Genomic DNA, 72089 nt, shown 5'->3' on the forward strand with positions numbered 1-72089 from the left:
GTGTTTTTGAATGCAGCCCTACCTGTGCTCGTATAATGTGTCTGGTCATTTGTACAACATCCACCAAAACAATATGATACTATACAAAACCATACCCGGCAATACTAGGAGACTATCTAACAAGCTTTATATTCAACCTTTCATTTGTAAATAAAAACACTGAAAAAGTGATGTTTTGGCAGTATGCCCATGGCCTGTTTGTTTCGTTGTGTCACGAGAGATAGTATAGTAACTTAAAAGGCCTACTCGAGGAAATTGAGAGCGCTGTGGAATTATGGAAATCCCCTTCTAGGTACTATAAGAGCCAAGCCCTGAACGCAGGAGCCTCATTTCAAAACAAGCCCTTCGGACCTAGGTAAACACCTTATTTTAGCAATAAGCACCAAAGTAGAAAGTAAAAGAGCGGAGACAGACGACAGCACCATGGCGCAAAGAACAACAACCACGCCATACCTTTCGGCGGCTTATCAAGAGCGCGTTCGTCCGTGCATCGATTTGGTCGATTCGCTTCGGCGGATCGGCCTAGACAAAGACGTCGACCTGCCGGCAGTCGTCGTCATTGGTGACCAAAGCGTCGGCAAAAGCTCTGTCCTGGAGGCTATTTCGGGAGTTAAGTTGCCAAGGGGAACAGGTAAGATACTCCTTCTCGCCCCTTTAGAAATTGTACAAAACTCACAAGAAAAAGCGAAAAATACAGAAGCTTTAGGTTAAAAGACCGATGTGAGAACTTTGACGCCATGTTGCAAGTTTTGACAAGCAGGCCATTTTGAGGAGGTATCGAATTGCTTCTGATATTTAAATTAGTAGACTTCTTTAATGATATAGCAGTATTCAGTAATATGAGGGTACACGGCATTACTAATTCATATCCATATACACACCTCTAATACTGAATTTCAAAAGTATACTGATTCTCAATGATTTCATAGCAAGAATCAACACGTCGTTATGTGACGCATACCAATGGACGCTTTCAAGAGTCAAATTTTGAATATTGATTAGTTCTCAAGCATGGGTTTCTCTCGACTGTGAAATTGCGCAAATGGCGCATTTCGAGCCATTTAAAAGTTACTGACAGCCCGAAGATCGCGCACAAAACACAGCAAGCAAATACGCCCATGTGATGACGCATGGTGACCCAAGCGCATAGCGTAGTGAATCAAACGATTCCATGTGATTATGCTGTTGTTTCTAGTCAGAATACTCCCTCGGAAAAGAAAAACTTTCGTCTGTCATTCCACTTTTGTTACGTGATGCATAAGGTGGAGTGTACGCATAGAAAAGAACAGCCGCGGACATAGTTGTCATTCAGTCTCCATGGATACTAGTGCAATTTGATGTTCATGTTTTGATAGCGCTAAATTTTGAAAGCAGGCCTTGCAACAATGTATCACTTACAGATTTCGTATATGTGACTTCCAACCTCTTTGTAACAAAAGCACTAATCATTTGTTGAATATGTCAGCTGCAGTGTGTTTCAAGTTCCAGGTTGTCTAAAAACGACAGTAAATAGTCCATTCAGTGGAAGAGAAATAAATACTGAGTTGTTTAATGTCATTAGTAAGCATTAAAAATATGCCACCTAATTTTGATGAATGGGCCAGAAATGCCCCCTTCAGTGAAACGCTCATTTGAATTAGTAATGGTGTCATATAAGTGCAGGCGAAACGAAAGTGAAAGCGCTTCGACTTCGACTATTTAGAGTTCATAAACAAATACAAGTGTAATTTTCTACTGTGTTCATGTCACGTCATTGTTACGTTTACATTCTGTGCGTTTGAGAGAGAGAGAGAGAGAGAGGGTCTTTGATCTAAATGTCTAACTTGATGATAGAACAGGGAATAGTCTGCCTCATAACAAGCCATTTTTCAGACATTTTAGAAGTGAAAGTGGAAATACTGGTCTTTTTCGGTATTTTTACAAAAAGTATGAAACGAGTTGGTTGGATCAAAGAACAGTGATTACTGATACACTGATACTGGTTATTGAATTCAACGCTATATTTCTCAACAATAACATAGGAAAATACATACGATCGGTGTTTACATAACACATTCTGAGTATTTCAACATGCTTTTAGAATACAACTGATATGCACAGCAAATCACTGAAATCCAACAATTCAGTATTGTCCTTCAATATCCTCCTGCTAGAATCTAGCATTTGAATTTTTTTCAATTTACTTTGGCCAAATGTCTTGGCCTCTTTACCGCTGTCCCCACACATTTTACACAATAGTCTAACAACACTGTATTGTGATCGCGGTGAAGTTATGTAGTCATCGTTAAGAAGGTTCTGTTGTCCTGCACAATAGCAACAGTGCAATGTGAAAGAAAACGAACAAAGGATGAACTCAGCAGTTTCCGTATAAAACGAAATTTATTACGAAAAATAAAACTAATTCCTAAGTCAAGGGATAGAATACAAACTGTAAAAGTGTACAGGCTACTTATCTCAGCTGGGACGGCAAAACTCCAGTCTCAGAGTTGTAACAGTCAGTCGGATGAATGAACACATCGTCGTAAACAACGCGCCTCTTTACGGCAACAGCTCAGCGCTACCCGTCAAGAGATTGATTTTTGCGTAGGTCAGCGGAGCGGAAATTATTGCTCTGGCTCGCGAGAATGGAATGAACAGTCCTTTGGCTTGCAGGCTTGCAGTTGCACAAAGTCCACAGTATAATAGTCTAGTCGGAAGGTAGGGTTCCCATGCACCCCATGGATGTATTTTTTTAACCTACATTTTTGTAATCCTTAGGGTCTATATTTAATGAAATTTGATGTTCTCAAAATCAAATAGTGTCCCATGGGGTTCATTTGGCGCCATCTTGGACGCCATCTTGGCCGCCATCTTGGATTTCAACAATGGGGTAGGGGTCACGTATTTACCGCTTGACGGAAACAGAAACAATAAAATACTATAAACGTTACATCTTAGAAAGCCAAGATCATGGCCTTTTCATTGATATATAACTTAATAGGGATAAATTAATATTCGAACGTCGATTAGACTTTATATCGGCCATTGACCGTAAATCGTAAAATTTGCTAAATTTCACACCCAATAATTAAGTTCCCGTTCCTCCAAACAATGTTTCATAAGGTATTTATATATTTTTTGGAAGAACTCAGTGCAATAAACAAGAAAAACAACATTAAAAGTATGTGTCTTGAGATTTAGTAGGTGCATGAGCTTGTTTTCTTATTACGCGGTATGCCATATATCTGTGTGTAACATAAGGGGTAGGGGTAATGTTTCCCTTTCTGTTTCGAATCATGAACGATGAAACATATAAATGTTAAAACGTTTGAAAGTGCTGCATCAGACCTTTCTAAAAATATATAAATTTATGGGGAAAAGGTGCATATTTAAAAGTTACAAAGCTTAAACCTTTCGATTTTTGTCGATTTTAAGTGATTTTTTAAAGAACGAAATTACAACATATGGGGTAGGGGTAATGTTTCCCTTTCTGCCTCGAACTATGAATTATGAAACCATATAAATGTTATACTGTTTGAAAGCTCTGAAATAGGCCTTTCAAAACATGTATAGTTTTATTGGGAAAAATCCATATTTTAAAGTTACAAAGCTTATGCCTTTCAGTTTGTGTCAATTTTAAGTGATTTTTAAAGAACGAAATTACAACATATGGGGTAGGGGTAATGTTTCCCTTTCTGCCTCGAACTATGAAATGTTATACTGTTTGAAAGCTCTGAAATAGGCTTTTCAATACATGTATAGTTTTATTGGGAAAAGTCCATATTTTAAAGTTACAAAGCTCATGCCTTTCAGTTTGTGTCGATTTGAAGTGATTTTTTAAACAAAATTATAACATAAGGGGTAGGGGTAATGTTTCCCGATCTGCCTTGAACCATGAATTATAAAACCATATAAATGTTATACTATTTGAAAGCTCTGAAATAGGCCTTTGCAAACATGTATAGTTTTATTGGGAAAAGTTGCTTATTTGAAAGTTACAAAGCTTAAGCCTTTCAGTTTGTTTCAATTTTAAGTGATGTTTTGAACAATATGCACAAAACAGTTAGTCCGTTGGCCAGGTATCGAAATCATCCCCTCTAAGGCATTTTACCCACTATGATTTTCTGTTAGCTAGTATTCTCAGCTGTCGTAATCTGCTTATTTTCCATTTAACTGATGGTATGTGAGAGTGGAACGACTTGTTTGTGAAGGGCTGTCACGCCCTCAGTAGTAAAATAGGAATGGGTTAGGGGTAACATATTTACCGCTAGTCGGAAACAAAAACAAAAAAGTACCATAAACAATACATTCTTAGAAAGCCAAGATAATCCCCTTACCATTGGTATACAACTAAATGGGGATAAATCGATATTAAACATCTATTAGATTTTATATCGGACATGGAGTGTAAATTGTAAAATTTGCTTAATTTCAATCCCTATAATTAAGTTCATGTTCCTCCAAACAATTTTTACAAGGTATTTATACATTTTGAAAGAACTTAATGCAATAGGGAAGTAAAAAACATTAAAAGAGTGTATCTTCTTGAGACTTATGGGGTGCGTCGATTGTTTTCCTAATATATGGTATGCTGTACATCCCTCTATAATATACATTTAAGGGATAGGGGTATGGGAAATGTTTCCTCTCCTACCAAACGCAGCGAATAAGGAAGCCACATAAATATCATATCTCTGAAACACTAACACAGTTGTTTTTCCAACAAGATATGGCTTGATGGCAAAACTCAAAAATTATGCAGTGACAATACCTAAACTCAAACGTTTGTGTTACTTTACTGATATTTACTTGTTAAAAGGAACATAGAAAAATACTCTATCGGCATTAAATAGCGCTAAAAAGTTAAAATGGTGGTTAAATAAAGACGTTTTTCTCATTTCAATAACTCAAATTAGGGAAAGAACTTTAACAGCTATAATATGTCAAAAATTATATATTCCAAACCCACAAACACTAAATTGGATGTCATAGTCGTCATGCTAAGTTGATATGACAGCAGCAACAATCAATCCCTTTTCTTTAATTGTATCGCGAGAGATATACAAGCAATAAAGCACCACTTTGAAAGGATACCACACGGTTTCGACCGGTAAACAACATATACGCATGAACTTCATTATGAAACCATATAAATGTTATACTGTTTGAAAGCTCTGAAATAGGCATTTCCAAACATGTATAGTTTTATTGGGAAAAGTCCATATTTTAAAGTTACAAAGCCTATGCCTTTCAGTTTGTGTCGATTTAAAGTGATTTTTTAAACAAAATTATAACATAAGGCGTAGGGGTAATGTTTCCCGTTCTGCCCTGAACCATGAAATATGAAACCATATAAATGTTATACTGTTTGAAAGTTCTGAAATAGGCCTTTGCAAACATGTATAGTTTTATTGGGAAAAGTTGCATATTTGAAAGTTACAAAGCTTAAGCCTTTCAGTTTGTTTCAATTTTAAGTGATGTTTTGAACAATATGCACAAAACAGTTAGTCCGTTGGCCAGGTATCGAAATCATCCCCTCTAAGGCATTTTACCTACTATGATTTTCTGTTAGCTAGTATTCTCAGCTGTCGTAATCTGCTTATTTTCCATTTAACTGATGGTGTGTGAGAGTGTAACGACTTGTTTGTGAAGGGCTGTCACGCCCTCAGTAGTTAAATAGGAATGGGTAAGGGGTAACATATTTACCGCTAGTCTGAAAAAAACCCAAAAAAGTACCATAAACAATACATTCTTAGAAAGCCCAGATATAAGCTTTTTACTTTTTTAATAATTATTCGACTATTCCGTATGTACGTGGCGGTCAGTAGCCGAATCATTCACATAATGAACGTTGATATTGCCTGAAACTTCGGTAAATTCATTCAAGCAAACTCTTGTTTGATTAAGTTGATTGTTTTCCTTTCTTTTTTATTTCGAGTATTTGCCATGGCATGACTGAAACGAACCTGGAAACGAAGGATGTACGTATCTATATTAGTCCGAGCCTGAGCGTGATCTGAGAGCAAACAGATCCGCAGATAATGCGAACGATCGCAACCGTTACCAACACACTCATTATGCAGAGCCATGCCCTAAAACGCCCAACCAAACTTGGCACGAATCATGATCCCAGTCCATTTCGAGGCTTTAAGGGAAGTGCGGTGGCCTTTGAAAGACCCTTTGGTTTGGTTTTGTACCGTAGTATAGGAAGAAAACCCAACCTATCGTCGTTGCTGTGAATGTTTGTGTTGTTTTTAGCCTCTTTTTTGCCTATTTGAAGAATCGTCTTTGCAGCCTTCCATCCTGCGTTCTGTGTAGCGAGTGTCTTCGATCGCTCTCTTAAGTGTGTGATGTACAACTGTCTTGAGTCCCGGTGCTTTATTGGGTGTAGAGGTAAATAGTTAGAGATCAGGGTGATAAATTGGTTTCCGCAATGTCTTTCCAGGTGTTGTCACTTTTGAAGGAATTCAACACTCGGTATTTTGGCCTGGTAAGTATTTTTTAAGGTGTACCTGTAGGCTACGTGGTACTGAATAGGGGCCACTTAGGTTTCAACACATTTGATACTCTTTGCCTTCGCTTATACCCCGTTGTATGAGTAGCTGGGATCGGAAATGGGAAAGTCTTAATTGATATCCATCTTCGCTAATATAATCGCAATCATACCAATCCATAATCCGATAACACTAGGTCAAAATTTGTAAGACAATTGTTGTAAACATAGACACAAAACAGCACAGAACAGACAGTAAATAGACGGTACACAAACATAGTCAAATTCATGAAAGAAAGATATATGGACCTCTGGCCAAAAGACCAAGAAGTATTGTCAGGTGTTTCGAAAATAGTAAGCGCATCCTGCCCCACATGTGGCACCCGCCATATATCAATCTGTAAGTCAGATAGGTAGTGGTCACTAACTAAGGCCCCATGTCACCATGCCATCAGTGATCATTTGTCGAAGAGAGATATCGTATTTATCAACCAGCTTGCGATACCTGCCAAAAAAGCGTTTGAATGTAGAGACAAGTCTTGCTCTGGTGTAACCTTGATTTAACAGTTTGAAAGAGAGATGGCCATATCTCTCTACAAAATCACCATATGAACTGCATGCTCTTGCATATCGAATAAGCTGGGAAATGTATACCCCATAAGCAGGTGAGAGTGGAATATTACTGATGAGGTGTGGAAAATTAATTATACTAAAGTTGAAATCATCTCTCTTGTCATATAGCCTAGAAGAAAGGTGACCATTAGAGTCAAATTCAAGTAAAATGTCCAGATATGAAGCAGAAGAGGCCGTTTCTGTAGTCTCTTTAATCTCCAATTCTGGAGGATAAATCATAGCGAGATATTTACTGAATTCAGAGTTATTCAATGAAATAACATCGTCTATGTATCTATATGTAAGGTTGAAAGTACGAGCTACAGAGACCTTTTTCTGCTTGATAAGGTTCTGGATAAATTCTGCCTCGTATGAGAACAGAAATAAGTCGGCAAGTAAGGGAGCACAGTTAGTGCCCATGGGAATTCCTATACACTGTTGGTAAATGTGTCCTCCAAATTCAACAAATATGTTGTCAATGAGGAAATCAAGCATACTGATAATGTCTCTCTCGGTATAAAACACTTTAGCGTTAGTAATATTTTTAACAAAATATGTAGAATTATACCCTAATACCACATATTTGTAACGGCGTGAACTGTTTTTGTAGAAAAATGCTTGGTTGATGATGTTTTTCAAGCGTTCTTTCAATTTATCATGTGGTATTGTGGTATACAATGTGGAAAAATCGAAAGTTTTAATAGATGTTATTTTTGAAACAGATCTTGATTTCAAATTTTCCAAGAGTTCCTTCGAATTTTTTAATATCCACATTTGATTTATACCACTCCGAGAAAAGACAACATCACAGTATGATTGAAGTCCCCGTTTAACAGTACAAAGAACAGAAGTCAGTATCTTCGATAACTCTGTTGTTGAACATTTTGAAGATCCTGCGATAAACCTAGCTTTGTAAGGTGTTTTGTGGAGCTTTGGTATCCAGTATAAGCTAGGCAACTTATTATGGTCATCCTTTGTTGTAATATTAAAATTATCCATGAATGACTTATGGTTTGCCAAAATTTCAGATTTGTTGCACATTGATTGTCTGTAAGTGGAATTCTCGTTTGGCTTACAGATGGCCACCTCTACTTGTTTCGATGAAAATTTGACTTTCAATTGGACAAAACATTGAGTATGACTTTCTTCTGTGTGTCATTTAGGCCTATGAAAAATATGAAAATTGCATACATGTTGTTGTCAAATATCTCAAATCTTAGATTGTAAGAGATAGGCTTAGTCTTCCCTGTAATCATACAAATGAGTTAAATGGGAATTTATTGGAGTAGATAACAGTGATCGAAAAGAATGGTTGACACTATAGAAAGACTTATCTCGGACTGCGGGGACCTAACTATAAAAGAACAGCACAGAATACTTGCCGGATGTATTGACTGTTCATGTATAGTACAGGCAGTACTGTACAATATGGAATGTAAAACATACAATCAAAGAAGTGGCAAATTTTCTCAACTTTTCACAAAGTTTATATTCCATCATTACTATCAGGATTAGGATTTTCCAAATCTATAAATAAGCTATTATTGATTACACCTTGATTCAGCAAGACTAATATTTTGCATTTGCCACGCAACCAGCCATGCCCGTCCCTGGGATTGCGAACAATGCCTTTAACGAAGCCTTTGAACGCTTTTTTTGAATTGTGTAAGAATGTCCTCTCTGTGGAGTATAATGTGTGAAGCCGTTGTCTGGCTCGCTTGACTCTGATGATTATGTGTTGACTTATTTTTTCTCAGCTGCTGGTGGCTGATCTAGTTCGAAAGTTAGATCAATCTAGTCTCTCTGATTCGATCATGCTGGTGGTAATGGTATCTTCAAGCATTGACCCTAAACGTCCGTTTGTAGGGTCTTTGCTTCAAAGACACCAGGGTCTAACATTGGTTAAATGTCATCCATGATAAGAAACTAATGATAGATTCACTCACAAGGCATTTTAAACATTGAGGTGTCAATGGGAATATAAGCCTTTTTAGTCATTTTCTGAGGTTTGTCTCGCCTTCTTATTGCTTGTTGTAGAGAGTGTTTGTTCGCCTTCTGTTTACTATTTAGTTGCATAATTTGAATGCGTTCTGTGACATTTGGCTTTTCGGGTTTTAGTTCCAGAATTATTTGCTATTGAATTTTAGTACCCTGTCGGAAATGTAATCCTCATTGGGAGTATTAGTCTTCTGCGTTGTAAAATAATTTCGAAAAATTGGTTATGATCTCTTGTTTTCTGGTAAGGAAGGTAAAGTGTTGTCGATCCATCTTATCTTAGTATGGAGAAACTATATTATGGATTAATGGTGATTGGTTTTGAGCGATAAAAGATTCTCTCGTGTTCCCGTGTGGTATTAAAAGTAACACTATTTATAGTGAGCTCTGATTTGCCCAGACGGTCACGTGACGGTGCATATATTTACGATATACTGTAAAATTGGCCATTCCTATCTCCAAAGTGGGTTTCTTTCAAATTGTTTTTATACTGATATAATATAGCGATAAACAACCCCTATGAGTTGGGTACACCACTCGAGCTCGGTTTTGACCATTTCGCTCCTTAAACACACGACTGAAGTTCATGCGTATATGTTGTTTACCGGTCGAAACCGTGTGGTATCCTTTCAAAGTGGTGCTTTATTGCTTATAGATCTCTCGCGATACGATTAAAGAAAAGGGATTGATTGTTGCTGCTGTCATATCAACTTAGCATGACGACTATGACATCCAATTTAGTGTTTGTGGATTTGGAATATATAATTTTTGACATATTATAGCTGTTAAAGTTCTTTCCCTAATTTGAGTTATTGAAATGAGAAAAACGTCTTTTATTAACCACCATTTTAACTTTTTAGCGCTATTTAATGCCTATAGAGTATTTTTCTATGTTCCTTTTAACAAGTAAATATCAGTAAAGTAACACAAACATTTGAGTTTAGGCATTGTCACTGCATAATTTTTGAGTTTCGCCATCAAGCCATATCTTGTTGGAAAAACAACTGCGTTAGTGTTTCAGAGATATGATATTTATGTGGCTTCCTTATTCGCTGCGTTTGGTAGGAGAGGAAACATTTCCCATACCCCTATCCCTTAAATGTATATTATAGAGGGATGTACAGCATACCATATATTAGGAAAACAACGACGCACCCCATAAGTCTCAAGAAGATACACTCTTCTAATGTTTTTTACTTCTCTATTGCATTCAGTTCTTTAAAAATGTATAAATACCTTGTAAAAATTGTTTGGAGGAACATGAACTTAATTATTGGGATTGAAATTAAGCAAATTTTACAATTTACACTCCATGTTCGATATAAAATCTAATAGATGTTTGAATATCGATTTATCCCCATTTAGTTGTATACTAATGGTAGGGGGTTATCTGGGCTTTCTAAGAATGTATTGTTTATGGTACTTTTTTGTTTTTGTTTCCGACTAGCGGTAAATATGTTACCCCTAACCCATTCCTATTTTACTACTGAGGGCGTGACAGCCCTTCACAAACAAGTCGTTCCACTCTCACACACCATCAGTTAAATGGAAAATAAGCAGATTATGACAGCTGAGAATACTAGCTAACAGAAAATCATAGTGGGTAAAATGCCTTAGAGGGGATGATTTCGATACCTGGCCAACGGACTAACTGTTTTGTGCATATTGTTCAAAACATCACTTAAAATTGAAACAAACTGAAAGGCTTAAGCTTTGTAACTTTCAAATATGCAACTTTTCCCAATAAAACTATACATGTTTGCAAAGGCCTATTTCAGAACTTTCAAACAGTATAACATTTATATGGTTTCATATTTCATGGTTCAGGGCAGAACGGGAAACATTACCCCTACGCCTTATGTTATAATTTTGTTTAAAAAATCACTTTAAATCGACACAAACTGAAAGGCATAGGCTTTGTAACTTTAAAATATGGACTTTTCCCAATAAAACTATACATGTTTGGAAATGCCTATTTCAGAGCTTTCAAACAGTATAACATTTATATGGTTTCATAATTCACAGTTCGAGGCAGAAAGGGAAACATTACCCCTACCCCATATGTTGTAATTTCGTTCCTAAAAAATCACTTAAAATCGACAAAACCGAAAGGTTTAAGCTTTGCAACTTTTAAATATGCATCTTTTCCCCATAAATCTATATATTTTTAGAAAGGTCTGATGCAGCACTTTCAAACAGTTTAACATTTATATGGTTTCATCGTTCATGATTCGAAACAGAAAGGGAAACATTACCCCTACCCCTTATGTTACACACGGATATATGGCATACCGCGTAATAAGAAAACAAGCTCATGCACCCACTAAATCTCAAGACACATACTTTCAATGTTGTTTTTCTTCTTTATTGCACTGAGTTCTGTTCTTTAAAAAATATATAAATACCTTATGAAAAATTATTTGGAGGGACGGGAACTTAATTATTGGGTGTGAAATTTTGCAAATTTTACGATTTACGGTCAATGGCCGATATAAAGTCTAATCGACGTTCGAATATTAATTTATCCCTATTAAGTTATATATCAATGAAAAGGCCATGATCTTGGCTTTCTAAAAATGTAACGTTTATAGTATTTTATTGTTTCTGTTTCCGTCAAGCGGTAAATACATGACCCCTACCCAATTGTTGAAATCCAAGATGGCGGCCAAGATGGCGGCCAAGATGGCGCCAAATGAACCCCATGGGACGCTATTTGATTTTGGGAACATCAAAATTCATTAAATATAGACCCTAAGGATTACAAAAATGTAGGCATGGGGTGCATGGGATCCCTACCTTACGACCCGACTATAAATCCAGCGTGCGCGGTGAAGGTCTTAAAAAGTCTTGAAATTCATACTTCTAAAATTTCAAAAGAGACTTGAAGTAACACGCAAGAGACACGATCCCAAACGTCTGACTGCAAGCTGTGCCAGTCCCCTAGTTATACTCAAGTGGTAATATAAGAGAATATAAGAACAATCTATTGATATGCTAATTACTGCTCTAAAATTACCTCCCTTACACGACTAATTAAATTTCCAGAACATTCCAAATATGACAAATTGAATTTCAAGGTCGTGAGGTCGTGAAGGACAGTGACCTTAAGAATGTTCTAGACTAATTAAACTCAGGTCACGAGTGTGGGGAAAATGACCTATATAACACACCCCGTCTTCAAAAAAAAGATTTTTTTTCAAAAAAAACCTTTCTTTTACAAACGTGTTATTAAAAGTGTGAACAACAATAAACTCTAAATACGAGAGAGACAGTCCGATAGACAGACCTACATAACAAGAGCAAGCTCATACTGTTGTTGCACTGTAGTAAGTTGTTTCCATTGGACTGGTACGGGCCACAGCTTGGCGTACAACAACATCACTAATTGAATTTGCCGAAAAAAATTCCAAATCGGGCAGAGTAAAAGCGGCGATGAACAATTTTCGAGTTTTCTTTAGGGCCTTATGGATTATTTTTTATGTTTCTCGAAATCTCTTAAAAAGTACGATATGATAATTCAAAACCTGGAACTAATATTGTACAATTTATACCTTGAAGTAATAAATCTTGCAAAATTGACATCCCCCTTCATAGATTTCTGTAAACATTGTCTAGAATCTCCTGATGGGTTTCGGGTTCTGCGTGCCCCTTGATAATTTATTGCATTATTTTTATCTACAATAGATTGATTGTACGTTGATGTTATATAGTGACCATATGTTGGTTTGTTATTGAAGCTTTACACAAAGTTTGCGCAATAGAAACATAAAATTTAAAAGGTTCATATACGTAGAGCGAAATGATTCAGAGGTTTCATGAACTGCTTTAAAATTTCATTTGAAAAGGTATAGTTTGATAAACCATAGACCTTCGAGAACGTGTTTAACATATTCGTCGTGGAAATCATGATCTTTTATTCGCTTGATAAGGTCTCTTGTCAGGGCAGCTGGATGCTCACGAAAATTAGACCTTGGCCAAACGAGCCGTTAGATCGTTTGATTAAAAGCACCGCCACGCTGTTGTATGTGACCTGTGAAGAGCCTATCACGTAATCGCCTAGTACTTCAGCTCCGATGGTCACGTGACGCCATAAGCACAGACAAATATAGACAGACTGGAAATGTGGCATGCCTTTTGTTACATGGTCGTCTCGGTAGACTATTGGCTTTTCATATTTAAATGAGCTTCAAAGGTATTAACTTTTTGGAGGCTTTGTTTGTGGTTGATAGTTGCACGAGATTATGCGAAAAATACGACTAGATGGCTTCGTACTGCCAGTCGCGTAGCAACCATAGTTACTTTGTGAGCTCTCAGGCCAGAAACACTGCTTCACGCCAATCAAAACATAACACGCCAGCAGTTTTATAAACATGTCTTCCTTGACGCACGTGTTAAAGACGGTATGACTGACCGTAAATCATTGAGTAAAACCAGACAGTATCGATAAAAGACTTTCAAATTTGGTTCAAACACACTCATTATATATTCATAAAAATATGAGAGGAATTTTTAAAATGGTAAAACTCACTTTCCTGAAGCTCAAAACACTCCCCTTTTCGCCAGCACGTCAATTCCGCTCAGCACCACACGACAACAACAATACAAACTTTGCCGAACATACTTTCGTTTAACAATTGGCGAAAATCCGAAAATAACCGAAGGATGCATGGTCGGCACTCTTCGGAAAAGAGAGGCGAGAGCAACCTGAGGCGAGGCGAACATGGATGGGTTACGTAACCGCTTCACGCCTTAAACAATACCAATTGCGAGTCTGTTTATGTTTGTCTGTGCCATAAGTGACCTCGAAGAACATATCACGAACATCTTATCTGTTACATGTAAGAGTTTGACTGACAGTCAAAAGAAAGCAGTAAGCTGGATGGCAACGTTGCTTTGTAATAAGTAAGACTGGAAGTGGCAAATCTTTTTGCTAACAATCACTTTGCGTTACCGTACCAATGAAGATTGAAACAATGCAGTCTCATAGTGTATAGTGGTATCCCTACTCACTAGCATTATGCACGAACAAGTTGCAAAATGACGTCGTGTTTACTTTTCAGCAACATACATACATCGGCAAGAATCTCGATGACGATGAGCTCCTCGATCCCTTGAACCCTCAGTTACTTAATGACTGCTCTGCGCCAACGCTGCCCTAAGACGTGTGTATGTGCATGTGAAACTCCCAAATTGCTATGCAGACGATGCCATGTCATCTTCCGCTTTCGATTTCACTGTGAAAAATGAGTATTTGAGTCATTTATCACATAACGGTCGATCCTTCCACAATCATCTGTTTTCTAAAATTCCGCTCTGCGCTTACGCACCTGTCATGTTCTGATATCTGCCTCCCTCAATCAGTAGAGCAAGTTTATTGTTCACCAGAGGTTCATGGGTAATTGTAATTGTAATTGTAATAATGGCGGGAGTAAAGAATTCACTGTTTGTGTTGTGAAGTTCAATCTGGTCTGTGTAGTTCAATCTGAGCCATCCAGGCGACATATCACATGGGTGACGAGGATCAACATCTGAACGGACTTTTCCAGATGGTCGACCAAGGGAAAAACGTCATTTTGATCTTTGATGGGGAAGGTGTTATTCGCACCGCAGCGGCGCTAATAAGGAGTCTTGATTTCTTATTTGCCCCGCAGCCATGCGAATAAGGAATCGAAATTTCTTATTCGCCCCGCAGCGGTCCAAATAAGGAATCTAAATTTCTTAGTCCTGCAGCAGCCAGGTTGGATAAGAAAAAAAGAATAGTTATTCGTCCCACAGCGAAAATCGTCACACCCCCCCCCCCAAGACAAGAATGAGGAGCATGTTGAACAGACAAAACGAACTCGTGTTGTAAAGTTCTAGGGAGAATAATCGTACATCGAAACTTTTACTTCTCCAGAAAGCTTGGAAATGGAAAGCCAAAAAAGAAGTTTTGATGTCCTTTGTTAAAAAGTTAGCATGTAAGTTTCTTTTGTCTCTTTTAGTTGGAGAAAAATCAATATCCTGTTGTTTCATAAAACAGGTGCAACTGGTCTGCTACAGTATTTTCTATAACTTTCTTCTGTATGGCAGAAGACAATCGGTGGAAAATTTACAAAAATTGTATCTACTGTCTAAATCAAGCACGATTTTCTTTATCTTTTAAAATGCAAATTAAGAAGAAAGGTGTTCTTAAAAGTACGATAACAGAATTTGTACAACTCGTCCAGGAATTTGTCTACATACGGGAGACATGGTAGACTTCACAGGGGAATCTTCACTGGTACAAATCATGATTTCTTATGGACAATTTCTGGTACTGTGGCCAGTGCCTTGGGGAGATATATTCACAGAGCGATTGTATTAAACGGAATTTGTTGCATGTTTGAAAACTACAATTTAATTGGGTGCATGAACATCGCTTTCCCATTGGGTTTAGCGTGCGGGGCGAATAAGAAATTTTGATTTCTGATACTTCAGATGCGGCCTCTTCTGCTTCATATTTGGAAATTTTCCTTGAATTTGACTATAATGGTCACCTTTCTACTAGGCTATATTACAAGAGAGATGATTTAAACTTTAGTATCATCAATTTCCCACACCTTGGCAGTAATATTCTACTCTCACCAGCTTATGGGGTATACATTTCCCAGCTTATTCGATATACAAGAGCATGCAGGTCATACGATGATTTTTTACAAAGACATAGCCATCTCTCTTTCAAACTGATAAATCAAGGTAACACCAGAGAAAGACTGTTCTGGCAGGTATCACAAACTGGTAGATAAATACAATATCTCTCTTCGATACATGATCGCTGATGGCATCAGTGACATATTGCCTTAGTTGGTGTCCACTAGCTATTTGACTTACAGATTTATATATGACGAGGGCCACATGTGGGGCAGGATGCGCGTACTATTTTTGAAACGCCTGACATCACTTCTTGGTCCTTTAGCAGAGGTCCGTATATCTCTCTTTCATGAATTTGACTTTGTTATGTGTACCGGTGATTTACTGTCTCTTCTGTGCTGTTTTGTGTCTATGATTATAACTATTGTATTACGAATTTTGACCTAGTGTTATCGGATCATGGATTGATGTGATTGCAATGCCACTTTCCTTTGATTGTGCTGGAGATGCAACGATGGCAGGTGAGCGATGAAAATGGTTGTTGGCTTCCTTTGAACAATTTGCAGACGCCAAAAATTTGATTTTAGACTCTGGTAAGCCAAATATTGCCCGACAGAGGCGATCACAGATGCTACAATTAGCTAGACCCGATGTACAAGATGCTTTCGTACATAAGATAATACAGATATGCAAGCTGAGTACAAAAAGACCGTTGATGCTTTGAATTCTCACTTTGTGCCAGTAGCTAAGTAAAGATATGGGAGGCGAAATATTCGATCCCTTACCCAGAAAAAGGGAGAAACAGTTCAGTAATTTGTATCCAGATTAGAATGGGCAGCAAACGACTGACTTTCGTGCTGATGCTGACATAGACTCTCTAGAATCACCAACATTGTGGATGAGGACGCATGGAAAACTATAAGCAAAGAAAATCCAGTGCATATCGTACAAGCAAAAAACAAGTTGCATGCGTATGCACCCGACAAACCCTTGACAGTTATTGGTGCATTCTCCTGTGACATCAAAGTAGGCAAACAGAAAACAAATGTCAAGGTCACCATTGTGAAAGGGAGTGATGTAACACTGCTCGGTAAAAACTCAGCTACACAGTTGGAGCGTTGAAGGTTGGAGTAGACCTTATGAACTCTGTCTCAGATCAAAGGGTGCGATGCTACGCCAAAATTGAACACTAGACAAGTTACAATTCATTTCGATTATTAGGATAAACTATTAGTGCAGTCATTAAGGCATATCCTTCAACCTAAGAAGTAAGGTGAAACAGAAAATCCAAGACTTGGTGGAAAATGACATCATTGAAGCTGTTGAAGGCCCCAGTGCAGGCGGTTGGTTAATCTGGTGCTTGCCGTTTATAAAGCCAATGGGGATATAAGATTGTATCTTGATATGAGGAGAGCTAATGAAGCTATTATCAGAGGCAGATACCCAATTATTCTGTACGTGAAATAATTTAAAATATGAATGGATCCACAGTATTCAGTAGGTTAGATCTGAATTTGTCGACAGACATCTGTACATTTGTGACACAATGTGGTCTATTCAGTCATAAGAGACTCCTGTTTGGTGTACATTTGGTGAGCGAGTTATACTAATATGAAATCTCTTCAGTGTTAGCCGGAATTCCTGGGGTAGACAACATTCCTGATGGCATGATTGTGCATACCCCTAACAATGCGATGCATGACCAGCAAATTCATCAAGTCATGAAAAGGCTGAAGCAGCATGGACTAACCTTTGACATTGATAACTATGTGTTCTCAATGGGTAAGCTTGGGTTCATGGGAATACTGCTTTCTGATGAGGAAGTCGACTCAACTTAGTCACGAGTAAAAGACATCCTTGAAGGTAGGGAAACCAAAAATGCAGCCACAGTACGCAGCTTCTTGGAACTGGTAAACTTCATTTGTCGATTTATCCCATACTTTGACAATCTGCAAACCATGACCAATCACAAAGCCCTCGAGGCTGATATACGGGCACCGTTCTAAACTGGGTCCCAGAATTGAAAGGTGACTTCTTTGCATGCAGCCATATACTTCAATGTGGTAGACATACCAGGCAAGCAGGTGGTGGCTGACCCTCTCTTTTGACTTCTGAAACCTGGCAGTAAAGTGGAGCATAACGATAACGGAGCTGATGACTATGTGAGATTTGTGGCAGTATGTACAATAGTACAAGCTCTGACAACCCGCGAAGTTGAGGAGGCTTCTGCAGTCGACCCCGAATTCGCAGAATTGAGAATTGCGATCAGTTCTGGCCATTTTGAAAACTTTCGACAATATCAACATGTGGCGGGAGAGTTGTGTATGATTGGGCAGCTGATACTATGAGGAATCCGTGTTGTGCTACCTACAAAGCTGAGGCAACAAGCCTTAATTCTTGCCCATAAAGGACATCTCGGTGTAGTTGGTGAAGATTGATGGATGACAAAGATTGATTGTGATTTTATAAGATGTTTACTTCAGACCATTCCAAGTTACATGTCAGCCATACTGGTCAAGGTGCATGTGTAGGTCAAGCAGTGACCAAGAAGATCTATTCATATCATGAACTCATTTGCATAGTACATAACTATTCTACATCCTTCTTCTTTAGATAATGTCCTGTACTACTAATACTTTGGGTAATGTCTGGTACTGCTAAGAGCTTGCAGTATTCTCAAAATCAAACAATGTTCACTGTTCTGAAATCACGATTTTGTTTTTGTTTTGTTTTTTTTTGTTTTTTTTTTTAAATTCTGCTCATAATATCAAATCGAAACTTCACAAAAATTTAACAATAATTTTGCAAGGTCAGGGGTGGACTACCCTTCCCTTGGGCTTAGAAACCGAGGATTATTCTGCCTCTGTCATGTGGTTTCAAGCCTGTCGAAATACATGTAGTATCAAATTTTCAATGTGCTACATAATCTGCATATTGTGGATTTGGTTTCACAACTCTGCCATAGCGAGTTATGACTGGAATTTTCTTTGGAGTCACTGTTTTAGTTAAATCATGTCCATGGTGAACTGTGGCATTGTCTTGTTGGGCATCATGACTTGGTTTATCACTTGATATAGGGTTTCCCATAGGAACAGAACTGTCAGCTGGGCATGGTAGATCAATGACTGTTTCTTCTTGCTTTACTGGGGACTCTGCAACTGGCAGTATATGTCTCCGGTTTCTTCTGTATTCTTTGTTGTCTACCTTTACTATGTAGGATCTAGGTTGCTTGGCAACATCCTGGATGATACCTTGTTGGTTGTAGCCCTTCTGTGTTTGCACCCTTACAATCTGTTGTGGCTTTGACTGTGGTAATGGTTTTTCTGACTTGTTATTATGCACTCGCTTTTGTTCTCGCTTCTTTTGTAGCTGCATTTTCACACTTCTGGTACTTTTTGAAGATGGCTTTAGAAGTGTGTTGCTGTGAGGTATAGTTGTGCGTGTTCGTCTTGACATAAGGCGTTGCGCTGGTGATCTAAGAGTAGTATCACTTGGTACATTCCGTATGTTCAACAGATTTAGGTACAAGTCAGATCCTTCTCGCTTGGTTTTCTTAAGGAGATCTTTGGCACTTTGAACCGCTCTTTCTGCCAATCCGTTCAACTGTGGATATCCAGGACTACTGGAAATGTGGGTAAGGTTCCAATCTCTAGAGAATTTTCTGAATTCATGGCTTATAAATTGTCCTCCATTATCTGACATTGGTGTATATGGTATTCCATGTGTTGTGAAGTGTCTCTTAAGTTTTCTTACCACGGTTTTAGATGTTGTATTTCATAGGGTGTCGATTTCAAACCAACCAGAAAAGGAGTCAACGAGTACCAGGTATTTCAATCTATTCCATTCAAAGAGGTCTGTTGCAACAGTTGACCATGGCAAATCTGGTACTGGATGTGATTTCAGTGGTTCTTTCTGTTGATGCGATTTCATACTGTTGCAAATACTGCATTGAAGTACAGCACATTCGATGTCGTTACTCATGCCCGGCCAGTAAATTATGCCTCGAGCACGACGTTTAGTAGCTTCCTTTCCTGAGTAGCCTCTGTGTAGTATGGTTACATACTTTGTTTGCAGTGACGCTGGTATAACCATTTTCGGTCCCTTCATGACAATTCCATCATTAACAGAGAGTTCATCACGTATTGTGAAGTACGGTTTTACTTCAACTGGTACTTGATTGATGTGCTCCGGCCAGCCATTCCGAATTTTGTCCATTACTTTCAGTAGTGTTACATCTGCACTGGTTTCTAGTTTCAACTCTTCCATTCTGTCATCAGAGATGGATAAGACTGTCATGACAATAAAATCACAGTTTTCATCACGTATTTGTGCAGTTGTTTTGCTCGGAGCCCGTGATAGTGCATCAGCCAGGTACAGTTCTTTACCTTTCTTGTAGGTCAATGTGATATTGAACTTCTGTAACTGCAACATCATTCGCTGTAGACGCGCTGGTGCCATATTCAGTGGCTTGTTCATTATTGTTATCAGAGGTTTGTGATCTGTTTCTACAACTACGGGCTTCCCATATACGTAGACATAGAACTTGTTGCAGGCAAATACTATAGCCAGTAGCTCTTTTTAAATTTGAGCATACTTCCTCTCTGCATTTGTCATCGTACGCGAGGCGTACGCAATGGGCTCACTGTTTTGAAGACACGCTGCTCCAAGTCCAAATTAAGATGCATCACAGGTTAATGTGATGGGCTTGTGCACATCGTAGTATTTCAGGACAGGAGGGCTTGTTATACGTTTCTTCAGATCATCGTATGCTTTCTGATGCTTTTCCAGCCAACACCAAACAGTATCCTTGTGAAGTAATTCACGCAGTGGTGCTGTCATTTCACTTAGATTATCGATGAATTTTGACAGATAATTTATCATTCCCAAGAAGCGTTGCAATGATACTGGACCTTCTGGCTTGGGCATCTCAATTATTGCCTTTATCTTCTCAGGATCTGGTTTAAGGCCATGTTCGGTAAACAGGTGTCCTGCATAGCCAACTTCCTTCAGTCTAAATTTACATTTGTCAGGGTTTAATTTCAGTGAGACTTCTCTTGCACGTTCCAGCACTTTCAAGAGATATTCATCATGTTCTGCATCACCATTTCCACCTACTATTATGTCATCAATAATTATTTGACATGGCTGATTAACAAACAACTGTTCCATTGTATGCTGAAATACCTCTGACACAGAGCTGATTCTAAAAGGCATTCGTAGATATCTGTATCTTCCATATGGGGTGTTAAATGTTGTACGCATTGATGACTCCTCATCAAGTGGTATCTGCCAGAATGAACATTTTGCATCCAAAACTGAGAAAACCGTAGCATTTGGCATACTAGCAGCAACTTCTTCAACAGTTCTCATTGGATGATGTGGTCTCATTATGGCTTTATTTAAGTCACGTGGATCTATACAGATTCTGATATCTTTGCCATTCTTTTTGTTGGCTGCCACCATTGAAGATACCCACTCTGTTGGTTCTGTCACTGGAGTTATTGCTCCTTGTTCAGTCATTCTGTTTAGCTCGGCTCTCACTCTGTCTCCCATTGCTTTTGGTATTTTACGTGGAGGTTTCACTACAGGTGGAACATCTGGATCAACTTTCATTTTGTAGACAACAGGTAGCTTTCTAGTTTGTCTTCAAACAGATCAGCATATTCTGTGAAAACTTTCTTTGCCAAGTTCACTGTTGACTCAGATGTTTCAATGTGATGCACTTCTCTGCTAAGTGTAATTAGCTGCAGGCTTAAACTATCTCTAAGGCCAAGAAGTGGTTTCACAGGCTTTTCAACAACATGAAATTCCAATTCATGTGATTGGTTACCACTCTTACACATCAGGGAAACTGTTCCATCTGTGTTAATTACATTTCCGCCATAAGCAATGAGCCTGACTTTCTTTGAAGTGTCTAACTTCTCAGTTGTTTTCACCTGCTTGTATACATCCATGGGCATTACATTACACTTTGCACCAGTGTCGGTTTTCAGATCAACATAATTACCATTAATTGATATAGTGCTGTGGATTTCATTTTTATTGGCACAATTGTTTGGTCCAATTGATTCAACTTCCAAATCTTCCACCACAAATTGGTACAAATCATCATCATCAGATGCACGTTCGAGTTGGTAAACAGACTTGCCCCAACTCTTACCTTTAGATTGGCAACATTTCTGGAAGTGGTTCCATTTTTGACAAGCATGGCACTGTTTTCCATACGCTGGACACTTTCTAGGTGGATGAGTACAACTAACGTTCTTGCAGTTAGATATTTGCCTTTGTCGAAAATCTGTTGACTGTTTGGGGATGTACCTCGATTTATTGGCATGTTCTAATTGTTGGCGAGATTTCACATGCAAGGCATCTACACTTGGCGTAGCTTGTAAAGTGTGCAAATGTTGTTCACTAATTTCATGTACTTGACAAATTTGTATCGCTTTTGCCAGAGTAAGTTCATGTTCACGAAGTAAAAGTTTTCTAACAACTTCATTAGTTATCCCACAAACGAGTCGATCACGAATTAACTCATCTAGTAATGGACCAAACTGACAAGTTTTTGCTTTATTTCGAAGGTCGCTGACATATGCTTGGATGGTTTCGCCATGTTTTTGATTTCTTGTGTTGAATTTGTGACGTTCCATTGTAATATTCGTTTGGGGGTCACAAATTTCTTTGAACTTGCGCTTAAGACAGACTGGATCCTCACGCGATTCTGCAGGAGTTACAACTGCACCGTCTCCATTTATCACCACAGGTGCATAGATGAATGACCGCTCCCTTTCAATTGCCTCAGTACCAGCCAAATTGAGCAAAATGTAAGCTTGGGTTTTGAGAGGTTTATCACTATGAGCTGCTTGTATGAATTTATCAAATTCCTGCTCAAAAACTCTCCAATTTTCGGCGACATCACCTTCAAAACATAGTGGGTTTGGTTTCCGGAAAGCATCTGCCATTGTGCTAAAATAATCGATGGCTTACATTTGCATCAGATTCTGCAGATTTGAATTTCGCGGTCACACACTCTAAAAGTTCTTTGTTGCTGTTCAACTAACCTGTCCAGTTTCTTCTTTGATGAAGCCACAAATTCACCAAATACAGTCTTCTGAAACACTGTTATACTTGCATCCCACTCGAGCACTCCTGACACCATGTAGATTGATGGATGACAAAGATTGATTGTGATTTTATAAGATGTTTACTTCAGACCATTCCAAGTTACATGTCAGCCATACTGGTCAAGGTGCATGTGAAAGTCAAGCAGTGACCAAGAAGATCTATTCATATCACGAACTCATTTGCATATTACATAACTATTCTACAGTTGGCACCAAATAGAACTCGCGTACCACGGTTTTGTGGTGAGGTTGTGATAGAGCAGCAGAACGATTCATTCGATCATGCTATGGTTGTCAACTTGAAGCTAGACCAGACCTAGCTGAGCCTATAAGGTCTACAGTGTCACCAGATGGTGACTGGCAAGACTTGGCCGTCAATTTGCTTTGACCCCTCTAACGGGTCATTTACTGCAAGTGCTGGTAGACTACTACAGTCGGTACTAAAAGGTTGACATCCTGACATCTACCACTGTAGACAAGGTAATTGACTGTCCGGAGGAACATTTCAATCGTCATGGTTTTTCAATGACGATGCTGTCTGACAATGGACCCAATTCAAGTTAGAAGAGTAATAAGTTTTGTGAGTTCAACGGCATCAAAGCTGTCAAGACTACTCTAAAATGGGAACAGGCCAATTGAGAGGTAGAACGCCAGAGCTACTCCTTATTGAAAGGTCTCCAAATTGCTCAAACTGAAAAGCAAGACTGGAAGAAAGAGATACGAAAAATATTTAGCATCATACAGGGCACTCACCCACCCTGCAACTGGACACTGTCCAGCCGAGCTCATATTCGGACGTAAATTACTGGGCAATTTACCATACATGTTGACACTTCACCAAGAGGATACCGAAGTTCGAGACCGTGATGCCGAGTTGAAAGCGAAATCAAAGCTGACTGCTGATTTGAGAAGCGGTGCAAAACTATCTGTTATTAGTGTAGGAGATGACGTCCTGATTCAACAGTAACAGAAGAATAAGTTGATAACTTATATCAATGACACTTCCTATTCTGTTGTGCATAAAGACAGTAACCATTTAATCAAGCGAAACACATCTCATGTGAAGCCGTTTGTAAGTCCTGAAACTAATACTGCAACAGAACCATGTATTAAAACACTTGGTGATAATTCAAGTGAGTCTTGCATGCCATAAACTCCCAGTAGACCAACTCGCACTACGAAAGTACTGGCGAAATATGATAAATTTGTGATGGAATGGCACTGTCATGGGGCAGAATAATCCCCAAGTAACAGGGCATACAATGGGTAGTCCATCCAAGCCAGTGAGTTAAATAGTTCCCAAACGTTGAGTTATTTGAATTGTCAGTTCAATGGTTAATTCATTGCTGTGTTCAGCTTTTGTTTAAAAAAACTGTTAATTGTGGAAATGCAATTAAGAACTCGCTGAGACGCCTGTGTACACTTAAAATACTTACTTTTGACGATTCATTTCATGTTGAAGAAAAAGAGAGATATAATTTTCTGGTATAGACCACCCTCTATCAATAGAGGAAGTTTACTGTGTACCAGAGGTTCATAGGTAATTGTAATTGTAATGTTCAATGTGGTTTGTGGAGGTAATTCTGAGCGACCCAGGAGACATATCACAGCGCCAAATAGACATGTGTACATATGCCTGAGAAGGACCTGTTTTCTAAAATTTCGCTCTGCGCCTATGTGCCCCATATAAAATAGGCATGTGGGGCAATTAGGTGTAGAGAGGGATTTTATAAAACAGGTCTTCTTGTCAGGCATATGTACACACATCTATTGACAGGGGAGCCAGAATTCTGGTTGTTGTTGTTGTTGTTGCTGTTCCTGCTGCTGTTGTTGTTGTTGTTGTTGTTGTTTGTATTGTTGTTTGTTTATCAGTTTTGTTGTTGTTGTTGTTTACCAATAAATTCAACGAACATAAATATTGTGTTGTTGTTGTTTCAAACATAATGTAGATCATTTCATAAGAAACACTACAAGGACGCTGTCATTATTATTTGACCTGATGCACTCTCTCCAAACGTACACTCTCTTCATATATTTTTACATATGATGAAAGTTAACATTTGGAGAGAGTTGAATAAACTTGACTCAGAAGACTGCTTGCTTAGAAGAGAATAAAGAGTTACTGATGAGTCACCTCGCAGTTTCAGGTTACCATCAGATTTACTACATTGTAAGGTTTATCGTTTCCCTAATTTTAGAAATCGTCACGCGTTGTCCAGTGGAGCTGAGACTGAAAACACTAGATGAAGGTGACTGGCGAGGTAGAATACATTACACAAGCTTTTCTAAATCCATTGATAAGAACATCGTTAACGAAGACGACGTGGATGACGAAATCCGTGAAGGTATGTAAACTTTGCCAATAATAGGGATTGGGGTAGTTCCGATGTTTGACACAAGGTTATTTCGGTACCAACGAGGTACCAACTGTGTTGAACATGTTTGGAACTAATTTTGGATAATTTGATGGTGAAGTAATGTCGATTTAATCTACAAATGTTATCTCATCTGCTTTTCATTTGATATTATACACTTGTTTTTATGAGTAATTTGCGATATTGCAACATTCAGCCATATGGCACCTAACACTTTTGAGAAATTTGCAAAATATGAAAATCCAATCATCCCAAATTAGTTTCAATCGTGTTGTTGTAACATGATAAGATTTATTGTAATCAAAGGCCTTTTTATCTATCTGGAATCCCCTTAAAACGGCAACAGAAGTTTCTAAGTCATTTCATGTTTCAATCTTAATCTTCAAAGAGTTGGTATCCAGAAACCTCTTCCCTAAACTTTCCTCTCTCCAGTTTTATTTCAAATACAAAATCGCTCTTTTTGAAAAGAGAATGAAAAACAAATGCCTTGATAGTTTGAGCAGCGACTAGTACAACATAAGGAAGAGAAAAGCTCCAAACCATCCTGTCGAAGGTTGAGAGTTTTCAACATAATTGTGGTTAACTCTTAATGACAAAAATGTTATTTATATTTTGAATTGATAATAGTATTTACATTTGACACGATGTGCATCCTCTTCCATGTTTGGCAATGTCGTGTGTTATCTTACCATCAATTCGATATACAGCTGCTCGTTTCAGGGATCCATCCTCCAAACTTTGAGATATTTTATGTAGTACTGTCCGAGCATCTTCAGATAAGCTGAAAACGTTTCAGGCGAAGATACCGGGGGCTGCTCCAAAAAAGGACACGTCAGCCTGGGTGAGCAAAAGACAACACAAACGAACTGCAACTTTCAGTTTATGGTTGAATTGGATCGAAATTTATCCTCTTCCACGCATCTTTGTGCGCTCATTGTTTCATTTTTATCAACGCTGGAAATCAGTGCATTGAGAAAGGCGACCTTCGAGTTAATTCGTCTCTTCCTACCGGCAGTAACGTAAAACTAGCGAGAGATTAAAAAATTTGATCTGTTTGTGTGACTTCAAACAGTGTTTATATATCTGTAAACAGTAAAGTAAACGACTGTCGTTGCATTAGTTTTGTCTTGTTTCGCCTCCTGCATTTATTTCCCGGTGGACAACAGCATGGTCACATGAACACAAGCCTTCTTACTGTTTAAAAAGCCACACAATTATCTCCACTGTAGTACCATCGAGGCACTACCACTTTGCTAAAACTATAGTGACATGTCACGAGATGTGGTATTACTCAGAATATATGGCATTCTAGAGATTTCTATGCTATCTTGATCCAACCTCATTTTCTATTCTAGTTTAAAGGTTACATTCTTAATATGTTGATTGAACGATTGTTGTATGGTTGACGCCGTTGTATGGTTGACGAGTAGCCCTGCGTACAGGTCTGTGTGTTCCCGGCATTATACGGCCTCCACCACAGCCGTATTACGCACAGACATGTACACAGGGTTAGGCTGCGAGCAGCCCAGATCAGTGGTGATCTCTCCTGATAGCCATACCACGATCATTGTTGTGGCTATATTACTAGATCAAAATAAACCGGAAAGTTCAAATGCACTTGAATAGCACAAGCGCCAGCACTATGCGTGTATTGGCTTTCGGCTTGCCAGGGTCTAGCCGCGTACGATACCGGGCAGAGTTCAATCATGCTTTCTGAGCACAAGCATCACCGGGTATTACACTTAATCCAAGACGAGTCTGTATGTAAAAGTTTCCCACAGAGTCTGTGTATAAAATCTTCCCACCGAGTCCGTGTATAAAACTTCCCAGCTAGAGATTTCTATGCTATCTTGATCCAACCTCATTTTCTATTCTAGTTTAAAGGTTACATTCTTAATATGTTGATTGAACGATTGTTGTATGGTTGACGCCGTTGTATGGTTGACGAGTAGCCCTGCGTACAGGTCTGTGTGTTCCCGGCGTTATACGGCCTCCACCACAGCCGTATTACGCACAGACATGTACACAGGGTTAGGCTGCAAGCAGCCCAGATCAGTGGTGATCTCTCCTGATAGCCATACCACGATCATTGTTGTGGCTATATTACTAGATCAAAATAAACCGGAAAGTTCAAATGCACTTGAATAGCACAAGCGCCAGCACTATGCGTGTATTGGCTTTCGGCTTGCCAGGGTCTAGCCGCGTACGATACCGGGCAGAGTTCAATCATGCTTTCTGAGCACAAGCATCACCAGGTATTACACTTAATCCAAGACGAGTCTGTATGTAAAAGTTTCCCACAGAGTCTGTGTATAAAATCTTCCCACCGAGTCCGTGTATAAAACTTCCCAGCTAGTTGTATGTAAAATTTTCCAACCGAGTCCGTGTATAAAACTTCCCAGTGTGGTGTGTCTTCAGAACGAGTTTGTATATGTAAAATTTTCCCACCAAGTCTGTGTATAAAACTTCCCAGCATGCTGTGTCTTCAGTACGAGTTTGTATGTAAAATTTTCCCACTGAGTCTGTGTATAAAACTTCTCAGCTATAGCTCTCTTCAGAACGAGTCTGTATGTAAAATTTACCCACGAGTCTGTGTATAAAACTTCCCAGCTATAGCTGTGTCCTCAGAACGAGACTGTATGTAAAATTTTGCTGTGTGTAGTTGTATCATCAGAACGAGGCCCGATATATATAAACTTTTTGCAGCTGTATCGCTGTATCAGAACGAGGTTCTATATGTAAGAAACTTACTCAGCTCAGCTTCATCAGAACGAGGCTGTATATATAAGATTTTGCAGCGCTGTCAGATACTGTAAACATCAGCAGCTGCTTCGAAAACGAGGCTCAAAGTAAAATCTTCGAGCTGTATCACGGTCCCTCCACACAACCGTGGCTGTATCAAAGTCCGATGTATGTATGTATGTATGTATGTAGGTAGGTAGGTAGGTAGGTAGGTAGGTAGGTAGGTAGGTAGGTAGGTAGGTATGTATGTATGTATGTATGTATGTATGTATGTTATGTATGTATGTATGTATGTATGTATGTATGTATGTATGTATGTATGTTTGTATGTATGTATGTATGTATGTATGTATGTATATAATGTATGTATGTATGTATGTATGTATGTATGTATGTATGTATGTATGTATGTATGTATGTATGTATGTACGTATGTATGTATGTATGTATGTATGTGCGTACTTATTATGTATCGGTGTATGTATGTATTCTACATGTATGAATGAATACGCTATGTGCGTGCGCGTATTTTTTTCTATATGTATGTATGTACATTTATGCATACGCAAACATATGTGTGGGGCAATGTATCTGTATGTGTGTATACACACACACATACAAACAAACACACACACACACACACACATACACACATATATATATATATATATATATATATATATATATATAGAGAGAGAGAGAGAGAGAGAGAGAGAGAGAGAGAGAGAGAGAGAGAGAGAGAGAGAGAGAGAGAGAGAGAGAGAGAATTCCTCTCTCTATGTACATTTTCCACCTTTTCTATCTCCAAAAAAGCTTGATTGTGTAAATTAATTTTTTTACATTTGGCGCCTCGTAGGAGCCCCGGCGAAAGTGTCGGTGGTCTAACATGGACTACCGTGTTAGTTCATGGTCATATGACCATGGTCAACCTTGGTAGTTCATGGTCGACCATGTTTGTTAAATGGCACAAATTACCATGGTTGTCCATGGTCACCAACCATGGTCAACCACGGTAAACCAAGGTAGTTAACCATGGTTAACCATGGTTGACCATGGGCATCAAACGTGGTTGACCATGTTATTAACCTTGGTCAACCATGATCACCGTCAAATGGTATTTGATGGTTTTTGAATCAAAAACTTGGGTCGAAAATTGTCAGAACTGAAAAAATCTTGGTATAAACCTCACCAAAACTCTGCAAAACACCAGTGATCCCTGACTGGTGTCATTATAACTTGACAGACTCGCTTAAGGATCAGCAAACTTAGCCTCCATTGTAGTGTCCACTGCAATAACAGCCAAGCCCTTCAGATTCTATCAAAGATCATCCTCCAACATCTTCTGAGTGTTTCCCTGAATGTTCGATGAGCAAAATAGTCCAAACTTTCTCCCAAAATCGATGTTAAAAACACAGCTACTTTTCCAGTTGTTCACTGAACAGACAATCCGTTTGAAGTGAATTTTTAAGATGGCTGCTTCAAATGAGCCAATCAAATGCATTGCTTATGACATGTGACATCATGGTAAAGGGTCAAAGGTCCAATGACAATGGAGCTATGACCTTGCCTATGTTGATATCATGTTTCAAGGCAAACATTGAGTGAGACTGAGATAGTCTTAACTTCCTGCCATTGCAACAGTGCTTTCATGCCCTCCATGTCAATAATTCCAAGACATTCAGCTCGATATTTTTCTCAGAGTCTTCTGACATGAACAAGAATACAGCAAATTGGTCTAAGCTTCCTGGGCAACGACATTAATTCTCTCTTACAACTATGAATGATGTCAAGAGACTCAACTATGTAAATATAGGAGTGTATATACATACAACCTATTATCAATATGATCATCAAGAAAATTGGGCATCAAAATTAACTACCATGAGTCATCAAATATCATGGTCAACCATAGTTGACCATCGGTAACCACAGTCATAAATACAATCAGTCATCAAATACCATGGTCAACTATGGTAGCCGATGTCCATAAACAGGTCAGCCATGATAGACCATGGTTAACTGTGGTAGACCATAGTATTAGAATGCCTACTGTGGTCTCATATCATGGCCAACCATGGTAGTTCATGGTCAAACATCAAAACCCATCAAATACCTTGTTGACCATGGTACACCACAGTTGACATTTCGCCGGGAGAAGGCTGTAGGGAGCTTTTGTGATCGGGCGTTGGACAGCACGTCGAAGATTCCTGAAGGGGAGTTTAGGGAAGAGAAAACTATTTATTGGAAGCGGTACTGTTCAGATCGTACTGGAAGAGCACTGTTGCGAAAAGCTTTGCCTTTCCTTTTCAAATGCTCAGTTCGATCAAAATACGCAGCCAAGAATAGAATTACTTTCATAGGAATTACTTCTGATCAAGATGTCTCAAAATCAGCTGGTCTAAGGCCCCTACAAATGGCTTTTGAGATCCTTGCATTGTCTATACCTCCATTCTGTCTATGAATTTACTATGTAAGCATCCGATAAAGCACGGCTTATTTGGTCAATGGAACATTCGACCTAAACTTCCTCTATTTTGGGTTGCCACAAATTTCAAACACATCGATAATGAATATATTTTCACAGGTAGGTCGGTTAGCATAAGGTCTTTAAGAGTGCAAAAGTTCTGAATTTGTATATTTCATTTTATGCTATTTTAGGTAATAATCGCAACTTCTCCTTTTTGTTCTTTCTAGCCCAAAACAAAATCACCGATTCACAGAGAGGAATCAGTGATACTTTAATCACCGTAGAGATGGAGTCAGTGGACGTTCCAAACCTGACCTTGATTGACTTGCCAGGTATTGCAAGAGTAGCACTTGCTGGCCAGCCTGACAACATTGCCGAAATGGTGAGGGCATGAGGTTTCTTGCAACTGATCCACAGAAGGGTACCAAACGAACATACATACCTCTCCCTATCATACATACCTGACTGCCAGCATACCTGCACACATGCTTGCACACATACATAATACATACATACATACATACATACATACATACATACATACATACATACATACATACATACATACATACGTACGTAGGTACGTAGGTACGTAGGTACGTAGGTACGTAAATACGTACACACACACACATACATACATACATACATACATACATACATACATTCATACATACATACATACATACATACATACATACATACATTCATACATTCATACATACATACATACATACATACATACATACATACATACATACATACATACATACATACATACATACATACATACATACATACATACATACATACATACATACATACATACATACATACATACATACATACATACATAGTTTCTTAGCTTATCCGACATATGCATATCTAACTATATCTACCAGTCTGTACTTATTTGTCATTTTAATTGCCTTTCTCCTTCCATCTAACCATCATTTTTTCCTTAATGGTCTTTCCTATCATTTGCAAGATCACTTCTGAAATGAATGATCATTAATGTTAATTCCTTCGTTGCAGATTAAGACTCTGTTAAAGAAGTTCATCGCAAAAGAGGAAACCATCATTCTGTGTGTCATCCCCTGCAATGTCGACATTGCTACGACTGAAGCCCTAAAGATGGCACAAGAGGTTGACCCTACCGGTTCAAGGACCTTGGGTATACTTCCTTATGTAAATAAGTGCACTTCTCTTTCGAGAGTTTCATAGCATGTGACCTAGTCTTCCTGTGAGAAGAAACTATGTAATTACAGGAAAATGCAACTCAAGAACAATTTCAGAACTCAGACTTTCATAAAACTTTTCAGGCTTGCTTCTCGTTTAGACTCATTTTTGAAAGCAGTGGAGTTAATGCAGGTTTCACCGTCCCTTTTTTGTAAAATCCGAAATGATGTGGTTTTTTTTTCATTTCACTAACACAATATAGCGGTTATTTGAAACTTTAATATCGGTAACTAATATGTAATTTGCTTCTCCGATCCTAAACGCTACACAGAGACCTCGATTTTTAGTCTAACTCACGTAAGGGAACAGTTTAAATTTCCCAATATATGAGGGAAACCGAAGGTACGTACTACCTTAATTTCAGTGTCAATTTACCTGCTGATGGACAATGTTGCGGGTTCTACCCTTTTGTATTTACTCAGAATGGTACGAGGACAACTTTCGCTTCACTTAACGAACTTTACTCGACCTAGTAACATCCAGGTAAACTGTAGAAAGTACATGTAGAAAACAATTACTACAGTATACAAAAGTGTTGATAACTCCATAAAAATCATGCATGTGAACAACTAGAAAACTAGATTTCAAATGTCTGCGATAATCAGTCATTTTCAGTAGTGCATAGCAGAACAAGCTTATGGATTGGTCTATCCAATGTAGAAGTGGCAGTGGTAAGCTGCACCTTGCATACATATCCATCTTCTCCTGGGTAAACCTTTGACACTCTGCCAAGTCTCCAACAGTTACGAGGCATGTTATCTTGCTTGATAATCACTATGTCATCTACCTTCAGATTACGTCCGGGAACTGTCCACTTAGGCCTTGGCTGTAAGGTCTGGAGATACTCTCTCCTCCATCGGCTCCAAAATTCATTGGTTAAGTGTTGTACCCTTCTCCAACGACGTCTGGCATACATGTCTGCTTTCTGGAGGTTTCCTGGTGGGGGAAGAAGTACCTTGGTCTTCATTGTTAACAGATGGTTTGGTGTGAGAGGTTCTGGAGAATTGTACTGGGATAGGTGATCAGTGGTGATTGGTCTTGAGTTGACAATGTTCTGTACTTCAGCCATGAATGTACAAAGGGATTCGTAAGTTGAGGGCCAGCCTGATGCATGAGTGGCTCTAAGACGTTTCGTACTGTCCGAATCTGTCTCGCCCAGATTCCTCCCATGTGACTAGAGCTGGGAACATTGAACTTGAATTCAATCCAATCACATTCCTGGTTCAAAAGGAAGTCGGCAACCTTCCTTTGGTCCAATTCCTTCAGAGCCTTCATCATTTCATTGTTAGCTCCAACGATATTTGTGCCACAGTCAGCCCTGAGCCGCCTAGTCGGTCCCCGAGTACTAAGGAATCTTCTCAATGCACAAATAAATGAGTCAGTTTCTAGAGAATTGACTGTTTCCAGATGAATAGCCTTTGACGCTGTACACACAAACAGTATGCCATATCTCTTCAAAAGGCTCCCTTCTCCTTGACAAGGAATGGTCCGAACAAGTCCACACCACAATAAGTGAATGGTGGGGCTTCTTCAATAAGGTCACTTGGAAGATCTCCCATTTCTGAGTTTGAGTTGCCCGTCTCATCTTTCTACAGATCACGCACTGGTGGATCAACTGAGATACAGCACTGGATCCACTGATGATCCAGTATTCATGTTGTCGGATAGAGTTGAGTGTACTACTTTGTCCAATGTGATTAACCTTCTCGTGAAAGTGTCGCACAATGAGAGTGGTGATGTGACCTTTCTTCGGTAGGATTACGGGATGATTAAATTCAAAGGGCTGGCTGGATTTCTTCAATCTTCCTCCAACTCTTAGCAATCCTTGCTCATCTAGGAATGGATTAAGCTTGCGTATAGTGCTTGATTTCCGCAGCCGCACACTTTGATCAATCGTCTTCTTTCCACCTTTCGGGCCACCTTCTAGAATCAAGATTTCCTCCCTAAACACTGTCCCTTGAGTTTCCTTAATAATTGCTTTCTCTCCTTCCTTAAGATCCTGCATAGTCATCTGCTTATCAGGTTCTGTCATAACATCAATGAGGCCAGCCTTTCTGTTTGAGGTCTTGACTGCTCTCAATAGGTTAGCCTTAAAGCGTAGACAATTGGCTGCTGCATGCCTTGCTTTTGTTCCATGAAGAGAATCTGTCAAATCGATCAATTAATCGGTCATTTGAGCTGACTACTCTTGAACTAGTCTTCAACACATTGTGGATGACACCCTTCATTTCTTTGCTCACTTCTACTGCAGTTTCATCATTGCATTCAAAGCGTGACACTGCTGTTGGTTGGAAGTCAGTGTCCCACAAGAAATGTGGCCCTGTCAACCATCTTGAATCTTCAACCAGTTTCCTAGCTGTAATACCTCTGCTAGCATCGTCACTTGGGTTTACATCTGTACTGACATACCTCCATTGATCCGGCACAGTCAGCTCTCTTGTTTGCTAACCCTGTTTGCAACATAGGTGTGGAAGCACTTGGACTCATTATTTATGTATCCAAGAACCACTTTGCTGTCAACCCAAAATACTCCTTCATGTCTTCAAACCGCAGCTCACTCTTGATGTAATCGCTTACTCTGGCTGAAACCACCGCAGCTGTCGTCAGCTCGAGACGTGGTATGGTAAGCTGTTTATTCAATGGTGTTACTCTGGCCTTACCAATAACAAAGGATCAATGCACATTGCCGTCCATGTTGACCTGTCTCAGATAAGTGCTCTGTCCATAGCCAGTTTCGCTTGCATCAGAAAAGTAGTGAAGCTCTGTACTTTTGACTTCGCCAAAATTATCTGGTTTATAACAGCGCTGAATATTCAGACGTTCCAAATCTACAACACTAGCTCTCCACCGCATCCACCTTATCCTGAGGTCTTCAGGTATAGGGTCGTCCCAGTCTGCGTTACTTCTGCACAGTTCTTGTAGGATAACTTTCCCTGTTAGGATGACCGGCGCCACAAAACCGAATGAATCATACACAGAACTAATGGTTGCAAGAACTCCTCTACGTGTGAATGGTAGATCACGTAGTTCTATTCTAAACTGGAAACGATCTCTTTCAACGCACCACCTCATGCCTAAGACTCTTTCAATTGGTAGATGATCGATCTGAGTGTTGACTTCTGTGAGACTTGGTGCTCGAGCCTCAACTGGTATCGCATATAGCACTTCTCTCTTGTTGGAGATCCACTTGTGCAGTTTCAAACCAGCCTTGGCACAGATAGCTGTGCTATCATTGATCAGGTTGATAGCCTTGCTAACACTGGGCAGGGATTTAAGCCCATCATCAACGTAAAAGTCTTCACGAATGAATCTGGCTGCTTCTTCACCAAATTCTCTCTCCCCATCATCTGCTGCTCTTTGAAGGCCGAAATTGGCACATCCTGGTGAGCTGGCCGCACCAAACAGGTGTACTGTCATTCGATACTCAACCAAATCTTTGTTCAAATCGCCATCTTCCCACCATAGGAATCTAAGCAGGTCCCTGTCACCTGGTGTGACATAAAATTGATGGAACATACTCTTGACATCTGTCATTATCGCTACTTCTTCTCGCCTGAATGTGCTCAAAACTCCAACCAGGCAATTAGTGAGGTCTGGGCCTTGAAGAAGACAATCATTGAGCGATATGCCATCATATCTGGCCGAACAGTCAAATACTATGCGTATTTTGTTTGGCTTCTTGGGATGGTACACACCTGTGTGTGGCACATAATTCACCCTACCATCCTTACGCTGCTGATCACTGGGAACCCTTTCAGCACAGTTCGTCAGGACGTCTTTCATAAAGGAGAAGTAATCTTCCTTATATTTCGGATTTCTTCTGAATCGCCTTTTCAGCTGCAAAGCTCTTTTCAAGGCTAATGGTCTATTGTTTGGAAGCCGAACGTTGTCATAATGTTTAGGTTGTGGCATTTCATAGTGGCCGTCTTCTCGCTGTGTAATGTTGTTTGACAAGCAACTGATGAATTTCTGGTCTTTCACCAACAAACTTGCCTGTTTGCCATTATGTTCAATGAAATCCCTCTCAAACATCTGCTGAACCTGCTGTGGAGTAACCAACTCTTTCACAGTCGCGTCGAAGCGGTTTCTAGGCCCTTTACTTGTCACAACTGAAGGCTGGTTCTCCAAATTGGACTCTGCAATTACGATACGGTTTGATATCGCAACATTATCAGCATCTTCAGGACTAGAACAGATCTTGCCAACTATTCCCCATCCAAGTATAGACCTCTGGCCATACAGATGATCTTCTGCACCGGCAATAATATCCCTTCGTCGTACGGCTGATGGCACATTATTACCTATCAGTATACCCACTTTCACATCAGGCTTGTACGGAGATATCAGGCCTGAAATTCTTCGTAGGTGGTCCCATTTCATTGCAATCTCTGGTGTAGGGATTTGGTGTCTTTCCACTACGGGGAAAAAGGCCTTCTAATTGTTCAGTGCAGCGCCGCCATCGTTTAAGCTCTGCCATTGCTATTGTCAATAGCAACAGATTTTTCAAGATGGCGGCGCCCAGAAAGAGAAGCTGCAATTATCGAGTTATAGTACTTATATATCTAAAAACAGCTGTAAAGACAGGAGCCGAAAAGTAGAAAATGATACTGCTGTATTTCTTTTTGCTAGATATACTTCCCAAGACATGTCGGATTATTGAAATACACCTGCAGACTGATTATACAGTCAATGTTTACAATATCGCGCAACGTATGTTGATGTCGCCGAACACCAGCAATACAAATGCAAAAAAATGAACAAATTATGTATGCATTCAAAAATCGAAAACCACACAATGGGAGCATATTATCTCCAGATAATATGTGTATTTTTTTATTTACATAGTGGCAGCAATAAGCATAAAGAGGCGAGAGATGTAAATGGGGTTGGTAAAGCATTGCAGCCGGTGAAAACGCCGTTGTTATCTATAGAGTACTCTACATGTAAGGCGCTGAATTACTTGCGTCTGTAACAATGTAAACTTTAAAAAATTAAAGCAAAACTTCAAAAATCTAAAACCATACAATTGAAGTAAACAACATCAAGATTATTTGTGTATTTTTTAAAGTCAATAGCTGAAGGAATAATAATCTCCAAGCGAGCGATTGACTCGGGACCGGTGAATAATCACAGCCGGTAAATATGCCATTGTATTTGTATGGGCTTTGGAGTAATAAATTACGTCGCCGACTCATGACAGTAAAATGTAAATTTAAATAAAACCAACGCAACAGCAAAACATCGAAAATAATACCCTTGTAGGACAGTATCTTAAGATTATAGATTTAGATTTTTACATTCATAGCTGAAGTAATAAGTATCTTGAGGCAAGCGATCGGCACGGTAGCGGCGAAGAATTTATAGCCGGTAAAAATGCCATCGTATTGTACTGGGTGCGGGAGAGAGTAACATACGCGTACGTAGCCAAATCACGAGAGTAAAATGTAAATTTACACGAAACTAACGGAATATCCAAACATCGAAAATAACACCCTTGTAGTACAGTATCTCAAGATTATAGATTTAGATTTTTAACTTCAAAGCGGGTGAAATAAATATTTTAAAACAAGCGATCGGCAGGATAGCGGCGAAGAATTTAGCCACGGTATAGATCATCGGCGCCCATTGTTTTCTATGGGGCGCGAGTATGTGCGTTGCCGAACAACATAAGGCGGTAAAAATGTAAAAATACAATAATTTAAGCCAATATTTAAAAATCGAAAACGATACGATTGTAGAACGACATCTAAAGATTACGGATTTAGATTTTTACATTCGTAGCTGATGAAATAAATATATTGAAGCAAGTGATCGGCACGATAGTGGCCATGAATTTGCTGATAGTAGATGCCATTGTTTTCCTATGGGGCGCGGGCAATGTGTTTTTTGTCGAACTACAGACGGCGGTTCAAGAGTAAAATCACAAGAATTAAAGCATATATTTAAAAATCGAAAACGATACGATTGTAGTACGGCATCTCAAGGTCTCAGGTGTGAATTTTTGTATTTATGAATGAAACATTAAAAAAATTGAAGCAAGCGATCCACAATGTACCGACGACAGCGCAAAAACCATTGTTTACTATGGGAATTTTTCGCATCATTCATCCGCACTTGCAATACCTAAAACTCGCCGGTTCAAATTTTTCATTTTTCGCACGAAATGGAAGAAAAGACACAGTCGTTCGGATGTTCATCGTAACAAAAATCGTATCGTTTTCGAATTTAAAATTACGCTCTACTTTTCGGTACGAATTGGTTTCAGGGCTTAATTAGCAGTGGTGCTGTACGCGATTCGGACATAACCGCTTGTCTGTGTCAGCATAATTTTGGCAGAATTTTCGTAATTTATTTCATGTGTAAGTAAAATACTTACATATACGTTTTCATGTATATGTATACTATATATTTAGAGAATCTTTAGGACAATGCTAGCGTGAAACGGCGGCAATAGCCTTATATATTTCTGTCGGGTGTCAATGTCCATGAGACAGCGTGTCGCTGCCGTAGTGGACTCATGAATAATTCATTAGGACGACTACGCGTGGAACAAATGGGCTGGCAAAAAACCCGTAGTGTTCAGCAGGAACATGATCTCTGGTGTATGCTGTAGGCACAGGGATAATGACCTTTCTATCATAACTGAGGATCTCTAAATCTCTGATCCTTTTGGTGTCAATTATAGCACCGTTCCTCTGCATTGTTGACAATGTTAGCTTTACATCATGGCCTCCTATTCCAAGTCTACGCTGTAAGTTTCTCGAGATAAAACAAGTGTTACTTTGTGGATCTAGAACACAATATAGTAGCACTTCTGCGTTTGGGTTACTCTTACTTCTTACCCACACAGGTATAATCATAGAGTTGTCAGTGTTCCGAATTTCCTTGTGGCTTGCTGAAATGCAGTGGCTTACACTAGTGGTAGACTGCTCATCAAAGTGCAATGGTGTCAAATGTTCCTTTGAACACTTCTTACATTTCACCCTACTTGTACAGTCCTTTCCTCTGTGTGTTTTAGTCATACCACAAGCATAGCACAGGCCTTCTTGCTTGAAGAATTGCTTACGTACACTCCTGGCAACATCCATCAATTTACCACAGTTGTCAATGTGATGAGTTTCCTTGCAGTATGGACAAATCTGTTCTTTGGTATTGCTACTTGTGTTTGTTGCAAGGGCTTATGCATCTGTATAGGAATTTCCTCCTTTGCCTGTATACCTTCTCTCACCTTTAACAGCTTCCCTTCGAGTTGTTGCCTCAATGGTGGTATTAAATGCTGGAATGTTTGCTTCCTGTGCTCTTTCCTTTATAAACTGTGCAAACTGTTCGAACTGTGGGAACTTTCCACTGTTGACACTTGCATGCACAACTGACCTCCATTTGCTTTCCACATTGTATGGCATCTTGGCAATCAACTTTGCATTTTCTTGTGGGTAATCAAGAACACCAAGATCATGTATTGTGCGTTTTACAGCCACTACTTCATTCAATAGGTCTGAAAACCGTCTAAGTGCTATGGCATCACATGGTTGGACCTTTGGAAATGATGCAAGTTTGTCTATAAAGGCCTTGGAAATTATTGTGTTGTTTCCATATCTCTCCTTCAGCTCGGCCTTGGCCTGTACGTAAGCTTCCTCAGTTTGGAGCAACAAATAGCTACTAACCATTGACTTGGGTTCTCCCGACAAATGTTGGCTCAACAGATTCAACCTTTCATCAGGAGACTGAGTCCTTGACTCTACCAGCGAATTGAAGGACGATTCCCAATTTGGAAACTGGAGTGGATTTCCGCTGAAAACTTCTACCTTCACTTTGGGAAGTCTAAAGGAGTTCACCAACCTAGTCATTACATCTGTAGTTTCTTGTGATGGAGAAGACTGTACATTTCTGTCCATGGGAGTAGCGTGCTGTGTTCCTCCTCTCATTCCATCTCCTGTGTTTGTCACTGGAGTGAAGGGATGAGCCTCATATTGCAATGTAGAAACTGGATATTGATTTTCACAACCACGCAAATCAGCTTTCTTGTTACTCTGTATTGGTGTAGGGCATAGCTTTGTCTGGGGGCGCTGTTCTTGTTCAGCATCTGGCAGTGAATTCAAGAATTTGTTCATGTCATCCTTCTTGTTGGCAGAAGGTACATTACTCAACTGCTGACTTTCATTATCAGATTTTTCTGATTCAATAACTTCTTGCTGTGCTCGATTTTCAGCAAGGCTTTTCTGAATCTTACATTCTTCCATTTTCCTTTTTTGCTCGAGCTCCTCTCTTTCCAGTTGTTTTTCTCTTTTGATAAATAACAACTGCACTTTCAATGCAGCTTCCCTTTTTCTTAGCTCCATTTTCATTGACCTGATGCTTATCGGAGTATGGTTGCTATGCTTTACTTTGATTAGCACCATGTTTGACAGAGTTAACTTCAAATTTAAGTATTTCCAAGTCTCTGATATGTCGAATTTCACTCATGGTATCATTTTCAAATAGACACCATTCTTGGAGGGCATTTTGCCTTTACTCTATTAACGCATCTAAATCTTCCTGTTCAAGTGTCAGTTCTTTAAGTTCTTCGTGGAGTTCAGTTATATCCTGCCATAGAATCTGTGCTACTGCCAACTTTTGTTTCAGTGTGACAACATCTCCTGAACTCTTTTAACCTTAGAAAGTTTCGATTTCTTCCTCTTTAATTCTTCCTTTATCATGTTGCGTCTATACTCCCTACCTTTGGCTGTTGCTGACCGTTTTCTTGCCCCACTTTCATACTGAACGTCACCTGTCAAATCTCTGTCTTCATCGACCTGCGCTTGACCTTCTAGTTGACCTTCCATGATTGTGGACATCTAGTTTACTGTTGAGGGTTATACCCTTTTGTATTTACTCAGAATGATACGAGGACAACTTTCGCTTCTCTTAACGAACTTTACTCGACCTAGTAACATCCAAGTAAACTGTAGAAAGTACATGTAGGAAACAATTACTACAGTATACAAAAGTGTTGATAACTCCATAAAAATCATGCATGTGAACAACTAGAAAACGATCTGTAGCCTTAGTAGTATAGATCTTTGATCGCTAGAGCATGGAGAGTAAATTGAGAGTATTTACCTAGATTTGGGGATAGAAACTCGTAACTCAACAACAACAACAATGGCGGCTGAGAACTTTTCGATGTGCTTTTACTGGAGAAAATCAAACAATCAAACATAGAGTTACTATAGAGGGCGCACTGCAATTCAACAGCAGAAAGGCACTGAGGCAGCTACAGACAAAGCGCAGTAAACTGGGTTCAGAGCACCTAGTGTTCAAGACGGATGTTTCCCTTGTGATCTCTCTTCAGTCTATGGTTAAGCAACACAGCCATGCAATAGTATTCAGGCAAAACATAGTACCTGTTCACAACAGTGCAAGGCAAAATTTGTTTAGTATGCCGCCCGTTTACAACGTGCCGTAGTTGTGAAATGTCATTAATAGCAGCAACTTGTTTAATTCAGCAGGGCTGACCTGCCGAATGCATTTTGTGTTTTGGATGTGTTCTAAAAACGGCAGAAGGAAGACCTGACTCTTTTTTTACCAAAATATTCACAGGTCAACATTCAAATGAGTTGAATTTCGAAACAAATCGCTTGTGTCCTGTGTGCTGCCCACGTCTAAACAGTTAATGAAAATCTCGGAACAAGATAAAAATGTTCATATCCTCGACCACCCTCGCTAATTTATTTAAATTTTAATATCTCGACTATGATAATTGCCTGAGGCGATCGTGAAGGAAGCCCCTTGATCAGTTATATTGTGGATTTTTATTCGGCCACAGGTGTCTTGACAAAACCAGACCTAGTAGATTTAGGCACAGAACCCAATGTTGTGAAAATTGCTCAAAATAAAGTGATCCCATTGAAGAAAGGATACACAGTGATCAAGTGCCGAGGACAAAAAAACGTTGAATCAAAACAACCCTTACAAGAAGCCATGGACGAGGAGGACAGGTTCTTCAAAGAGCACAGGATATACAAGTATGTATATAGGAGCTGACATGAACACTGAAATTCCGACCACTATTATACTCCATTGACCATTCATTTAAATTTTTATTTATTTATTTATTTATTTATTTATTTATTTATTTATTATTTATTTATTTATTTATCTATCTTTGTTTTATTTTCATTATGTTGATTGTTTTCATGATAATAAAATAGTCAAATTTTATTGTGTTTATGACGATAAAAATGATACAATGATGCGAATAATTATCAAGAATTTTGTGATCTCAGGTTAAGTTTTTTTGAGATACATTGATCATAACTAACAAATTGTTTTGGGATTTTTTCTAAGCGTACTTTATCATGAAAAATGTGCCGGGACAAGAGTTCTTGCCAACAAGTTGACCTCTGAACTTGTGGAACAGATCAGGGTAAGGGTAATTCATATTCACAAATCGACGGATAGATGAACATCACATTTGAACGCGAGATATTATTTTGTTTTACAGTTTTTCACTCTGATACCGTTACATGGACAAACTAAAGTCTTCACCAAGATCTCTGCTCACATCTTGTCGCGATCTTAAAAAAAAGTCGGATGACTATCGCTTTCGGACATTCTGGGCGGCACACTGTCACATAGCAGAAAGAAAATGTCTCTGAAAACTGAAAAACATTATTCGTTCAAGTTTTCTTCATAATAAAACTCGTGTCTGTACTTATGATTAAAAAATATATATCGCTTTTTTTCCTTCCAGAAATCAGTACCTCAGTTACAACGTGGAATAAAAGACAAACTTGAAGAAACAAAACAAGAATTGTTTGCACTCGGCGACACTGTGCCAGATGACAAAGTGGAGAGAGTTAACCTTCTTGTCAGAGTAAGTTTCTCCGTATTATATCCGATCGTCACATAACATAAAGAATAAAAGGAAGTATAAATGCCAACATCGTTCATGTTACAGCGCTCTGTCTTTTTGCATAGTCTTCGCTTGTTTCGGCCTTCTTGCAGGAGTTGCATTCAAGTGGGACGAAGAGCTGTGCAGAGAAACCAAGAGTTAGTTTTGAAACGATGAAGGAAGGGTACGATTAATAACTTTGGGTGAGATTCTTGATATCAATAATTATTATCACTCCTATCGCCATTACTTTGCCTTTGTCATGACAACAAATTAAACAGACCAAATAAGTGAATAATAGTTCGATATTTCCAAAGCCATGATATAGAAAGGGTTGCTGCCATCACAAGATTCACAATAACGCCAACTTTAAACTTCGAACAGCTTTGACATGTTACTCCATGACGCAACACGTCAAATACTTGCGAACACAGTCCTGTATGTAATGCAATGACTTATTTTGACAAACGGCTATTCCGATGTAAATCCTTTCAAGACAATACAATGATGCACATGTGCAACAATAAATGATGAACTAGTGTCCTCGATGTAATGAGCATACAAAATGTGCCAACAGTTACAAGTATCCCCCGAAAGACTCTAAACATTGAGAGACGAAAATCATTTCACTTCAAGACAAGCTCACTCGAATGAAAAGATAATAGAACACGGTTAATATGGATGTGCTCCGGGCTAGTGTTAGCTAGACTAACAAACAGGACCCCAACCCCTACGCCGAATTTAAAATCCGTTTGATTGTTTCTCTTTCAAAAATAAAAAATAGTCAAATCGCGTGAAAGATATGTACATTTATGTGCATTTTTACCTGGATTGTGAAGATAGAATATTTACATAAGACTCTTATAGTAGTATATTCAAGCCTTTATTGATGGCGGGAGATTTGTGTTTAGTAAGTAGTCATGGCTCGCCTCACAAGTACTCGTAGTTTTGTTGTACACAATTTCCGTATTTCTGCCCATTAGTTCTTGAAACGTTCACAATGTGGGTGCTTGATTTATTGCCAGTTACTCAGGAGTAAACTGTTCACGTTTTCAGAATTGGTCACAAGTGACGCTTGCAGTCAATAAGAACTATGACTCGTATGAAAGGATGTAGGGATGGACACAAAAAGCTCAGTTTTTTACTGTGTTGCACAAAAATGTACAACGGTTTGTTGGGGTTCTGTTTAACACAAGTGACAGAACAGGGATTGCAATGACTTTCGATAACGGTACACCAGTACCGAACTCTACATGAGCGTTGGTCTGGGTGATCTGTCTAACGTTTAGAATATTAACAGCTGGGCCAGAGTTGAAAAACGTACCGAGCCCAAAGGGTTGCAGATTTGGAGTATTAATCTGTGTAACTTTGTGAAAGAGGATCTTTGGATCTGTTTACTGGCGACTTGTCACCACCAAAAATGTTAAAGGCATGGGTCAGGCGTCAGATTGTCTTGCCAGAAAATTTACTCACTAGATTACAATTTCAATGGAAAACAAAAGACTCTGACACTTCATAATCCTCTTAGAGACTAGAACAAACTCGATCCCTGGGATCGAATCCCACCACCACCACCACCACCACCACCAGGTATAAAGACTTACGTCATCATTCTATTGTTGTGTTGCCCAGTTGACAAAGCGTGATCTGTGTTTTTGACACATGTGTTTTGTGAACTTGCCATACTGCTTCCTTCTGTTCGCTTGATAACTACTATTAATTAATTAATTAAAAAATGAGTGAATGAATGAATGAATGAATAAATGAATGAATGAAGTAAATAGTAATTAAGTAATGAAGTAATTAATTAATATTAATTAATAATAATAAATGAATAAATTCTTCATTCATTCATTCATTCATTCATTCATTCATTTATTTATTCATTCTTTCATTCATTTATTAGACTTTAGTTAATTTTGATAAAATGTTTAGCCAGTGGCTCTTCGCACACAGTGTCGAAAATCATTAATATATACAATATGTACATGAAAAATCGCACACATCCATAGAGACATGATGGGCAAAAAACACAAAAGTAAAATTTTGTACAGTACAGACTGATTTTCATGAAGAAATGTGTGACTAAATTGAATTATTTTTATTTACCAAAGTTACCATTATTACACAAAAAATTTCAGAGAATTGAACGTTTATTTGATGGAATATTTTAATCTTCCAGTATTGTCAATTTTGTAAAAGTTATAAAAATTTTGGCAAACCATATGTCATTCATGGATAATTTTAATATTACAACAAAGGATGACCATAATAAGTTGCCTAGCTTATACTGGATACCATAGCTCCACAAAACACCTTACAAAGCTAGGTTTATCGCAGGATCTTCAAAATGTTCAACAACAGAGTTATCGAAGATACTGACTTCTGTTCTTTGTACTTTTAAATGGGGACTTCAAGCATACTGTGATGTTGTCTTTACTCGGAGTGGTATAAATCAAATTTGGATATTAAAAAATTCGAAGGAACTCTTGGAAAATTTGAAATCAAGATCTGTTTCAAAAATAACATCTATAAAAACTTTCGATTTTTCCGCATTGTATACCACAATACCAAATGTTAAATTGAAAGAACGCTTGAAAAACATCATCAACCAAGCATTTTTCTACAGGAACGGTTCACGCCGTTACAAATATGTATTAGGGTATAATTCTACATATTTTGTTAAAAGTATTACTAACGCTTAAGTCTTTTATACTGAGAAAGACATTATCAGTATGCTTGATTTCCTCATTGACAACATATTTGTTGAATTTGGAAATTTTGGAAAATTTGAAAATAAAAATTGCAGATTTCACCATAATTTTAATATATCATATATTACAATGATCCCTTGGAAACTGTATATCAAATATCAAAGCTATCGACTTGCAGGTTTTGAGAAACAAATTTTTTGACCAAAGATGGCAAAAATTGCCTCCAAAATACAAAATTGCAGATTTCATCAGAAATTCAATACATATTACTTAGTTCATCTGTAGAAACCTGTATACCAAATTTCAAAGCTACCAGATGAGTAATTTTTGGCGCTGCCCCCTAGCTTGCCTCCCCCAAAAGTGTGGCGCACCCATTTTTGGTCCATGGTGTGGTGATGCCGCCCCCTAGCTTACCCCGCAAAAAGGGAAGGCGCGGCCACTTTAAGTCCGATGCCTGGTGGCGCGGGAGGCGCCTGACCCCCTAGCTTACCCGAAAAAAGAGAGGTGCGCCCAATGTGGGTCCGTGGCGTGTGGCAAAGCCCCCTAGCTAGCCCAAAAACTTGTTTTTAATATGGCCAGCGCCTCCCCCAAAATTTTGGACCATGACGTGGTGGCACTGGAGCCCCTAGCTTATCCAAAAAGTGACAATGTGGCACCTGAGTCCTTGGCTTGCCTGGAAAGCTTGCAATTGTGGCGCACTCTCCCCTCCCTAAATTTAGGTCCGTGGCGCAGAGGCGCGGGTCTCACCAGACCCCCTAGCTTACCCGAACAATAACAATGTGGCAGGTACCATTTCAGTAAGGGATTAATAATGAGGAGCTTCTCACCGTGCAGACTGCTGATCAGTGATCGTCGAGGACTTCTCAGTTGATCGTGATTGACGGCATGAGGAAACATGTGTTCTCCAACATATGACCTGGCGATGAAAATGTTCTTGAATATTAGACACATTTCTTAAAAGTGATCTCGCAGATGTTCAGGAACTTCAAGATCACACTCGACCATCCCGAAGAGCTCACCGTCCTTGACTGCTTTGATGATGTCCTCTTCAGTAACTGAGTAGCTCCTGTGGAGTTACCTGGTGTTTCTCCAATGGAGGCAAACGCTCTGAGATCAGGATCCATCTGGCGCATGGTACGGTAGTGACATTCCCACATGGTGATGAGGCTGAACCCCATGTCCCTAATGTATCTGTCATTTCTGGCAGTCTCTTCCCGAAGCTCTTGCACAGACTTCCTATGAACTTTATTGACTTCTCGGTTCCTGTTCACATCACAATCATGCCCATGCCAGTAGCAAACATGAAACTTATAGATGGTGTTTGCCTCACAGAAACCATCAATGGGTAGGCGAAGACCACCGAGACGTCTTTCTCTGGCATTGCCCTTGTACTGGATATGCAGGTCATCTTTAGTTGCAATGTACTCAATCCACTGGGAGGCGATGTGTTCAGATAGTATCCGACAAATGTTTTCACATACCTTTCGACGAACGTTGAAGCCTGTGGGCATGTCTTGCATCAAGGCCCACAGGTACAGTGCGTTGGCATCATATCCTATGATACGCTTGCAGAGTTTCTCATTTCTGATGACTGTTTTACCTGCTTCATGGTAGCGATGAAATATGATGCTGGGGCCTCCGATGATGTTCGACTTGAAGGTGTCATACAAGTCTCTGTCCTGTTCACTCAGAATACAGAAGTTGACATCAGGGTCAAGCTGCTTGAACAGACAGCGCATGCTTATGCCAGGCAACAAAACAGCTTCTTTGATGGATCTACCCGTCTTTCCCTGTAAAATTGGTACATGTTACAGATGGCTTCTAGGAATGGTTGTACCAAACCAGAAAGTCTCTGAAGGTGGTCATTTGATGGGTCTCCCACACTCGCTGACACAACTGGTACTCTTCTTCACTGATATTTCTTTGCTTGAGTGTGCTGTAGAATTCCTCATGTAGTGGAAGAGATGGGGATTCTAGCTTTTCGGGACAGTCCATCCATTCATATGGGAAGAAACCCTTTTCTTTGGTGGCGGTGTACGCTTTCAGGAATTGACTGTAGCTACAGCCATATGCAACATATTTGGATAAGTCGAGGAAACGAAGAGTGTCAGTCTCCTGAGTCAGGTAGTCTGAACATCGCTTGATGACAAATTTCACCATACTCCCCCGTAGAAGCTCTGGCCACAAATATGCCTTGGCTGAATTGAGATCATAGCGACCAGAGTTGAAGCCAAGGACCAGCAGTTGTTTCAGATGATTAATGAAACGGGTTTTGGGTCGACACAAGGGGTGATCGTCATCATCCTCTTTGCTGCCTCCCTCTTTGTGAATTATCTTGTCTAGTTCTGCGAGAAACTCCTGAAATGTGGGTTTCATGATGTAGTAGCACTGTTCGCTGATGGTTTGTAAGTATTGTAGAACTTCAGAGACCAGATGTTGCGTGCTTGGATACAAAACGGAGTTTCTCAGCATCATTTGAAGGTAAGCTTTCCTTATCCAGGTAGCATTCGAAATCAAATGTTGCCCTGTAGGGATAAAACCACAGTCCTTCAGGTACCATGATCCCCACATCTTCAAGGGATTCAAATACTGTTTGGTTGAGCTGGAATGTGCCACCTGGGAACTGGTGTTTTTCCGAGCAGAGCATGTTTTTTCATGTTTGTTTAGATTCTTGAACTGGTGGAAGAGTTTATCGCAGGAGGAACACTTGTATGACTGGGCATAGTGGTCAAAGTCTTTGATGTATGAAAAATGACCTTCAAAATTGTTCATATACATCGCGTCCTTGTGTTTTCCCATGGACTTGACCACATGTCGCACGATCCTTTCAGCCCTTGTCATGTCGCCTTCTTCCTCGATGCTCAATTCACACACTTCTATACTGATGGAAAATAGGTCTTCCAGAGTCGGAATGTCCTCGAATGACACACCATCAAAGTTCACACCAACAGTCTCTTCCTGGTTTTGTATAAACTCGTACATATTGCTTTGCCGCAACTTCCAGACTTTTTTCTTCATACACTTTGGCAAGAGCAAGGCAGCGGAAAAAGCAGAACTTGTCATTGTAAGGACGAGCTGTATGAGGAAGGTGGATCAAAGGTACAACACTTCGAGAAGCTATCATGTAATCTGGGAGGCTGACATCAGTACATCCGATGTAATACTTTGGCATTTAGACAGTGATATTAGTGATCAGCTCGATCACAAATTTTGAGTCGGGTCTATTCTGTTTGATGTGTTCGAGTATATCAGTATCTTGCAGACGGGTCAGAAAGTCGTTCAGATCGTGCTGATTCCTCATGAGAACAGAGCATCTAACAGGTGATTGTTGTGGGATGGATACAAATACTCAATGCTTCCGTCTCGGCATGACGCATGATGAAACAAGGGCAAGACTTACCTTGTATTGAGTGGACTGTCTTTCATGAACTGTCTGAAGGTATCGCCCAATCTCATTACGATGAAATCCGCCAGTAGTTCGGAAATTGAAGACGTCCAGCAATGGGTTGCCCTCACAATGTCTCGATCGAATGTGGAGCCAATTTTCCCTGTAGAGGGGTAGAATGTTAGGCTCCACATTACCATTGTCACTGTCATCAAAGATTAGTTCCTGTGGATCAACTGGTAATCTACCCGAGGTACGCGTGACACTTTCCTCGTTGCTGTCAACCTCGTTGCTGCTATTGCTGCTGTTGCTATTGCTGGCATCATGCTGCTTTTGTCGATGACCACCCGCCTGAACATTGTCTGCAGCATCATTATCGGAAGAGGAGGAAGAACAAGATTGAGAAGAAGACGACAACGGCAAATGGTATGCATCTTCCTGGTGACTATGACTGTGCTTTTTCAGTGCCTGAAATGATATGGATCGGCGGGAGCATCTGGCACACTTGTATGAGACAGCCTTTGACAACATTCTGTGAATTTTAACATTGCTGGTATAGTGGGACCTTCTGGTGAATACCATATCACATGTTGAACACTTGTATGTACTTGGACGACGATGACAATCATGGATGTGTTTTCTCAAATAATCCCTGGAGGCCAATCTTTGATCGCACACAGGGCAGGTGCAGTAATGATGTTCAGATCCAGCACGAACAATGTTTGTGTGTCTCTTTAGACTATCTTTGCGGCAGAAAGATCGATCACAGCACGGGCAAGGCAAATGAATGTTCTCACCGTGGACAGTGCCGAGGTGACGCTTGAGATTTCGGCGTCGTGCAAATGCTCTGTTGCACTGGGAACTTGTGCAATCTTGTGCCGCAGACTGTTTTTCAGTTTGCCCAAGTGCCTGCATTAATTCAGGTGATGGTTGATGATTTTCCATCTTTAATGTCAGGTTTGCAACTCCCTCATCGAAGGACCCGGCATAATTCTGAAATAAATAAATAAATAATAAATCAATGATTCAATGAAAACATAATTTAATCAATTATTATCCTATTTATGTATCCATGAGCACATTTACAAACACACAAAAGAGCACTACGAGACAGTCGAATCGGACACAGTACATACATACATGTTTGTTGTATGCATTCATACATAAAAACATACATACATACATACGTACGTACGTACATACATACATACATACATACATACATACATACATACATACATACATAAATGTGTACTAATACAATGTAATAAAGTAATCTATTCAGAGATATTAAAATGATAAATTACCTAGATTTCTTTGCAGAAGAGACCTCTCCAACACCTGTATCATCTATTAGCTCTTTTGAAGCTTCAACAAATTTAGAGATTCTGTTAGAAAAAAGGAGGCATTACAACTATTATTTTGAGGAAAAAAATTACACTTCATTAGTGCGTGTGAGAGAGAGAGAGAGAGAGAGAGAGAGAGAGAGAGAGAGAGAGAGAGAGAGAGAGACTTACCTTGGAGTTTGTGGAGGAGTATAATAATCCTGATTGGTTTTGCTTGTTTCAGGCATTGAAACCCCATTTCTGTATGATTCAAGGAAACAGAAAAATCCGATATTATATCAGATGAACGTTCTAACAAAATATAGACAACATTTATAACCTTTGATGAACGAAGTTAAATAAATTCTATTATCCAACTTACCCAATCGAACTGATGTTTGGGATTGAGCTTTGACTTTCACCATCGTTATTGTCGTCGGAGAGGTCAGCTACGTCTCCATTGTGTTCTTCGATTGGATTCTGTACAAAAGGAAACAAAGAGGTCAGGGCAACATCCTTTGTATTTTTGATAACCGCAGGAACGTAAATTAAAACATTCAGCAAAATCGCTTGTGTCAGTTATCAACCGTAAAGGTAGTCAAATTCTTACATGCCTTCGCAGCTTTTGATTCAGACACGCGACACACACGCTGTGACCTCTGGAATGTAAACAACCGTGAACGGTTGAATGATGTGAACAAATAGATACAGTGTAACAAGATACCAGCTCTGCAAACTGATCGATCGATAAATACCGTCGCGCCGATTTGGTACGGCTGGTTTTGACACCGCCGGTTTCGTACAGTGACTCTAATATATATCTGTGTATATGCTATCATATACATGAATTGTCTTTTTTATGAGATCTAGAGTATCGTGAAAATTCGTTTATAAATATTTGGAGGGAATACAGCTGGTATACGCAGTACACAGTTGACGGCCGAGCGGCGTACGCTTTCACACCGGCACTGAAGTGAAGTGATTTGAGCGGCAGACACATACACCTAAGTTTTTTTCACCCCTTTTCACACAATTCACCAAACATTCACATGTACACCTATATGGCTGACACCATAAGATAAGATAAGATAAGATAAGACAAGATAAGATAAGATAAGATAAGATAAGATAAGATAAGATAAGATAAGATAAGATAAGATAAGATAAGATAAGATAAAACTTTATCAAATCCCTAAAAGGGCAATTTGAATGCCTGCTTGACGAACGATACAAAAAAATTTCAAAAGTCAAAATGCACAAAAAACACAAGGCCATGAAAGCAAAAACAGAGACAAAATGAACATGGTTGTTAATTTCCACGATTAAAATTTGCGTTAGAAAGACTGATAGCTTGTGGAATAAAAGAGTTTGCGAGGTGCTGGTACGGGCTACCGGTGGCCTAAGTCTGCCACTTCTAACAATGCGTTTGTCGACCAAGTGATGTAGAGGATGAGTCTTGTCGGTCAGAATAAGGGTTACTTTCTTATCAAGTCGGTCATGGTAGATAAGGTCAACTTGTCGCTGTGAATTTCCGATTATTGTTTCCACCTTCTTTATGATTTTGTCAAGCCTAGCTTTCTCTTGTTTTGAGATGTTACAACCCCAACAGACAATACAATAACTTAATACACTGCTGATAACGGCATTGCAAAATGCAGACAGGCTCTCTTTCCTTACATTAAAAGACCTTAATTTTCGAAGACAATACATACGGGAATTAAGCTTTTTCAACATTTCTTCAACATGAAAACGCCAGCATAATTTACTATCAATGGTGATACCCAAGTACTCATAAGTCACAACTCTGCAAACATTTTCACCTTTTATAACCTAAGAATTAGGGTAAAAGTAACATTTTCAATCCCAAAATAGTTACCATGGCAACTCGAAATATTAAGATAAGTCTGTTTTTTGTATTTTCTGACCCGAACTCCCCCACTAGGTAATTTGCATTAATATATCAATCAAAGTAGCTTTCCATGGTATATTAGAAAAACTTGAAATTTGCAACCCCTAAAATGGTTACCATGAAACATGGGGCATTCAAATCGATATCATATTTGGTCTTTTCGACCCAAAATACCCTTATTGTGAAATTTTCACGGAAATTGAACCTATTATTATTCGCGTGATTATTTCTATATAATACTGATATTAATTATTATTATTATTATTAATCTATATTTAAACTCGATAACTCCATAGGTGAAACACCTCTTTTCGTGGAGGTCGAATAGACAAAAGAAAGTTATAATACACTTTGCAGCACAAACATTAAAACACAAAATACACAGAAGTACAAATATTAAAAAAACCTACGGAAAGGCATCTGACAAGTAAGTATTATACAAAAAGTTGTTACAAGATTTCTTAAAACTAGTCAGTGACTCAGAGTCCCTCATCGATTTGGGGAGATTGTTATATTCATCCACACCCGCAACTGACAAGGTGTTCTGATAAAGAAGTGTACGTGCTTTGGGAACTTTAAGGAGATTCTGATTGGAAGAACGAAGTGATCTGGAAGGGATGTAATTATTGAACATACTGGTTATGTAGTCAGGGGTTAGATTGTGAGTTGCTCTGTAAATTTGGGCCATACGGTTACAACGGAGTTTCAAGTTAATCGGCAGCCAATGAAGCTGAGTATACATTTTAAAAGTGGAAAGAGGCGGAACAATGTCAAGAATAAGTCTCATTGCACGTCTGTGTAGACGCTCCAATGCATAGATATAGCTACTGGAAGTAAAGCTCCAAACATTAGAACAGTAATTGATGTGTGGTGAGATGAAACAGTAATAAAATAACTTACGTGAGTGGAGAGGAAGAAATTTTTTGATGCGTGCCAAAAGAAACAATTTGGAATTGATTTTACTTTCAATGGTTGAAATGTGTTCACACCAGTCTAGCTTATTCGAAATAGTGAACCCTGGCAACCTCTCTGATGAGACGCGGTTAATAGTTTTACCAGCCAAAGTGAGGTTGAAGTTTTCACTGTCAATGTGCCGTCTCTTCTGAGAAATTGTGATAATCATTGATTTTGTCTTACTGGGATTGATACAAAGTTTGTTAGTAAGACACCAATTTTCAACTATTTTTAGATCAGCATTCAGGTAAGTAGATATGGTGTTTAAGGACTTGTTTGAAACATGAAATTTGACTTGCGCTATCTCCGTCGAGTTCAGTTTCGCGATCAGTGTTAATTTCAATATGACTGTCCAGAAAAACATGCCTAAGAGCTTCGTCGGTGTTAAACTGTGCCCGCGTCGCCATTTTTAAAAACCCTCTGACAGAAAAATAGCAAGTTTGGTCCGTTTTCCTATTATTCTGTAGTGAAAAATCTGCCCTTTGCCCTATTTTTTGCTGAAACTACTGAAACTGTTGTCTTTCACCATATTCTGCACTCATAACTTTGTCCTTCGCTCTCTGTGTAGTGAAAATATTTTCCTTTGAACAATTTTTAGTAACTGTCTATCACCCTACCCTTGACAGATCGCGCTGTTCGCCGCTCAATGTTGCACTGAACATACTGTTCACATACTTTCTGTATTAGGGTGAAGTACTACGAATTACGTCAAAATTAGGTTGTGGTGTCATTTTTTTGAAACTTTGCATAAATATTCTTGGAAGTTCTGCAAGTGCAAAAATGAAACAAAAAATGGGGGTCACCACGCTCGTTTCCATGGAAAGGGACGTTAAAATGGAGTCGTTAGAAATAAATAAAAATGATATAATTCACTGAAACTAAAGAAAGCAATTATAAAACGCTTAGCAAATGGGTTAATTTTAATAAATACCAAGACTTAAGATCCATATCTATCGAATGTATAGTTTTCATGATGTTTGTAAAGAAATTTTAACATAAGTATCGATTACAAAATGACGATATCGAAATTATATCACTACATAATTTTCGAACTTTCTTCCTGTCGCTTTGAATGGTGTCATTTTGACCAAACTTGGGGAATAAAATCCTGATATAATATCATTTAGTTTACACTTTTAATATAAGGGTGTCACCACGCTACTTTTTACAATATCTCCAGGTGAATGGGTAATATGCGCCATGTAAATGGGAGAGAAATGTTAATTTTTCGCTCATATTGAATAAGAACCAGCTTCCTAGGGGGTCAAAATATGACAAGGTTATAGGTCACATGTATTTCTAAGACACTTGGTCAAAAATTTAGGTAATGGCGCAATTTCAACAATGACAGGTGATGTTAAATACATGCGCTACAAAATAACCCATTTGCGGCAGGCTGGAATTAAATCTGCGCAGAAACGTTCTAAAGCGTGTGCGCGTCCGAATTCGGCGCCCTTTACCTTAAGGCTGCGTTCACAAATAACGTTTGTGGGGGGGGGGGGGGCGCTGAAGGAATCGCGATTGAAATCATATTTTGCTTCAGATCGCATCTCAGTACCCTCAAAATTTTTGAAGTCCCGCCATGTATATGATCAAAATTTTTCAAGTTCCCCCGATTGTCATATAGCCGCATATTTATTAGGGATGCACGCAGAGTTTAAATACGCATGTATTGCGTTGTTCTGCTTGCAGATTCGACACCACTTCTTATCAACAGAGCCATACTTTTAAGGCAAGTTCTTAAATTGATTCATTTTTAAACACATCAGTGGACTGTTTCGATTTATAAGTCAAAGCCGACTTAAGTTAATCCAACTCTTGCCAAGTTAATGGCACCTGCTGAAGAGCACACAAAATTACGAGCATAAGAGAGTATGCGAAATGTGAATTCCTGGCTACATTTTACCAAATAGTGACCCATTAAAAATATTGTTTTCAAAATTACAAGACATGTAGATGTTACTCAGATGCTACTTATAAGGTTTTACAAAATTGACAATATTGGACGGTTAAAATGTTCCATCTAATAAACGTTTTAATATTTAAAATTTTGATTGTAATCATTCCAGCCTTCCGCCTACACAAAAATTGACGATTTTGGGATTATGGCCCGTCAACTAATTCTATTGTTCCCGATGTTTTTCCTCAAATGCTGGGATAGTCCGATGTACTTGACACCTTTGGGGAAACTTGTACCTCATTGGTCGAAAGGGCTCTTCCGATAATTTTGTAGGCCCCCCTGTGCTGGTGAGGTGTTAAACTTCCTTTTGCACGTAATATAGCCTCAGCTAAGTAATATAATACAGGGATGGCTACACACATCAACTTCTTGATTGTCTTTAGTTTTTTCGTTTGTTTAGTTTCTTGCTGATTGTTTAAGCGTATTTTGTTTTCTGTTCCGTTTTTATGTTGTCTGAATGTTCTTTGTTAGTGTTTAATATATATTGTGTTTTGGCTATTAATGTTCGGAGTGTGCCATGGCGAAGCCGGATCGATGATGTCTGAGACAATGTGATCCTTTGACGCTTTTGTTTCGTAACCCCGTCACTTGACATTATGTGTTTTATGGTTCGTGTATGATTGCTGTACATTTCTAAAGTATTGTCAGAATGTCTTTGTTTCAAATTGTTGTTGTGTTGTTTTGTTGAAGACGCTTTCCTTGCGTCCTTGATGTTTCATATAAGGTTTGATTGCTTCATCGTGCACAGTGTTTGTGTACTTACAAACACGTCAAGTGTGACGGGAATTGTGTTGTTCGGAACTCGAAAGTTTCTATTTTCCGTATGAAGTCCATTGGATCTCTTATGTATGTTTTTTGTTTGGCGACGATCGCGATCGGTATAATATATTAGTCTATGAATGCAGTGATGTTGTGTGTAGACTCGAATAACCGCTAATGATTGGCCTTCCTAAAAATGTTGCACTGGGGCAGGAAAGAAAAAAAAATAATACACAATAAAATGTTGTCGAAGGTCATCAGGTTACTTGATAGGTGACCTTGGCATTCAGTTCAATTTCAGAACCTGTAGGTCATATTTTTGTGAGAATTTACTCACCTCATGTATTTGTGTTGCGATAAAAGTTATTAAAATCAGAAATAAACACGAAATGAAAACTCGACATAGGAGCCAACAGGTTTATTTTAATGGTAACCATAAACACAAGCTGCAAGACTGAGATTTTACGATAGGGAATTTTCATTTTAAAGAAGGCCAAAACCTTGAAACTGGAAAACGTGCTGTATTTTTATCTAAATATTTGAATTAATAACCATGGTCATATTAAACAACAACCAGAAGATTGCAACAATGATTATCAGCGTCCCCAACTGATGACAGTGAATTACTCCACCGTTTGATTTTTTAAGATAAATTGTTTCTGAATTTGAGATAACATCAATGTATTGTTCGATATCACTATTATAGAAATATATCGAGTACAGCTTTGTTTTTTGGGATGAATCTGATATTTTACGTATGTCTTAACAACACACAAGCCATTTGCTACATGCAGTATCGTGCACTGTAATAACCAGTAAATTTTAGGCAAATGATGTATATTTATCTAATTAGCATACATTTTTCTCAAACTTAAGTTGCCCCTTTTGGATTTGCTTTCGGCGCCTCTAGCTAGCACATGTTTTTGTGTCCAGAAAGAGTCGCACCCCTGCCATAGCGCCTGTATGTAATTAAATTGTAATCCAGCTTTGACCTACGCCCTCTACAGTAATTCTTGCTCGAGGACACTATAACCAATTCATCAAAACTGATGAACAAAAATTAGACATTACTTTGAAAACTACTACATGTATTCTTAAAATTCAAAATGGCTGTTACACTCTGTATTTACCAAGTGAGGACACTTAGCTTACACCACAAGCAGTGAACCAGAAAAGAATGGTAGGAAATGTTAGATTAAATATTGACAAGGAATGCCGGTATTTGGTTGTTTTTCATGTGATGTAGATTCTAGGGAGATTCCCTGAAGACTTCCAAAACGCTGCCGACGGTGTGTACAAGAATGCCACGTGGGACAAAAGCCTGCGGCTGCAGAGCATTGTCAAAAGACTGTACGAGGAATTCGCCGATGAACTGGAAGCACTCCAACCCAGTGAGTAACGGTAGTTTTGTCCGAAATTACTTCCAACTTTCACATTAACAGCCGGTCTTGAAACCGAAAAGGCATCATGGTCCTTGTAACTCAGCTGTACCGAGACTTCGCAGAATGAAACCACGCGCAAAAGTAAGCGATACACCATTAGATCTTGGGGAGGGACAGTCCGATTGAAGACTTGCAAATTTTCTTTTCGCGTTGCAAACTTTGACGTTTTTTTTCCGATTTTGTTTGGCATGTATAAGTTTAACACGATTGGAACTAATTTGGGATAATTGGATCTTCATAATTTTCAAATTTCTGGAAAATGTTAGATGCCCTATAGCTGAATGTCTCAATATTACAAATTACTCATAAAAGTAAGTTTATGACTTAAATAGAAAGGCAGATGAGCCTACATTCGCAGATTTTAAATCCAATATCCCAAATTAGTTCCAATCGTGTTGTTTGTTTTTTTGCTAGTCAGACCATTTTTTAAAACTTTATTTCAAGAAGCAGCATGGATGTTAATCATTTCTGCAAGGTTTCATCTGTAACTTTTTTTAACTTTTGACCACCCGTCCTCAATATCTAATGTACGACGAGAATAGTAATAAGAGGGAAGATCGTTTTACGGAAAATTGTACCAACCAAAGGCATCTACAGCAAAAGAACAACAAAAATCGTCCAAAAACACTATGTTAAGCTTAAAGTAGAAAATTATATAAACTTTTTCCATCAAAATAGACGGTACAAAGAGATAGCGTGTTGGCATCATACTCTCGCGCAGACTAAGAAATTCTAAAAAATATATAGGCCTCTTGGTGACACGTCTTGTTTTTCCTAAATCTTTCGGCAGAGCCCATGACGGTCACCAGAACTAGGAGAAATCTGACCCCAAAAGCAAGAAGCTCATCATCAACAGTAGAGAAAAACGTACAGTCAAAGCAACCTGAGCCGAATGTTGCAGTTCGAAATCCTCCAAAAGCCCGAACTGAGCAAACACTGCAAAAAGAAATCAATCCCCAAACACGTTACAAAGATCAGGTTAAGCACAAAACTGATGACGTTCTCCGTGAAGCGGATCAAATTAGGAGTAGTGAAGATCAACTCGAGCTTAAGATACCAGAAACATCGACTCTATCTTCACCTCCCCCGAGTAAAGTCCCATCGACAAGCAGACAGGTCCCGATGCGAGACACGAGAACAGAATCGGAAAGGCATGTGCATCATTCAGCTAGTTTGCGGCCGGGGCCTGTTCCACGTCTTGCCGGGGAATCGCTCTTCACCATCAGTCAAACAGATTCAGCAGCCTTACCTCAGCCGGAAAATTCTCGTAGAGCCAATTTACCAGTTCCTCCATCAGTCAGTCAAAACAAAATCTGTCAGTCTACGTCCTCCTTCGAGTCAAAGACCACTCTGCCAATCCAAGTACAAAAACAGCCGTTGTCTCATGACTTGGATTTTATGGATAATGACGAGTGGGGCAGTATGAAAGACACGGCCGTAAAAATAAAAAAACAGTCTCCTAAATTCATTAGTGCCTTGAAGAACAAACAGGAGACGTTTAAACGCAATACTTACTCGCCCGAGAAAGCCATACGGGAAGTTGAAACAAATTTGACGCCCCTTGTGGATAGTCCGAGAAAACATCCTGACCATCTGGAGCACGTAAGCGGTCGAGAATCCTCCAAAGTTGAGCCAAAGATGAAATCGCTAACAGAATTCTATTCATCGCATGGCAGGAAAGTTAAAGAACAAATTCAAGAGAGCCGGAACTATCAAGACAGCGTTAGTTCCGATAGCGAATATTACTCTCCATCCGATACTGAAAGCGATGAATCATGGACCGAGCTGTCATTCGATAAACACGAATTTGGTGACGCGATGCGAAAAACAACCACAATCGTCGCTGCTCCAATTCAATCGACAGCTCATTCTCGCCCTCTAGAGTCATACGACAAAAAATCACTCGCAGCCACCCCATTGACTGCCGATGACTTCGATAAAGAAAATGTGAACGATGAAAACGACATCACGACAGCGTCCTCGTCTGACGATGTTGCCGTCATTTCTATAGCGCTTTTGGACGATGTTGATGAGGTTAGAGGAACCTCACGTGGTCTTCAATATACAGAAGGTATCTGAAATTAAAATTGATAATTTGAACAAGGTCTTTTGGAAACCACCAAAATATGATGATGTGTATGGCCCGTAACAACATAAGCACGCACGCTATTATAGGTTTATTCAAAAATATAGGCCTATATTTTGTGAAGATTTTCTACATGTCCATGAAAATTTACTGGTGCAATGTCACTGAAATACAGCCTTTTTTTCAATTGGCATTTCCGTAGTTTATCCTTTGTCTACCTAAGAGGCGATAAGAACGGTGACCAAATTTTGTAACTTGCAGCTAAGTTGCAGCAAGTATGCTCGCTCTATTATGTGAATACACGCGATTTTTCCATCCGTAATAATTTGAAAGTTTGGCTTGTTTCAGCCCCGATTAGTGATGCCGCTTCTTCTGATCCGTTGCCAGGCGAAAATTACCTGCCAGAAATAAAGGAAGAAATAAGCGAACAGAGAGGCTTGGAACTGCCACCTTTCGTCAAAGATCGAACCATATGCGAGAATCTCATCCGAAAAATTATCAAGGAATTCATCCCCCCGGCAGAGAGATTGCTCCAAGCTGTAAATTTCGAAGTCGAAAGAATCGGCCAGAAGCTAGTTATGGACACTTATCAGCAGTTTCCAAGATTACAGGCCACTGTGATGGTAAGTTTGCGTGACTTTCCCGTTCACCGCGTAGATTTTATTTCGTTTGAGTTTAACACTTTTCAGGTGATGTTGCATAGTGATCAAATTTCGTATGACTTCGGGGGACCAAACGGCAATTCATCGTTAGACAGATCGAAAGTAGCGGTTGGTGGTGTTCACTGCATCGGCAATTGATGTATTGAACAGAACGAGTTCCCGCATTTAGTATACTACTTCTTATGGCAAATATGTTAGGGTATCACACAATTGTTGTCACCCACAGCCCAAAACAAAATCGCTGATCTGGAAAAAACTGACTTTCGCCATCACCTAATATGAGGAGTTGAGGGAACATCACATGTCAGTTTGTTTATTTGTCACATGATTATTCTGACAAGTTATTAAATAAGGCTTAGCCTTAACTACTGAATAAAAAGCATCTTTCGTGTTCTTTGCTTAATGTGGAGATCTCAAAATTTCTTACTTGTATAGTGAATCAAATTAAAGAATCAAACGTTAGTTGAAAAATGACGTATAAAAGTGTCGAATAGCGCAAAGTACTCACGTTAAAACATTGATTTGTTAATGATCATTTTTGTTGAATTATTGATTAAGCCTTAGCTACGTATACCAAACAAAATCGTTGGTTTCAACACTCTTGTTTCTTTATCGCCGAGATTTATCGACTTTCGAGAATCCCTGTAGTCCTTTTCCAAGTGATGTCTGATTTCTATTCATCATTTTTGAGATATGGGTGACAGTTTCCTCGAGCAAGAATTACCGTAGAGGGTGTTGGTCAAAGCTGGATAACAAATTAAACTACACACAGGAGCTAAGGCATGGGCGCGATTCTTCCTGGACACAAAAGCATGTGCTAGCAGAGGTGCTTGAAGCAAATTCAAAAGGGGCAACTTACGTTTTGTGAAAAATTATGCTAATATTATATTAACTTACATCCTTCGCCTAAAATGTACACCTTATTAAAGTGCACGATACTGCATGTAGAAGATGGCGTGTATGTTGTTAAGACATGATAGAAAAAATATTCGCCTCATAGCGAAAACAAAGCAGTACTTGGAATGTTTATCTTGTAATTGATAAATGAATACATATTGAAAACATACAACTGATTTCTGTCTTTCAAACTGTATTTGAGATCTCTTTAGGAAGCCGTCATTATTTATGGCATTTAGGGTCAGTGGATTTTCATTGGAAACTTCAAAATTTCTAGTAACCCCCCACCAACCATGATGAAAATGAATAACTCCTCCCTAACACAGAAATTTTGACTGACCCACCAAATTAGATAAGTTTTATATTAATACATGCTTTTGTTAAATTTACAAAAATACAGAAATAGTAAAGACCTTTCAAATTCTGCTTTACTATGCTAGATTATATCCGTTGCCTCATGACGGCGAAAAAGGTGAAACCTACATAATAAAATTAAAAGTCAAAACAAAATATATATATGAAAGCTCACGCAATAAGCCAACCATATAGTATGACAAGGTTTTCGCTAGGATATATAAGAGGCAAAGCTTTGAAAGTACAGGAAGAGAACACACGAGAGGCTGATCGTGAGAGTACCAGAGGGGATTTCACCTCTCTTGCATTGAAGATTTTGAGAAATAGATGTATGCAATAGTTCAGTCTGGTGCAATCTGAGAGGTTCTTTCACTTTTCTTTACTGTAAGTAAAACTGTTAGAGAGTGACGTACAACATCCCGAAAAGGGAGAGCACGAAGACGACAATGAGTTCCATGTATGGCTTATTCCATCATTAAAGCCAGAAGGGAAATAATGCTTTGCCAATCAGAAAGAGTTTGGAGAAATTCTCGTCTTGTAGCTCATTGCCAGCTGTACAGAGATCGTCAGATTAATGTCTTGCGTCAAGTCGACGGTGCAAAGAGAAGTTACTATGCCGGTCTAGTGGAAAGTTGTACTGATGATCAGAAGCAGCTATTCAATGTTCTTTCGAGGCTTCTCGGACAGGAAAAGAACTCAATGCCACTACCATTTCATGATGACTTTGCTGAACTTGCAAACAGACAATTCTTTTTAAACCGTGTTCAAACTCTCAGTTTAAAAGTTTACATTAACAAATCCAAATGCTAGCCAGTTACCATCATCTCCTTTCTCAGGACCTGAGTGTCAATTTGATTCATTTCAGCGTACTATACTGTTGATGAGGTTGATGAGATTATTCGCTCATCGCCCTAGTCAACTTGCTGTCTTGCTCCTGTCACCACCGGGATCCTGAAGGGTAAAATTGTTGTGATAATCGCAGTTCTGCTCCCATTCATGACTGAAATTTGTAATAATTCGCTAAATACGGGGTTGGTGTCCACTTGGTTTAAACAAGCTGTTGTTAAACCAGTTCTGAAAAACCATGTTGAATTGCAACATTTTAAAACATTTCCGTCCTGTGTCAAACTTGCCATTTCAATCGAAAGTTCTGGAGTGTATTTTTCCATTAGACAAAAGACGTATTTCTTGTAATTCTTTAAATGAGCCTTTACAATCTGCTCATAAACCTGGTCATAGCACTGAGACTAGTACTGCTCTTTAAAAGTGTGACATTTTACTTGCTCTCGACTCAAAGTATGATGTATCAGTAATTTTTCCTAACCTTTCTACTGCTTTTGACAGTGTCAATTACACTGTTTTGTTAAATCGCTTACATAATCGTGTTGGTATCACTGCTACTGCATTGAGTTGGTTTAAGTCATATTTTTCAAATCGCAGAGAGTGTGTAATTATAAACTCTGCCAAGCCACCTTACTGATGTACCTCAAGGTTTTGTTCTCGGACCTATACTTTTCAATATTTACAGATCTCCTCTCAGTCATGTGATTTCCAAACACTGTTCTCAATACCATTTTTATGCAGATGATTCAAACATATGTATGGTTTTTCAGAGAACATATTATGATGTTACAATCACCAATCCTGAAGCATGTTTCCCTGATGTCAGAAACTGGATGTTGTCTAACTTCCTTTGTCTAAATGATGATTTTGTTCTTCATGTAGTGATCCCACTGATAGTGGAGCAAGGAAAATTCGTAGCGGTAATGCATTGATTCCGACCAGGTGTAATGCCCAATCCCTGGACTTTTTTCTTGATTCATGTCTTTCTATGCAAACCTAAGTTGCCTCGATCTGTCAGTCCACAATGTTTCACGTTCGTCGAATTGCCCTTCTCCGCAAATAGACTACTACGTACATCCCGTACTGACATTACCGACATGTGTAATACTTTGTTGTAAGATATTCATCAAAATTCAATTAGTCGTATCCAACACATACATGCTTACTCCTCTTTTAGCTCTGCTTTCAACGACGCGGAGCTTACCAAAGAGACTGATTTTCCGTCGTCGGCCGTCCGTCGTCCGTCAAAAATTACTTTCTCCTCTGAAACCTCATTTCCGATTGCTTTGAAATTTGATATACTGTTTACTTGTCGTGACCTCATTTGTTTATTTTTTTGGAATTGTGGTGAAATTTGCATATTTGTATTTTTTGCCATTTTTTGCTGTTTTTGGTCAAAACATCTGCTCGAAAACAACTTTTCCGAATGCTTTAAAATTTAATATGCACTTCCCTTGGCTTGACCTCACTAAGGTTCATGCAAGTTGTATTGTTTCAGGTAATTTTCTCTTTTTTGGTCAAAAAAATCTTTGAAAACCTTCTTCTTCAAAACTAGAGGTTAAATAGCTTTGATATTTAAGATAATGTCCCTAGGGAATACCTATTTCAGATTTGTTCAAATTGTGCAGAAATATGCTAATTTGTATTTTAAGACCATTTTCGTCATTTTTGGTCAAAAATCTATTTCATCAAAACAACTTTTTGACAGCCTTGATGTTTGGTATACCGGTTATAGGGATGATCAAAATGTGATATATTTAAATTTCGATAAATTACAATTAAAATTGAAATCTGCAATTCTGTATACTAAGGGCAACTTTTGCCATTTTGGGTCCATTAACATTTAATCTGCAGTTCAAGTTTTTGGACTTCAGTTAGATTTGTTCAAATTGTGGATAAATTTGTATATTTGTATTTTGGGCATTTTTTGCTGTTTTTAGGTCAATAAATCCTATCCTCTGAAACTGTATGTTTGATTGATTTGAAATTTGATATACAGATCACTTGGCATGACTTCATTTAGGTTTGTCCAAATCGTGGTGAAATTTACATATTTGTATTGTTAAGGCAATTTTTGGTCTTCTTCAAAACTGCACGTAAGGTAGATTTTATATGTGGGATATTGGTCCCTAGGGATGATAAATTTTAGATTTGTTCAAATTGTGCATAAATATGCGAATTTGTCTTTTTAGGGAAAATTTTGTGTTTTTGGTCAAAAATGTATTTAATCAAAACCGCTCTTCTGACAGTTTTGACATTTGGTTCTTAGTGATAATAAAATGTGACACATTCAAATTATGATGAAATCTACAATTTTGTATTTTGAAGGCAATGTTTGCAATTTTCGGCTTAAAAAATTTACTACTCATCTGATAGCTTTGATATTTAGTATAAAAGTTCATAGGGGTTATCTTATTTATGATGTATTGAAATAATGATGAAATCTGCAATGTGGTATTTTTAGGGGCAATTTTTGCCATTTTTGTCAAAAAATGTCTTTTTCAAAAACTGCTTGTCTGATTGCTTGGATATTTGGTATACTTGCTCGTAGGATTTATTTTAATATGATATATTGAAATTATAATGAAACCTGCAATTTTGTCTTTACGAGGTAAACTGTGCCATTTGTGGCCAAAAAAATTGTCTCACAAAAAAACTACTGATCTCTTAGTGAAGTGAAGTGAAGTGAAGTGAAGTGAATTTTATTTTTCACGAGAAATATGTAGATAAATATATATACATGTGCCAAAGAGAAGACAAAAGTAACCTTAAACTTGTGAGGGTCACAGAAATAGTTTTCAAGGAACTAGTCGAGTCTGTGACCCTAACAAAAAGTATACAGACAGAGAATTATACCTAACTGTGTTGGATGGCAAATTTGTATGTACATGGTGAAAACGTAAATCATTTGCTGTGCAAAAGGAGACAACTGAAGTGAAATATCAGGCTCTTTTACATGTTTCACAGTAAAGGCATAAAAATATCATTTTCAAGAAAATCGAACAAATATTTATCAATGGTCTGGAAGGTAAGCTTTCAGCGTTTTTTTCAAATTAATTTGAACTTGAAATACTTTTGATATCGCATGGGAGCGAATTCAAGTGGTAGGTAGCTGCGTATTTTACGCCATGTTTACTTTGTGTCATATTTACTCTGGGTACATAAAATTGTCTAGTTGGGAAAAACGGATTGGGTAATCGACGTGGGGTATTTAACCTAAATAGTGATGTACATCGTTAGCAAAATGGCCGTGGACCAAATCAAAAAAAAACATGCATGTATGAAATTTACATAGTCTAAATATATCTAAATACGAAGATTTTTAAATAAAGGTGCGCTTAGGGCATGGAAATCAGACAAACTTTTGAGACGACTATCTTTTTTGTAGTAAAAACTCGGTTCGAAGAAGGTCGTAAATGTGTTTCCCCAAATTTCAGTACCATAGTTTATGTGGGAAGGACCAGTGAATTATACAGTAAAATGAGTATATTGTTAGGGACATAATGCCTCATCTGTGAGATAATACCTTCTTAATATAAGTCTGCCAATTGAAGTCTTGGTCGACAGAAATACTAAGGTAAGTTGAAGAGCAGACTCTTTGCAATGGTTCACATGTTCTTAGGGATGATCTTCAATTAACATGATATGTTAAAATTATGATGAAATCTTCACTTGTCAGGGCACTAAATGAGCTATCAAAGATTTCCATCTTCTTCATCAACACATGTGTCACAAATAGTTATTCTTTACATAACACAGCAAGGCTTTATCGGCCATTAGGTCGCCTGTACATGAATTCCACTGGTTGCCAGTTTATCAAAGGTTAACATTTAAGACTCTGATTATCACTTTTAGATGACTTAATAATTCTGCACCCTAATATCTCACAGAAATATTAAGTCTCTATACCCAATGGCGTAAAGTACGTTTGGCCGAGCATTTCAAGTTCGGTTAGAGTAAGACACAAGAAATATGGTGACAGAGTTTGTAGTGTTGCTGTTCCCAAATTGTTGCACGCTCTTCCACTAAACATCCGTTGATGTTCAAAATTTAAAAGTTTTAAGCGTTTGCTCAAAATCGTCCTTTTTAGACTGGCATTTTAATTAGATTCTCAGGTTGCGATTGATTCTTAATTTTTTTTATCTGAAATTTCATTTTGCGTTCTATGGTGAAAAAAAGCTTCAGGTTTTATTACTAAAAACTTCGATGACCAACGTTTCGATCCTGCACAGAGGATCTTCATCAGGGATCCACAAAGATCAAAATAATAGTGCAAATAAAATAAAAATAAAAATGTGAAAACTGTTACAAAAGACGAATCATAAGATTGTTTGACAAAAATCATGCTAAAAGAGGAATTGTGTAAAAATCTAGATGACCCACCAAAAATGTTCAAGAGAGGTAAAAGAGTTGAATGGTGAATATCATAACAAATAGACTACCCAGCTCAGCTGAAAACCCCAAACAAATTGACTACCAGGAAGAAGTACGAAATAGACAGCGGTGGAAGCAAATTACGAGTCTTTTGTGTTGATACCAGTGGGTGAAACAGTGCCTAGAGGATTAATAATTTTAAGTCCAAGTTGCTTTCTTATTTTGTCATGTCCAGAATAGACTTTACACAGGAAGTGAGTTGGAAGAGGTCAATAATTTGACCGGGTTCTGGAAGTGATGGGTAACCTCATTGTATCCTATACAAAGTTCACAGTTTCTTTCACCAATATACAATTTGTTTAGCCTGATTTTTATCACGACAACTTTATTACTCGTCTTTTGTGACAGTTTTCACATTTTTAATCTTACTTTATTTTCCACTGTTATTTCGTTCTCCCTGATGAAGATCCTCTGTGCAGGATCAAAACGTTGGTCATCGAAGTTTTAAGTAATAAAACTATTTGTGAAACCTGACGCTTGTTTTTCCTCATAGAACTCATCAAGTTTACTCAAGCCCGAGTTCCACAACTGGACAGGGCATAATTGAGCTGGACTGATGTTGTTTCATTCAACAATTTCATTTTCTTTACTTTTTAAAATTGCTTTTGTACTGTCACTTTTAAGTGTATTTTAAGCGTCTCTTACCATTGTTTTTATGTGGATTTGGACGCAACAGAAATAAAGGATTATTATTATTATTATTATTATTATTATTATTATTATTATTTTTACAAGTTTAGGGGCTATAAGTATTATATAGAAATCTAATGACAGTTCATTGAAGCTTTGGAAATTCTGAAAAAGAGGTGTTCGAATGCAGGCCCTTCGTTGCAGTCGTGGGCGCGCACAAAACAAGGCACAACGACTGTGGAGAGTCTATGCCAGTGTATGTGCTGCAAATATACCTTCACGCATGCGCACTCGTTTGTCAGTGTAGTCTGCCATATGAGCATGCGCAATTGAGTTTACCTGCGCGTGAATGTGTAGTCTGTACACTACGTCTCGTGCTATAATCTTGTCGTTGAGCTTTGCATGTTGACAGAAACTGGAATTACTGCACAGAATACTTTTCAGGACATCACAAGTGAGTCCCTAAGGTAACAAGTAGGACGTTTGGAAATTCCTTTCAGAAAGTTCACGCCGCCTGTGGCCATTTGTGGAGTATAAGCTTTTACGTACCTGGAGCGACGGTATACAGTATTTCTACTGTACATATTGCTTGATAATATGCGATGGAATTTTGCGTTTCACGTCGGCCTTCTCCAGACTTTGAAAATATCAGGGTGACAGACTTTGGAATGCTAACCCTTGTATAACAATGACGTAATTTAATGAGAAGACATTTTTATTCGAGCTCGGCAACATTTTTTGTTTTGAGAACTCTCATCATGGCGGATTCACTGAAACAGTGAGTATTCAGCAACTTTTTCCTATGTCCATGTAGCACTTGTGCAAAAATAAGCGAGTCCACAGGCCTTTGGCGAATCAATAAATGCGTTTTTCACCAAACTGAAAGGTTGAAAGATGCGTCCGTCACTTTGGGACGAGCTAGATAAATGCAGTCAAACCCAGCTCGGCGTAGAAATTTGCCATAGTATGACTTTGTTCTGGAGACGACCGGCTGTGCGGTGGAACTGACGTACTTGAATGACAGGCACAGGAAACGATGGCCAATAAAAACGCATTCTCGTTGCATTTTGATAATAATAATCACAATGACACGGAAATTATTCCGCCTCCCAACAGAAGGGCCATGGTCTATTTTTAGCCCTGCTACAGTATGTCTCAGTGCTGAAAAGGCCATATAGTTGCCATGTTGTCATGGTGACTTTTAAAATTTGCATACAACTGTCGTCCGTTACACCTGTTTCCTTGGGCATTAAAGGTGTGCAAGTATACACATCAAAAGACCAGAAAATTCACTTCATGAATTTCACTTCACTTCATGGGCAGAACCTTGTAAAATAGCCCTTTCTTGTCTGGTTAACGAATAAAGATACCCCTGATCTAAAATATGCATGGGCTACCAGCCAGTGTCACCGGGCTACCAACTTCAGAATATGGTTGCCCAAGTGGACTACCAGGGAAAAAAAGTTAATTTCGAGCCCTGGGCAATATTAAACATGAAACATTTAACTTTTTTAATATTTCCCCTTGTCTTGGCCTGCTGGGTTAAAAAAAATGTTTAAAGGTATACAGGGACCATGTTCAAATTTAGCCATTGCTACCATGGAAAGGGGAGATCTAGCTAATCATCAGAATCATAGAGTTTATGGGGTCACGCCAGGTCACACAAAAAATAATGCACCACTACATGGCCACAATTTTACTTTAGTTTAAACAATCAGAAATAATTTGTCTTCAATATTCTTCCTGGAATTAGGCAAAGAAATCAAAATAATTTTTTATAAAATGAACATTATTATACGTCGTTAATTATAAATCCATAAAATAAATAAGTACCAGTGAATTATGTTTTAAATAAAACAAAAAAACTGTGCGCTACAGTTACTGCTTGTGATAAATATAATGGTACATTGGGTGATAAGGAGGATTGGGTTCGGATACTAGTAGAATTAATTTCAGCACATAAAATTAATTTGAAGGCATAAACTTAATTCGATAAATGCATAATAAGTTAGTAATATACTATATAACACTTATTTGGGATGACTGCATGAAACACGATTAAAAATGCTTGAAAAATTATTTCTGGTCTATGTAAAATTAATTCTAACACACTAAAATTAATGGAAAACATAATTTTCACCAAAATGGCCCCAATATACATTATCTTTATTATTCTTTCTAGATTGGAGGCAAAGAAATTATTATTATTATTATTATTATTATTATTATTAAACAAATGTTAAAAGTTGTTACTTAAAAATCCATAAAATAAATAAAAAACAGTGATTTATGTTTTAACATAGACCCTCTCGAGGGTATATGGTTTTAAATAAAACCAGAAAATGCTCACGTGTTTCATTATATATTGCAGTTATGTGTAAATTTGAACCTTTGCCACATGTTTTCAACTTCATTGAAAGTATTATGATCAAAATAATGAACAATATTCACCACAGATTAATTCTAAAAGGTCATGAAGTATACAAATATGTAATTAGCTGAAATGAAAATATTAAAGTTCTTTGACTGCTGTCATTGTGTCATCACTTTATATAGCAAGTGTAATTACCTTTGGCCAAGTCCTTCAAGCCATATATGCCGAACTGTGAAAGCTCATTAGAAATGGAAATTGTAAATAAGCTGACATGAAAATGCAAAATGACTTTCAAAATTGTTTTAACCTAGTATCATCAAAGTACATAGCATGTTTTGCCAACTCGGTATATATTACTAATTAGGAAAGTTCATTTAACAGCAAATTAAGAATTTGCCGAAGTAACGAAGCTTAATGACCTTCCATAATGTTAAATCATAGTGTCCATATACATGCCAAGTTTCGTCAATTTTGATCCAGATATGAACTGAAAATGCTCACGTGTTTCATTATATATTGCAGTTATGTGTAAATTTGAACCTTTGCCACAAGTTTGCAACTTCATTGAAAGTATTATGATCAACATAATGAACGATATTCACCACCGATTAATTCTAAAAGGTCTTGAAGTATACAAAAATGTAATTAGCTGAAATGAAAATATTAAAGTTCTTTGACTGCTGTCATTGTATCACCACTTTATAAAGCAAGTGTAATTACCTTTGGCCGAGTCCTTCAAGCCATTAGATATGCAAATTATAAATTAGCTGACATGAAAATGTGACATGACTTTGAAGATTGTTTTAACATGGTATAATCATCAATGTACATAGCATGTTTTGCCAACTTTGATCAAGTGAATCTCAGAGGAAAGATCATCGAAAATGCAAATTAGGAATAGGCTGAAGAAAAATTGCTTAATGACTTTCAATAATGCTGTATCATAGTATCTTTAATGTGTATAGCAAGTTTCATCAACTTTGGTCCAGTCAATTTACATATATATCCCTAATTAGCAAAGTTCATTAAATATATAAATTAGGAATTGGCTGAAGTAAAAATGCTTAACAATTTTTAATATTGTTGTATCATAGTGTCTTCAATATATGTAGCAAGTTTCGTCAACTTTGGTCAAGTCAATTAAGAATCTTTGGCGAGAGATCTTTCTCTTACATTGGCCCTGCATTATGGAACAAACTTCCTTCTGACCTTCGCCACTCCAGCTCTACCCTTTCTTTCCGTCGTTCCCTCAAGACTTTTCTCTTTAAATAGTAGTTTAACCTTTTTCGTTTACCTAGTCTCCAGTTCCGGTGGTTCATTCATTTCCTCTGTTATATTTTATTTTTGTTACTATTGCGCCTAGAGCTCTGTTCAGAATTAGCCGCATTACAAATGTACTTTATCATTATTATTATTATTATATCCCTAATTAGAAAAGTTCATTAAATATGCAAATTAGGAATCGGCTGAAGAGAAAATGCTTAATAACTTTCAATAATATCGTATTATAGTGTCTTTAATGTACATAGCAGGTTTCATCAATTTTGATCTAGTCAATTCAGATATATATCCCTAATTATTAAAATTCCTTTAATATGCAAATTAGGAATTGGCTGAAGTAAAAATGTCTTTTGACTTTCAATAATGTTATATCACAGTATCTTTGATGTATATAGCAAGTTTCAATAAGTAAAATTAAGTTAATTCAGATATATATCCCTTATTAGGAAAGACCATTAAATATGCAAATTCATAATTGGCTGATGTAAAAATGCTTAATGACTTTCAAGAATGTTGTATCATAGTAACTTCAATACATGTAGCAAGTTTCATCAACAATGGTCAAGTCAATTCAAGTATATATCCCTAATTAGCAAAGTTCATTAAATATGCAAATTCGGAATTGGGTGAAGTTAAAATGCTTAACGACTTTCAATAATGTTAAATCATAGAATCTTCAATATACATACCAAGTTTGGTCAATTTTGATCCAGTCAAATCAGATATTTATCCCTGATTAGGAACGTTCATTAAATATGCAAATTAGAAACTATCTTTCATGTCACCCCTTAATGCTTCCCACTGCTGATATATCTTTGTGTGATCAACATTTGTAGCAAATGTCATCAAATTGTGTGCAGTCGTTTTTAATGTATATCCGTTTTTTCTAAAATCATTAATTATGCAAATGAGCAAAAAATATGCAAGCCAGACCCACAAAAACTAATCAGTTCCTGCCATTTGCAAATTCAATCTATGTACCAGATTTGATTCTGATCTGATCAGCCATTTTTGAGATATCGGACCAACAGACAGACAGACAGATAGACAGACAGACAGACAGACAGAGCTGCGACATATGCTCACGTGTGTGAACACGTGAGCAAAAAACTGTGGTTATCGAAATGGTTACTATGGCAACATAAAACAACCAGATATGAAGTGAATATGCTCACGTGTTTTACAACAGGCTCATTAATAGTAGTACGCTTCACAGAACAATGAGATATATGTTATCACTATATGTAGCAGGTTTTTTTTAAAACTTCGCACAGTACTCTCTGAGTTTAATCACTAATTACAAAAATTTATTTAATATGCGAATGAGCTGTCAATTAACTTGACATTGCTCAATGCTTTCTGGGACAATTAGATATCCGTCAGATCAACATTTGTAGCACGTTTTATTTAATTTAATGCTGTAATTTTAGAGTAATGTCACTTATTACAAAGTTCATTAAATATGCAAATAAACCCTACATTAACTTGACACTGTTCAATGATTCATAGCACAATTAAATATTTATCAAGTCAATATCTGTAACACGTTTCACCAAATTTTAGTGCCGAAATTTCAGA

The 72089-nt window shown here is 38.3% G+C and overlaps 1 protein-coding gene across 1 annotated transcript; it reads left to right on the forward strand.

Annotated features, from left to right (window-relative positions):
• Positions 1 to 423: 423 nt before the first annotated feature.
• On the forward strand, positions 424 to 42696 carry LOC139119558 (interferon-induced GTP-binding protein Mx-like). The gene is made up of 8 exons (XM_070683401.1): positions 424 to 631; positions 25008 to 25154; positions 30621 to 30775; positions 31426 to 31564; positions 41435 to 41633; positions 41956 to 42034; positions 42362 to 42484; positions 42616 to 42696. Exons 1-8 carry the CDS (start codon positions 424 to 426, stop codon positions 42694 to 42696), a joined length of 1131 nt encoding a protein of 376 aa, XP_070539502.1.
• The last annotated feature ends 29393 nt before the right edge of the window (positions 42697 to 72089 follow it).

Source organism: Ptychodera flava, chromosome 20, assembly GCF_041260155.1.
Source record: "Ptychodera flava strain L36383 chromosome 20, AS_Pfla_20210202, whole genome shotgun sequence".
Lineage (NCBI taxonomy): Eukaryota > Metazoa > Hemichordata > Enteropneusta > Ptychoderidae > Ptychodera > Ptychodera flava.

Bases quoted from the DNA above. Each gene is read 5' to 3' on its own strand.
- LOC139119558 (XM_070683401.1), top strand. From the start codon at position 424: ATGGCGCAAAGAACAACAACCACGCCATACCTTTCGGCGGCTTATCAA. The intron at 632-25,007 runs GTAAGATACTCC...CCCTAATTTTAG, and splicing joins TAAGTTGCCAAGGGGAACAG to AAATCGTCACGCGTTGTCCA. The intron at 30,776-31,425 runs GTGAGGGCATGA...CCTTCGTTGCAG, and splicing joins CTGACAACATTGCCGAAATG to ATTAAGACTCTGTTAAAGAA.